The 71,259-nt window shown below is 40.1% G+C and overlaps 3 protein-coding genes across 3 annotated transcripts; 1 reads left to right on the forward strand and 2 right to left on the reverse strand.

Moving 5' to 3' along the window:
- Positions 1 to 10,067: 10,067 nt before the first annotated feature.
- On the reverse strand, positions 10,068 to 34,715 carry HTR7 (5-hydroxytryptamine receptor 7). Its single transcript, XM_065639333.1, has 2 exons — positions 34,189 to 34,715; positions 10,068 to 10,818 (listed from the first exon to the last, which is right to left on the reverse strand). Exons 1-2 carry the CDS (start codon positions 34,713 to 34,715, stop codon positions 10,068 to 10,070), a joined length of 1,278 nt encoding a protein of 425 aa, XP_065495405.1.
- A 6,846-nt stretch (positions 34,716 to 41,561) lies between these two features.
- RPP30 (ribonuclease P/MRP subunit p30) lies at positions 41,562 to 62,497 on the forward strand. Its single transcript, XM_065638464.1, has 11 exons — positions 41,562 to 41,647; positions 42,652 to 42,707; positions 43,028 to 43,084; positions 43,740 to 43,814; positions 44,370 to 44,441; positions 50,081 to 50,170; positions 52,306 to 52,422; positions 55,925 to 55,954; positions 56,343 to 56,380; positions 57,515 to 57,594; positions 59,614 to 62,497. Exons 1-11 carry the CDS (start codon positions 41,566 to 41,568, stop codon positions 59,721 to 59,723), a joined length of 807 nt encoding a protein of 268 aa, XP_065494536.1. The 5' UTR covers positions 41,562 to 41,565; the 3' UTR covers positions 59,724 to 62,497.
- ANKRD1 (ankyrin repeat domain 1) lies at positions 62,403 to 71,168 on the reverse strand. The gene is made up of 9 exons (XM_065638463.1): positions 71,063 to 71,168; positions 69,274 to 69,453; positions 67,301 to 67,438; positions 67,103 to 67,210; positions 66,319 to 66,417; positions 65,118 to 65,216; positions 64,875 to 64,973; positions 64,611 to 64,709; positions 62,403 to 63,332 (listed from the first exon to the last, which is right to left on the reverse strand). The coding sequence occupies exons 1-9, from the start codon at positions 71,087 to 71,089 to the stop codon at positions 63,222 to 63,224; spliced, it is 960 nt and encodes a 319-aa protein (XP_065494535.1). The 5' UTR covers positions 71,090 to 71,168; the 3' UTR covers positions 62,403 to 63,221.
- Between the last annotated feature and the right edge of the window lie 91 nt (positions 71,169 to 71,259).

Consider the following 71,259-nt stretch of genomic DNA (forward strand, 5'->3'; position numbering starts at 1 on the left):
TGTTCCCCACCCCATGTGCCAAACTCTTATTGCTGAAATGATTTGGCTTTCTCAGGCAGAAAGCTATTTTCATTTGTATATAGCAGCTCTTTTCTCCATAACAAACAAGATGTGACTACTTCCAGTATAAATGTATTTAATGTAATGTATTGAGCTCATTGAGTATTTTTAGAACATTCCCATCAAAAGAAGATGAAGTACATGTCGTAAATCTATTGAATTCTTCAGAAGCCAGCTCTTCATTTTTCTTCATCCAGTTCTGGCTTGGCTTTTTCTGGCTTGCCTTTTTCTGGCTGCTTTAAAGCACATTTGGTCATGAGTCTCTTTCTCTGGAGAAATCGGGATTTCTCCTGTTTTTAAAAAAAGCAGATGAATTAGACGAGAAATGTCCTGGACCAACTAAAAGTCCTGATCCAGATACCAAGGGAATACATGGAAATATTTCTGAAGAGGCAATTAGATCATGGTTAATGAGATACCTCTCAGAGGTGCTGTACAAAGGAGGAAGCTATGGGAAAGCAGAGGACTGTGATGGTTTTCAGGTCCTTTATATTCATCACATTTCAGGTTGCTGTGAGAACTGAGGAAGTTCCCAGTCCATTTTATGCAATTCAGTAACACAAGCCCAAAATTACTTCAGAAAAATGGAGCTGGTTTTATTGAGAGCCACAAATCTGGCCCAGCCTTCCAGCCTCTGGTGGCAGCACGAGCCTACACATATCACTGCTCATGGGGACCTCACGCGTGCAAGAGAGAAAGAAAGGAGCCAGGGCAGTAATGAAGACTTCTCCCTCAATTTCATAAAATCATCTATAGACAAATAATTTGGGGACAGACTTTTTAGCAGGGCCTGTTGTGATAGGACAAGGGGTAATGGTTTTAAACTAAAAGAGGGGAGATTCAGGTTAGACATGACGAAGAAATTTTTCACAATGAGGGTGGTGAAACACTGGAACAGGTTGCCCAGAGAGATAGTAGGTGCCCCATCCCTGGTAACATTCAAGGCCAGCCTGGCTGGGGCTCTGAGCAACCTGATCTAGTTGAAGATGTCCCTGCTCATTGCAGGAGGGTTGGACTAGATGAGCTTTGAAGGTCTGTTCCAACCCAAACTATTCTATGATTCTAATTACTGCAAAAGCTTGGCACAGAATATACATCTTAGCTGCAATGACATTGTATTTTATCCTACCTATAACACCATCACTCTCTAATTAGGGCACATTCCTGCCTCTTTTCTCAAGTTTGGTGAAGGGAAGAACCAATCCTGTACAGTAACCAGGCTGAAATGTTGTAACAGAAATGTCTGCGAGATCGCAAGACAAGTTTTCAGGGCATCACAACTCCAGTTCTGCCTGGCTGTAGCATGTAATAAGGTGATCCTTTGTCTTGTTATAGCCTCCCTGTTGAAGCCATTAGATTATTCACATCAGTAAATGCATCAGGAGGATGTATTTTTAGTGAAATATCTGCATTCTCACTCATTTCAAATGTGTTATTAAATGAAAACATAGCTTGGTAAAAACGGATCCAGATTAAAGGAAGGGAAGCAAGTAGGAACTTTTGAAAACTGACAAGGTAATTACATCCAGGTTCAAAACCAGTTCTAAAGGAAAGCAAGAATTGAATTTTTAAAATGTTGTGTTTTAGCTAATTGTAGAGGGTTTTTTAAAGACAGAATAAAATTCTTTACATAATTTGCCTTAGGAAATGTTATTTTCTGTTCGTGTATTGCATTCATTGAAGGAACAACTTTAAAATATATATGGACAGAAAACAATGAGTTATTTCATTATTATGGCTAAAAGTTTGTTTTTATAAGTCTTTGTAATTGCAAACGATTTTGGTGATAATGATTTTTGTTGTTTTCTGGGCTGACAGGATTATTTTCGAAAGAGAAGGCTAATTTTAAAAAATAAAAAGTTACTGCAATAATTTATGTATCTAATTGAACATGTGATTTGATTTTTTTTTTGTAATTGCAAGTTAAAAGCCCTTAGCATGGTTTTCACTTTCTGTATATCCTACTTCAAAGAAAGAAACATAATGTATGTGTTTGTCAAAAATACTGTGCACATACTAACAAAAAGTATAAGTATTCTGTGAGGGACAGATAGGTTCTCTGCATGTTTGCAATGAAATATCCAAAAGATTTCAAGTTCTCTGTGCCTGCTTGGTTCCCATGTTACTTTTTAATTACTTCTGTTATTTCTTCTCTATAACGATAAATATTTCGGCTTCTTTAATGCCCTTAGTTTGGAGAGGCAATATGTACTTTGAAGAAGTCCTCAATAGTACATCAATATACAGGAGGTGTACATTCTCTATACAACAAACACATGTTAAGTTAAAATTATTTTACTAGACCACAAAACCACAGCAACTTGCTCCAGCATTCCTTAATGAGAGTCTCCATTAATTAAATATGCGAGGAAAACAGTCTCTAAAAATGTTGTTAAGTAGCTGTTGCTTGGTTTGGAAACACGAAACATTAAGGCATTAATTTCATTATTTCTAAGAAGCAGCTGTAATATTTTGATATTGTGTGCTGTTCAAGTGTTGAGATTACAAAAGTATCATAATTGCTTTTACTTTTTGGGTGGGGTTATTTTGCTTTTGCAACTATTGTTGGGAAGTAAATGTTCATTTAAATGTGCCTAATTTTATCTTTTCCTTGCAGCCATCTGCAGGATGGTAGCTTTGAGTGAAAAATCTCTGCTGTTTTATCATAGACCTGCCAAAATCCTGGTTGGATTAGCCAAAGGTGCAAAGTTTTCTGAGACACTGGTGAGTTTGTCCAGATGCATTCTGCTATGTTTTTCCATGCTTTAAAATACAGCTTTTTTCAGAAGGGCTGGACTAAGTGTACTACAGTGGCTTTCTTTCTCTTCTCTCACAGAAAGTAAAAACAAGTATACTGTAAACACAATTTTCTGGAACTAGTAAGACCACACAACTACTGAATTAGTGAAATATTGTTGGTTTTGACTGAGTAGATAGAAAACTAAAAGGAAAATATTTATTCAGTCTGGTATGTTGGTTTATAAAAGTGCATCAATCTCTTCTGGAAACTTTGATACATCTGTTTCAATTTTTTTTCTGAAGTAGCTTGACTGGTTCTATGTGAAAGATCACAAACGACAGAAATAACAATTTCAATCGGTAAAGTCACAAAGTTACAAATGACCAAAATATTATGCCCTGTAGTAGCCATATATTAATGTATTTAAGGATACACAATATCACAGCAGGTGGTGGGTTTTTTTTCAGTGGTGGAGAAAAAATAATGTGGGAATCCTAAGCGTCTTTCAGTTTTAAGTAAGTAAAAGCCATTCTGCCCTGTTGGAAACTTCGCTACATGAGAAGGGGGTTGGCCATCCAGCAGGGCAGCTGAACAGTGTGCCAGAATAGTGAGTGTGGGGAATGACGGGCTGTTTGGCAAAACGTATACAAAGCAGCTATAGAAAACAGTATAAATTCACTTCAAACTCATGCTGAACTCGCTCTTTAGCGGCAATAACTACTTAAGAGATTAAAATCAGTAAAGAGATGTATAAGTTTATATTTCTCATATGTTGCAAAGATTGTTCTTCTAATGTAGTGTTTCTTAGGCTTTGTTGTTGTTGTTTTTTATTTACTTAAGCCCTCTTATGAAAAAACAGAAATCCAGTCCTCACCTTTCCTACCTCCTCAACCTTTGAAATAAGGGCTGTCTTCTGTTCCGGGATATTAATTGCACATTAAGACTATTCCCCATGTGTCTGAAATTTCTCCATTCTCTCCCCCTGTGTCTTCCTGAGAAACACTGTTTTAAAAGACGAGAACTGATTCTTAAGCAAACTGTGGACAGGATTTGGTGATACATGGATCTTGCACATTTTCTGAGAATATTATACTTTGAATACTTTCCTGAAATATAAAATAAAAATAATATGGAAAACAAAGTTGATAGCTAGGGGAAAGCTACAGAACAAATGGCTTTGCTTCAAAACACCTTCCAGTTCTGTACCTACAGCATCTTGGTTAGCAACTCCAAAACTTGTCTCAATAATGTTCTTGTAATGATGCTGTGCTGACCCCAGTGTCTGGAGCAGGGGCTGCCTGGAAATTAGTTTTCCTGCCATCAAACAGGGGGATGGAGTGAATGGATTGTATCTGCATTATTTATAGTATTAATTTGAAAAATAATTCCGTTCCCTATGTCTCATTGTAGTAGATTTATTTTCCTCTGTTTGACATATTTTTCTGCAGGTGGTGCTAGCTAGTAAATCATCTGAACAGAGCATGAAAAACATTGCTTTGATTTTCATGAAACTGAAATGTGAAGCAATAGACATATTATGAGATATTGCCATAAATCCACATTTTACTGCTCTCCTATTTCTATTATTACCCAGTAAGACTCTTGCTAAACAGAGGAGTTTGGTAAGTGACAACACTGTGCTACAGTATTAAACGCATAGGTTGGTAGACTGCGGGAGCTGGGAGAAAATGTCAGGAATGAGGCTTCTGCCGCAGATGGTCTCCCTCAAAAAAGCAGTACTCAGTGAGTGAGGGGAGAACGGTTTATATGATATATTGATACTGCAACAAAACCTTGAGTTTTATTTGGATGAGGAGGAAAAATACCATGGAGAACACTATATGTTGTTACTGGTTCTACTGCAGGTTAACTGCTACTGCAGAATGGGACAGTGGTTTACAGTAGGCTAGCTGTACATTTACAAAGGCAGCTGTCAGCAGGAATGGCAAGTAATATAGTCATATATGACACTTGAGAACCTCTGAGCAACAGTTACTGATTTGACTTTGAGTAATTAGCTCAATAGAAAGAAAAAGAGACGATAGTGTGTGGAGCGGGCAGGGAAGGCTGCAAAACTAGCCAAACCAAACTCTTCACAAAACCATTATCTCGAATTCTGCTCCAAGGGCATTGCTTACACTGAGGAGAATTGTTTGGTCTAAGTCTATCCATCTAGAGCCCTTACTGTGAGCTGCTTTGTGCCTTGTTTATTGAGGAAAAATGACATAAATATGGCACATCTGAGCAGGATGAGATTAGAAGGATGCAAGGGACTTCCCAATAAAGTACAACGTGTGCATCGGCTGCTATATTACTGGCATGAGGCACGCTATGGGAAGACTGTTGCAAATAAAGGAGGCTCATCCAGACCCCCTCACCTGGGATCCATTGAGAACTAGTGTTACCTTTATGGATAAATTATAGATAGGGTATCGCTAATACCATATAATGAGATGTGTAAAGATTAAAATTTTTTGTGCTTTTCAGAGCTTTGCACTTTGGCTTTTGTTTTGGCCACAGCTGGTGTTTATTTTGGGTAAAAAATGTTCATTATAATCAAAGGTGGGTTCGAGAAAGGATTCCCGGCACAGCTATGACTAAATGTCCTTTTAGGGAATTGACTCACTCAGGGGCTGCTCTCAAGGATCTTTACATACACTTTAGAGGTGAACAAAGAGACATAAAGGTCTAACTGACATCTCCCTGTGGTCATGTCTAGATAATCTTGGCAGCAATTGAAGATCTCAGTCTGCAGCTGAAGACTGTGACTGAGTGGCTGCTTGTGCTGGATGAAGAGGTGGTCTAGAAGCTGGCAGCAGCTGCACAGCTGCTTCCTGATTTCATCAACTCCTAGCACACACTATGGTAATCACTCTGAAAATGCTGCCCGAGCATTTCCCAGTATCGCCTTGTGTTTCCCAGTGTTTAGACATGGTATAGCTGAGTGACCATCACTTCATCCAGTATAGCTGGCTGCACTCCCCCAGAAACACCAGCCAGAAAAGGGAAAAAAGCCCTAATCTAAAAAGTCATTGTGGTGACTCCTTCCCTGCCTGAATAAGAAGAGGTGAATTCCTACTTGAGAGCTATGGAGGAAGCAAAAAGGCTAAACAGCCTCATGAGGTCCTGGAAAGCAAACACAAGTGCAACATGTGTATGAACTAAGCACAACTGCTTAAAAAACTTGTCAGTCTAGTAAATGGAAGCAAAATTTGGTCCCATTTTCCTGCCACCATCACTGTCCAGTAATCACATAGTGGTTAGAAACTAATTTCAGAACTGCCAGCTAGTAGTCTAGGGTGTGCAGCAATATGACCAAGCTTTCTAGTCAGAAATACTGCATGTCAGTACTGTAGTTAATAACAAATCCTGCATTGAATTTCCTCAGATAAAAAGTCTGGCTGGTAAGGGACAGTTCTGTACTGTAGTTAATGAATAATCTTATTCTCTAGGACAGCTTTTTCCAGTCTTTCTTGTTTTCCAGACTGTGTTGCCCTGTGCACCCAAGGACCAACTCCAACCTTTCCTGTCAAACACTCAAACATTACACAAAGTGACAGCTACCTTCACAGAAAACCTGAGATTGTCCAATATTTCAAGTCTTTCACACTCTATAGTTCAATGTGGGACTTCTCACATCTCAGACTGTGATTTAATGATGAGATAGCTGAAAGCTCCCAGGAGTGGGGTTACAGCATTAGCTGTCACTGTCATCCACATCCTTCTGTGACTAGAGTTTGTGGATTTAGATAACATGCATTGTTTCTTAAAAAGAAAGATTGGCTTTGATTTCATTGGTTTTACATCTCAACAGCTCTTACCTAAAGTCAAGATTCACTTTGTGTTGCTATTAAAAAAAATATTTAAAAAAAAAAAATTGTTAAATCCAGAGTAGTGCTGACCTGCAGATCCCAGCTGCCATTTAAGCAATGAGGTAGCAACAGTCTTTTCACTGAGGTTGTACAAGCATGTTTTAAAAAGGTCTGTATCTTTATCCTTAAAATCTTAGATATGTACCCTTGTTGCCTCTACATTTTTGCATGTTTTTCAAAAAGTAACTATCCAATCACAAGTCTGATACTTAGAACTACTTCTGTGTCTTGCTTCCAATATCTCTCCTTTCTCGGTCTTCATTCATTTAATCTTATGCTGGCCTCCCTATGTTCTGGCTTGTTCTGGGAGTTTTTTATTACCTTTTTTTTCACAACCCCATCTATTTGATCCACCTGTCCGTCTTTCTCTTGGTAACATGTGAAAGGACACACAGACCAAGAGTGTGATCTCTTCCAGAGTTTGGAACTAGCATGTACCAGGCTGCACGCATGATGATGTAGACTTCTGATTCACCCATTCCTATGTTACCCCTTTATCAGAGGAACAGCGAATTATTTAATTAAAAAAAAATACTACTTCTGTAGTTAAGTATTTTGATGCAGTTCTATTTATTTATCTCTTAAATAAGTAAAAAGTACTGTTCTTGAACCTAAGAAATTATTTCCTCGTGCTTCTTATCTAAGCCTTCTTCAGCTAGAACTGTCTGAAAGTGTTCTCCTCTTCTCAGGGCTGCGTTACCCATGCGCTGGTACATTGTTCTAATCTTCTCAACTTCTTTACTTTTCCCCTCAAACACAGCTCCATCTAACAACAGCTTCTATTTGCCATATAGCTGTGTTTTGTTTTGGTTGTATGAAGAAACTTTTTTTTTTACTTTTGTTTTTCTTCTTTCTTTCCAAACATATCAAGAGATCAAGGGTGGCTGTTTACCTCCGAAAACTTCAAGGACTGACACACAGTCCATAACAACTCTTGTTCTTTCCTGGGCTCTCATTACCTGAAACAGATGGTAGAGCAGAGGTGGAGTCCTGCAGGATACTTTCCCTGAGGAAAGTAATTGCCTTTTATGGCAGTTGGGCAAATGTCAAATTCTGATTCAAAAGACATATTTCATTAAAAAAAAAAAAATCTTATCTGGAAGGAATGCAGCTGCTCAGACTTCCCTATAGAATAAAAAAATGTCTGAAACTTCTGCCCAGAATTCTAACATCAGCTTCAGAGTTTTAAAATCCTATTTGGAATCTTCACAGCTTTATTTATTTGTATATTCTCTTATATATCCTCACATAGGGAAAAAAAATTACAGAAGGCCTGTGAAAACTCCTCAGTTATGCTAGGAGCTCAAAAAATGATACTCTAATAGGTAACAAAGTCAGAAACCTAATTTCATGTCAATATAGAAAACAGGCTTGAACTAACATGAGTTCTACTCTGTACTACAGAGCTTGTGGATATTCTGGGCTAAAATCTCCTCTTGTTCTTCTGCGCATAATACTTTTGGAATATTTAAGAGAAATTGGACTGTTCCAAATCCATTTGATACTTCTTTAGAAAACTTTTATGGAGCTGGGTTATAGCCCATCTCTATTATAAAACTATGATCCTTCTCTAAAAATGAAACAAAAACATACTTCCTACTGTATGTATCCTAGTATATAAATCCATCTAAAAGAGCTTAACCTTGTTTCAGTACATATAACTCAGCACATCAATCCAGGTCTTGTGTATCTGCCACTTAAAAACCCAGGTATTTGCAGTGATGCATGTATGCTTTGAACAAGGGATCACAAACTTCTCACTACTTAGTTCAAATTAATATCACTGAATTCATTTAAGTCATTGTGTTGTCACACTACAGAAAGCAGGGATAGAAGTTAGCCTAAAGTTATTATTTGCTGCTGAAGCAATTTGGTAACAGACATGTTGTCTCCTAATTGATGTCTCGATATCTGAAAAAGGAGATTGAGCTCTGGAACAGCCTTCATTCACTAATGTACTCTATGCTTCATCTGGAACATGGTATGCAGTGCAAACTCAGTCCAGAAAAAGCAGCTTGTTTTTATAAGTTGTTTTAAATTTATTGTTATTTTAGGTTATTATAGTAATATATTACATAATCAGTGCATTTAATATTAGTACATTACTGCTAATATATTAATATAATTAATGTTTTTATTGTTGTTAAACTTTAAATATAAATATTGTTATAATATTTGACCCTGATCTATTGAGGGAAGAGCTTTGTTACCCAAGTCAAAAGTGGAATCACATACTTGGATAGGGTGGGAGGGAAACAACTAGAAACAGTGGATTATCTTGATTCTAACACAAGGCAAGGCTTTATGTCATTTTAAGCAGAAGTGGTTACCAAAATCGGTTTGTAAGGATAAAGTGCAGATGTTTCTGAATGTCATAAAATCTTACATATATTTTTTCCTCACTGACTTCGGAAAGGAAAGAAATCCCAAGAAGCTAGAAGAGCTTTGAAATTGACAATAAATTAACTACTGAAGTGGAACAATGACTAGCCATACATCAACAGAAATGACTTGAGCACAGACAGTTTCCACCTAGATTAGAGAACAGCTCTGCTGATAAAACCAAGAAAATTAAAGAAAGAAAAGATGGACAAAGACCAGACAGCTCCTGAAATAGACTGTAATCAGACATATTTGTTATGTTAGAAATATAGGACAAGGTCTTTACCTGGTGTAATTGGCATAGCAGCACTGCAGCTAATTGTGCTGCATGACTATATGCAGCAGCAGATGTTGGTCCATGTGACTTTACTCAAACTTTTATATTCACATTGGAAATGCAATCTTTCAGTGCCATAGTTGCTGTGCGAAGGCAACATTAAATTTCACAAAGTAGTTTATTTTCAGGCAATCCAATAAATTAACCTTTAATGGACATATGTTTTTTTAATATATAATAGAGTATTTCTAAACAATATAAGTTCTTTGATCCAGACTCTTCTTAAATGGTTTGTTTTTATAATAACAAAGCAATGAATTATACCGAACTCTTCACCGTTCTCAGGTCTTTATTACAGCAAAAAATCTCTAGGATACAGGATGCATCCAACATTCAGACCTACTAAAAGTTGTTTGGGGCCAAGGGCCAAAAAAATGGGTCAGGCCAACTTTGCCCTTTCCTCACTAGCAACTCAAACATCCTGCACTGTTTTTTACCCTCCCCTTTTCTGGTTTTTCTCTTACACCCAAATTCTTGAAATGATGGTCTTGTTTCTCCAGGCTCACTATGACTGGTGGGCTGTACAAAAATTAAACTTGCTACCTTCCAGTTTCTTGATGACTGCGTTAACAGTGCTCAAGAAGCCTGATTCTTCCCATAACGCTACTTTCAAATCTGGGGGGGGAAAAGCTAATGTGATAAACCCATAAATTACCGTAGTAAAGGATGAGTGACCTTACAGAACAAATTCTGGCTTTTCTGCAAGCTTCAGAGCCTCATGCATCCCTGCAGCTGATAGTTTCCTGTTGATATTCCTGTATCTGCACTGCAGGAGGTTGCGATAAGTTGTCCTTAGGTCCCGATTGAAGAAGGCATATATAAAAGGGTTAATGAGAGAGTTTGCATAACCCAACCATAGAAATGTTCTCTCAACCCACAGCGGGATACAGCTACATGCAGTACCACAGATGAAGGGCCTGGCGGTTGAGAGGAGAAAGAAGGGCAGCCAGCAGACAGTGAAAGCCCCAACAATAATCCCAAGTGTAGTGGCAGCTTTCTGTTCTCTTTTAAAGATGGAAATGTTTTTCTTGTCGTGCTTTAGGAGTCGTGAAAAATTAGTACATTCTTCAGATTCCTTGTGCAGTTTTACAACTCCATTCATAGAAATCCCTTCGATTTCTTCTGGCCGGGGAAAACCAGCAAACTTGTGTTTAGCAGCACTTCTCTTGGCAGCTTTGTAAATCTGATAGTACATGAAAAGCATCACTGACATTGGAATATAAAATGCAACTGCTGTAGAGTAAATGGTGTAGCCGAAGTCTTGACTGATCAAACAGACCTTTTCATCATTTACATTTTGGGCCCAACCGAAGAGCGGGGGTATAGTGATGGAGGCAGACAGGAGCCACACACAGAGGATCATTTTGGCCATACACTTCCCATTCTGCCTTACAGGGTATGTGAGAGGTCTCGTTATTCCCAGGTACCTAGAACGATAACCTAGAGTTACTATATGGTGCAGTGGTTAACTGATAAAAGTTATTTCATGTAGTCTGCCCTTAAATAAAACATCTTCAGCTAGGGTTTCTATTTTACATTTTTCAGTCCTCTCTCTGCATGTATTTCAAACTTGTAAATTTATCTGTCTTTCGCGTTAAAATTTGTAGTCCTGGTACTCCATATGAAAGGTCTTTTGTCCTAGAAGGAAATCTCCCATTGGCTGTAACAGACTGCACTTTTAAGGAATTCGTACAATCTTCATGCAGATAACTCATTTTTTTGTTTTTAAGGAAATCCTGAAACCTAAATTTTATTTGGCTAACTTATGAAATTTTGGAGTATAGATGAAAGTTCACTCCACAAAGCCTATCACTTTTTGTGTTGAGCATATGGTTAAATTAAAGTAAGCATGCATTCATCTTAATTCTTCTTGCATATTCAACAGTTATGAAGATCCCTGCCACTAAACTGAGATGATGAGTTGCCTTTCTTACCTTCATGTTTCAGACAGGAACAACAAACTGCAAACTTATGCCAAGAGTAGATTGTTTCAATACTACAATAATTCTTCTTATCATAAGTTAATTAGAAATAAATTATATCTATTCAATATTTGAATTTTTACTGAACAAAATAACAACACATCACAGTTTCAGTTCCAGAAAACCTGGAGAAAAAAATTAGTTTTACCAGAAGCTAAGTTTAGGGTGTTAAACTGTAAACAGACAAGAAAAATGTTCATAATGTGTCAGACTTTCATTGGAGGGGGGAAAAAATGAAAAGAAAAAAATTGAAAAAACCCCCGAAACTTGTTGACAACTACATTTTCTAAACTCTGATAGCATAAACTATGGGGTTTTTTCTAGTAAAAAGAAAATAAATATGACTACTGCATTACATAGCTGGACAGCAATACCCTAAGTTTGTGTTTGCTTTCAACTACATAAAATTTCTTTATTTCCTCTCTAGGTATGGTAAGTTTCTCTTAGATGGAGTTAGATGGCTGGGGTTTTTTTTTTATACACCTAACATTTTCTTCTAAATTTGGTTTCTGCTCAGCTAGAACTTACGAATGAGTTAGTATTAACTTCTCAAATTGGCCTTTTTCCTCCTTCCAAAAGGAAGAATTTTGAGAAAAATTAGTGTGATTCACTTTGTTACTTGTAAAAGAAATGGTTTCAAATCAGGTTTCAGAACAACATTTTGGTTTCAAATGGTACCAATGTTTAGTTACAGAGTGAAGGTTTTGGAGGGTTATGAACAAGAAATATAGTAACATGATTAAAATACTTTTTAGGAGCATTTTTCTCTCTCTATTCACCTAGCAAATCAAATATGAGTATTTGCCTGGCTTTGCAGAATGCTGCATTGTTGATTTTACTGCAATGCAGTAAATTATGGCTAGTGCTGCTGCTTTACTGGAACACCTAGGTATGCTACAGTTCTGGAATTAAAAAGAAACATAATTTCATTATCTGTTCCGATAAGTAACAACAATCCCTCTCAGCAATGTAATTGATTTTTATATTACTGCTATGGCAAGTGTTACACAAAGGATAGAACTGGTTTGTGTCTGATTCTCAACAGTATGCAGAAGTAAATCACAGCAGGCCAGTATTTTGCCAGCAAAGCTGTGCCTGGTGGGGCCATAAGCTAAGAACAGTTATTAAAATTGTCTGTGCAACATATGGACTATTCTCCTACAAGAGTCTTTTTCTTGCACCACTCACCAGCAGCATTAGCAGATAGTCACAAGACCAGCTCTGGCCGTGGGCATACTGTAGAGTCCAAAGAGATTTCTGCTTTACAGCATCGTGGCTGAAACTGTTTGGGCTCCCAAGGAGCTGAGAGTTTTCCGAGGCACTCCAAGATGTAGAAGAGCAGGGTTAATGCAGTGAAGTTTCAGCATTTAACTGCTGAAGGTATACATCATACTGCTTTAAGTAACATAACTGCAGCAAGGATAAAGTTATTAGCTGCAGCCCTTCTAGGACAAGAGTGGCACACTCCTAAAATTTGTCTGAGAATACACGATTTAGCTACAAAACAGTTAAACACACCATTTGTGCAGAGAGATTACTTGTCACTTGCAAGGCATAGTTAAAAAAAATCTTTAAAAAGTTGGTCCACCTTCCTGAAGTATGTAGTCTTCTAACTACTACCCAATTGGCCATTAAAAATAACAACCTTATGAGGTGAGTTTTACTATGTAGCTTAAAAAGTTACCCTGGATTTCTGTAAAAATCAGATCTGTGGAATGCATGCTCTGAATGCCTTCTGATGCATTCTCATGCATCAGAATGTAACAAAAAGAATTCATGAAAGCAGAAGTATACTGAAGGGAATTAAAATTCATTAGTTTTGACCTGGCACCACTTTTTTGGAAGCTATTTGAGCTTCCAAAATGCTATTTGAAATTAAAATACTTTAATTAACATAAAAATACACCAGCATCCTTTCTGTCTTATCCATTTTGCTAAATGTAATGTGATAGGGAAAAGAAGTCACCAGGCATAAATGAAGGAACATTATCTTTTTATCTCTATATATGAAAACCATTACCCTTGAAAACTAACTTGCAGCTTCAAAATAATGTAAATCACTGCTGTTGTCTGATACACTAGAGAGAGTCCAAGCCTTGATAGATTCATGAGCTTCAAAAGTATTGTGTCAAATTCATTACAAAAATATGCTTTGTATTGCTTAATCTTTAATTACTACCTTTCAAAAAAATGATTAATGGTAAATCAGCTGAACTTAATATATCATTCAAAAATAGGTAATGACTTGGGGCCTTACTGTTGGGAAAAAATGAAGCCAGGTTCCCCAAAAAAACCCATTTCATGTGTCCCAGCTATCCCCAAGAAGAAATGTCTCAGACTTGTTATTCTGAGATTTGTTTCTTTTACATGCCACAGATGTTCATTTTGATCTTGGTGGGGAAAAAACTGTGCCTTGGTTCTCATTTGTGAAAAAAAGGGCAGTGCTATTTCCTATTCTTCCTTCTCTGAGTTTCTTGACCATATGGTTCTGCCAGACTGGGCATGTACCCATATTACACCCAGCACAACATGGACTATATCTAGGTTACTCCCCAAAAGCACAGTATTGCAGATATGTAGGCTTTATTTCTTATAAATTGGGCATGTCATTCCTCATTCAGCATTGCCTGATACTGTATGCAGAACACCAAAGTGCAGGATGCTACAGCAACACTATGAGAAGCACAGTGTGTACTCCAGTCATGGTCCCGTTGCCATTCCAAGAAGAAAGGCTGCTGGGTGAGCAGAGAAAAATGAGAAGGGAGAACCTGGCTCTAGCATCTAGTGGATGCAACAACAAAAGATTATGAGAACTCTTTCTGTACTACATCACTGAAATCTGGAAAACAGTCCATTACTTGAAGAGCTCAAAATAAGACCAGGCAACATAGACCAAAAAACAAGGCAAATGGTGAGGGACAGAGTAAATTTCTTTTTAAACAAATGTGTATAAACACAAAAGCACATCCCCATTCTGCATTGGTTTCTTATGATTACTTCAGTGCCTCCTCTTCCCTGTCGGAGGATCAGAACCCAAGTTCTCTGCTGCAGTCCCATCCAGGTGTGCGGCACACACGGGGTGCCCAGCTCTAGGGAAGAAAAATTACCCCTTGCCATCCTCTCCCTGGAGCTCTGTTCAAATGCAGGTGAGGGATGAAGAGCTCCTTCCTTTGTGCAGTGCCATCGTCAGCTATTGTGCACAATTGTCATTTACCACATTCACCCAATGAACACCAACAATGGAAAAGGTAAATGAGTAAGTCCCTTCTTTTGTTTAATAAAAATGTGGCTCCCTGTGATCCAGTGTTCTTTCCTAGTACCTCTAAATTGTTACCATTTAATGACAGGTAATTGTTATAGATAATTTAATGTAAAACCATTATAACTGCTCCTGAAATAAATCAGTTCGTGAGGTTTTTTTATTATATGTTTTTAGTTGTGTTTTGTTTTGGTTTTTTTGGATACTGATGCATTACAAAGACCACATGCAATAGTTTTTATCCTACAGTGCTAAACGTCTCCATTGTTCCTTGAACTGTAGATCACACAGATATTTCTTATTACAGCGTGCTCAATATATTAAATGTTACAGCATGTGTTAAATGTAACATATATGGGAAGTAAAATGGTATATGGCAGAGGGAACAGGCATCCACAAGCCCTGGTTTCTGTTTCTGGCATATCACTTTATCTCTCTGTGACTCTTTGTATTCTCTTTTCCCATTTACGTTTGTCTTAGCTATTTGCTTGTTGTGAAGGTTGATGTATGTTACTGCTTGCACAGTGATTCTCAAACTGGAAACTGGACTGCCACTGTGTCCCCCTAAATGTTACTGTATTTAAAAATATGAAAGGTTTGATGTGGTTTCATTTCTTGCAAATATATTTATTTCATTCTCTAAATCTAGGAAATTGTGAAGAGTAGTTTTCTTTATCTGCACTACCATGGAGTGGGTTCACACAATCACCTATTTGTTATCTACTAGAACAACTTCTCAGGAAGATCTTTCTCATCACCTTCAAGTGAACAACTCTGCATTTTTGCTTGAATTGATTAATAATTCTGTAGATGCAGAAGACACCAATTTTTTTTTTTTTTTTTTTTTCTCCAAGAAGAAAACATGTCTGCAGTGTCAAGTATGGTAGCATTTCAGGTTAACCAGGTTTGAATTGGTTTTTTTTCCTTTTTTCATGTGAAACCAATTTTATTTTTTTCAGAAGTAGAAAAATTCATTTCCTTTTCTTCATGCTTTTTCTGAGGAAGCTAAACATAGCTGTAATATTTAAGTTGTAAAAATGGTGAATTGTTCATAGCTACACTGGAAACTTTGAGATGTGTCTAATTCTCACACCTTTTGACATATCCAGAAAGCAAACTGAAACTTAACAGCTACCTCAACTTTAACAATAGAAAGAAAGTAGTAATAGGATGGTCTAATTTGGGATCTGGTGTCCAAAATCTTTGTTTTATATAACCTCTGTTATATGGCTAAAAGATAAAGGGGGGAAAAAAAAAAAAAAAGGAAAAGGACTGACTTCTCACTGCAAAGTCAGAGTAATAGAAAACCTAACAACTAAAAGCATTAAAACTGGGTTGATACCTCCTGCCCAACCCAATGATAAATTGAATGCATCATGACATCAGCATCACTTATGCCACTTTTGAAATGCACACATGTAACTCCTGTGTTTCTGATGCCTATGTACTTTATAGGCAGAGAGAATTCCATTCTAATTAGTCCATGCTCATTTCTCACAATTCGCTGATCTACTAAGCAATTATTCTAGAATCAGATTAGTATCTTTCATTGTCTTTTTTTACAAAGCAGACCAGATTACTGCGGGATAGAACTAGAAACATTGTACTGGAAGTTATGTAGATGTGTATTATAGCTGTTTCTAACAGGAATTTTGACATTTTTCTGTTATTACTTACCATTTGACTTGGAGTTGTGCTTAACCTGAGGTTCTTTCAGTTCTTCTTGGGTTTGTATTTTAAGAGTCATAAAACTTTTATTTCAAAAGCCAGAAGAATGTTTGCTTCTTTGCTTTTGTGCTTTTTCTCCTACTACAGCAGTTTTCCAGCTTCAACGTGTATCTCCTTTCAACGTGTATCTCCTTTGCCAGCCTACAGCTATAGAATCCTGTCTAATGATTCACCTGAAATAATAATGTATTCTGAAGAACAATGCTGATCTATTGATATTCCTTTGGTTGCTGTGATTCTCTCATGATGTTTCATAGTTTTTTTCTTTAATTCAGTGCAAGATTTAGAGATGCTTCAAAAGAATAGGAGCACGATGCCTTTCCTAAAAGCTATCTAGCATTCAGAAATATTCTCCTTAGTATAGTGATTGATATAGATTATTATTTTTTTAAATACTTTGATATATTAAGCAGTAAATTAAATGTAAATGTAACACATTGAAACAATGATCAAATCTATTATGTCTGTTATGGCTATGTCAAACCACATAACAGAAATTGTTCTCTTGCTTTCAAAGATATCATGTTTACACTAAGCAAGAGATACTGTGTCCCACGGACCTGCTTTGAAATAGGTATACAAACTGATCAGGACAATACTATTCCCATCACATATTTAAGTAGTTGAAATGGAAGTAAAGGGATAGAGACATAAAAAGATTTAAGTGCTGAGATATGAGCATTACAGTGCATGAGTATGGTGTTGCAATGTGAAAAATAACCTTGTTAATTGTTGTACGACAATATTGAAAACTGCCAGTTTATTGTCTGGGAAGAGGAGGATATTTCAGAGGCAGTAAAATACTTTTCTCCTTCCCAGAAGTGAACAAAGTTACTTATTTCATTGGATATATGACAGCTTTCAGAATATGAATTAGATTACTTTAAAACCTAAACATTAAATATTGTGCAATGTTACAGTGAGACAGCAGAACTAACAAAATCAAGCTATTACTCAGTGGGGAAAAAAAGCGCATTTTGTTCAACAAGTTCTGTACTCCATCTAGTTAAATCTTGCATCTTTTCTATGTAGTGAATTAGTACATAGTTTATAAAAAGTCTCAGCACAGTGACCAGCTTCCATGTCTTAATTGCACTTGCTAGAAATGGTTAAAGCTCTACTTTGTCTTTCTCAGTTGACGGTGAATGTAGTAATGTGAAAGACCTTCAACGTATGTTTTCATATCTATTATTTGAGATGCTTATGATTCACGTTTCATGCAATTTCAACATTATTCTTATTATTGAAACAGTGATACTTTAATTTTGATACTTGGAAGAATGAGAATGAAATATTTGGTTTGCTTTCTGCAAGGTTAATATTTTCTGTTATTCCCTTCTAGCTCTCAATTAAATGTATTTCCTTAAATTCTCTTTACAAGAGGAAGACACTTGTTCCCACTGTTAGAGCGGGGTACACATTGAATATGGTACTATACTTTTATTGTACATAGTAAATGTTCTGCCTTGATTTTTCTTTTTCTCAAAAATCATTGTAAGGGTTTATTTTTAATGGAACTTAAGAAGTGTAGGCTTTCCTGGCAGTGGGGGAGGATTACGTCAATCAAAATTAAATATCTGTTCATTCTAAAGGAATGTAATTTGCATAGTAGATTATGTTCTCCTCTCTTATATTTTTTCAGTTTCTCTGTACTTGCATGGATTTTCTTCCTCTCACATTGCATAACTTTACAGCTTCATATTTTCTTATTTATTTTCATTCATTTTTTATTATTTTAATTTACTTATTCTAATTTTACTTCACTTTCTGGCCCTGCCTTATTTCTATTTCTCTCTTAGCTCTATATTTGTCCCACTTCATTTTTGCCTACTGCCATAGATGAGAAGAATGCATTCTGCTGTCATTCTAAGAAATACATAACTGTATTGCCGGAAAGAGACATGCAATATAATTCTGCTTAACTTCTGTTATCTTAATTTCTGAAACCATCTGCCTCTTTCCTTTTGGACCTTGGTAAATTTCTTTTACCTATCCTCACCCGTTGCCTTTTATTTTTCCCCACATGACTGTCGAAGTATTTGTCACCAGTCACCACCTTGTTCTTAGCTTCCTGACAAACAGTTTGGCAGCCCTTGGTTTTCCACCATAAATAATATGCTGTTTGGAAGAAAAGGTCCCAACATGTAGTTGCTGATGTTTATCTTGCAACACTGCCTGAATGTTAGATAATAACATACTTCATAGCCAATATTTTGCAATTACGCAAATAAATATTTTATGCTGTAGACTAAACACACTTATAAACTATCTTTGAAGAAAATAGTATGTGTAGTTTTTCCTTTCTTCTACCTTAACCAGTGATGTAAAGGTAGGAGGCATAAGAAGGGGAATGGATTTCAGTCCATTCACCAGCCTCCTAGAATCTAGATGTATTTGAAAACTGAGAAGGTTTTGGTAATGAAATATTTAGAATTAAGTTGTACGTTATAGTGGAAGACTTCCTACTTTAAATTTTTTTCAAAATGTCTGAACTCCAACATTGTAGATTTCATAATCTCTGGGTTCCTGTGTATAAGTATGCTTTGCTTACTGAGTTCAATAGGATTAATTACAGACACAGATCAAAAGTGCTTTTCACCTCCCTTCTTGATAACATCTGTAACACTTCAAAAGCTCTCTAAATCTGGGCAAGTCATACATAGGACGAATCCATTTTTCTTTAAACTGTTCAACAATGTGCAAGATTGGGGGAAAATAAAAAAAAAAATTCATGCTTTTCTAAAAGAATGGCTGTGTCAGGGCATGCACTACCTAGTTCCGCCCTTTCACCCCCCATAGATTTGCAAGTTCCCTTTATTTAACGTTGATCTAATTACTTTCTGGAAGAAGAAGTGTGAAGAGAGTCGAAAGGCTCTTCCTATTTTTTTCTGTCTTTTCAAAAGTAAAAAAATCGTATTAATCAAAACGTAGGATAAAGTACAATCCACAGTATATATTACTAACAGTTCAGGAATATTCCCTAGGGGAACAACTTCTTGGGCTTTTTAAGGAATGTCTCACTTCACTGACAAATTCCTCATGGAATTCATCACAGCATACACACAAACCGCTTCACAAATGCAGAAGGCCAGGCCCTTGTACCCTAGTACCGCTTCACACCCTATGCTATAATTTACACCTGTTGTTAAGTCACTTTATCAATCAAGGAGAAAAACATCTTAAAAAATAGCTGTTCATTGCTGTATTCAATAACGTCATTTATATTAGAAAACGTTATTTTGTTTAAAATTCACATTTCAGTTTATTCCACATTGAGTGCCTTTTTATTATTCCAAGATATTTTAGACTCATAGAAACAAATGCAGTGCATTTGCATCATGTCAGCTGTTGTACCTTGGTGTCTAATTACATGTAGACTGATGACTGTTTTATGTGACTATTTTTTCATCTTTATATGCATAATGCAGTATCTCATTAAGTTATTACAAGATGCCTGGCCCCTTTTTGAAGGGGTAAAGAAGATATTTTAGCCTTCTGATACTATCTGAGAAGACTAAGATTGAAAAAGCTTTGTTCTAGAAAAGAATTAAAGAGAAATCACATTCTCGTTTATTTCTGTCTAGCTGTGAGAGTTTCTCAGGGCAAGTGGTGGAGACTCAGACTGGAGATGGAACACTAGGTATTTAGATGGCTCTCAGGAGGAGGATGTTGCCAAAATGATACAGGGATATCCAGTTCAATGACACAAAAACGCAGAACTCCCAAGTCCCTGTGCCCGAGCGAGTGCTCTGGCTGTCCCTTGCACCATATGAGCATAAGCCCCAGGCCTCCTGTGTCCCTGGCTTTTGGCAGGAGAAAGCCCAAACACACAGGGAGCTGCAGAGAGCTCTGCTCTGGGTGATCAGGGAACGTGAACATCCGGGTTTGCCCTAAGCCTACCAGGCTGTCACTTTGGAGGCAGCTTAAGTGGCTTGCCCAGAACCACAAAATGAGCCTATAGACCCTGATGGCTGGGTCATCACAAGCCAAGGTTGGTGCTTTATTTGCATAACCAGGTTTTTCTTCTGCTGCTCAAGGTAAGCTAACAGATACCTTCAACTAAAATGTGTGTGGGTTTGATTTCAGACCTATGAAAATATCTTTTTTTAAAAAGGAAACGTCATCAGACTCCCATAAAGTAGACATGGCTAAGGTGATTTTCTCCAGTTTCACCATATGAGTCATGCTTGGATTAACACTACAAATCAGCTTAAAAGGAATTATTTTGAAAGTTATAATAATGTTTCAAAATGAAAGCCTCCTACAACTTTAACTAGAAAATCATGACTGATGTTGTTAGTATAATTAAATGAAGCATTTCAGAAACTTCCACAGTGTAAGTGATAAATGAAATGAAAAAATCACAGCTCATTGTTTTAATATAGTGGTATTATCAATTCAAAGGGAATATCTCTTTAAATATGCTGATATTTATGTCCCCTCTCTTCCTTCCTTCAATACAAAAAATGTAAACATAATATCTCCAGACAAAGCACTTAAGGAAAACCCCCCTCTAGAATACTTCTCTCTTTCCCCTTCTTTCTCTTCCCCTCTCTGAAGAGACAGAAAAAATACTTGGAGGATCTGGTCCTCTTTGCTTCTCCATAATAGTAATTTTGTAAGAGCCCTAATGAACACCTATATTTATAGTGATTTTGGATGAATCTCAGTGCAGAACTGACCTACTAAGACATTCTGGGCTTTCTCCATAGCTATACTAGCCTGAAGGAAGATCTGAATTTATCAAAGATCACACCAAAGAATTGCTATGTTCCTTTGGGTTGGGTATGTCAAAATTATAAATGTTCACCTCAAGTTTAGTTTTTTGCCCAAACTCAGCAGGAAAAAAACCCACAGTATATCAATAAACTGTGTTAGATACACAGGAAAATCTAAGTCTAAAGCAGGTTTAATTAGAAGTCCTATTTTTAAAACTTTGGGATATGCAAAACATCTTACATAGAGTCTGTTTGGAATGTGAGTCTATAGTATTACCTGTGGAAATGTCAGCCAGAGGTACCTACTGTTCCTAGAAAGTGGCCACCGTGGGGTTTAATTTCACTCCTGAAAAATATTTTTTAAATATTGTCATTGTGGTTCAGTGTAAAATGCAATTTTCACTAACGTAATTCTCTCACAAAGGAGCTCTCAATGCAAATAGGTCTGAAAGCAAGAAGAAAACCCACTAAGAATAAGAGAGAAACGGCAACTTTGGGATTGTGAGGTAGTGAAGCAACCAAAGCACGTAAGTAGTTCTCTTTTATAAAAATGTCCGAGATGAAAAAGGACACTTTATCTCCTCAGATACCAACATATTCTGTCTGACTAGCTTAGATAAGTGATACTTTACTTGAGAATTGTGTCAAACAAAATGAAAAATTTTGGAAGGCTGAGTCAATTAGAAACCAAACCAAAACAAAAAACAACCACCACCACACTACCCCAAACATGAGGTATGGAGTTTGTGATAAACTTCTAGAGTACAAACGAGTACAACTCTAGTCAAAGCACTGGAAGAACAAGCTACTTATGCTCAAAGTCACTTGCTGATAGGTATCTAGCAGTGCTGTGAGAAGAATGAAAGGAGCCATGTTGTGTTTCAGGAAAGGTTTGAAATTGGCCTTCATTATGAATTTTATGAAGGAAAATTCCAAAGTTTTTTAAATTCTGGTGGTTAGAAACACAATGATGCATTGAATTCTGCTTTTCACATGCAAGCAAGTGAACTGAACCAGCTTTTTCTGAAATATCTGAAGAAGACATCACCAGAATATAACTCTAATTGTGTTACTATTTAAAAAAAAAAAAAAAAAAAGTCTGGCAAAATCATCTCAATTTCCAAAAATATTTTCAAACAGAACATCCTGTTTTGATCCCCCACAACACCAATAATTTTTTTAAAGATGTAGACTCTGGATTTTCTTCTCCTCTACAGCAGTAAAAGCTTGTCTCACTTCCTAATATGAATAGGTCCCATCATAGGAAGAATTCATAATCTGTTTTGGAAGGGGAGGCAGTGGGCTGGAGAGAGCATAGCGTGAGGGGAAGGTACCAAGGAAGGCAGGCAGGAGGTTAGGTCAAATTGTGTATCTGCATTTCAAGAATGTTTTAGAAAACTGCTATTAGCAGTCCTTTCCACCAGAAACTTCTGGAACGAGATTTATCAGAACATAATAAGTTGATTCCTTTCCTCTGACTTACACTAACAGCTATTTATTTCCCTTTTCTTGATATTTTAGCGGTGTATTGTCTGCTCAGTATGTGGTAAGCATCAGGTTATCAAGTTTCATCATCTTTCATGTCAGTGAATGCAAGGTTTACTGTAGCTACCACATCTTTCAACCATATGTCATTTATTTCTTTAGCATCCATTTTGACTAACATTTATTTGCGGCATGCTTATAGACCAGATCCCAAGTTCTCCATTCACATGTAATTCTCCTGCCTACTGATATTTTCCTCAGAAAAAATGTCTTATTCAGTGATATTTTGGAATTTAATTTTAAAAAATAAATTGCTCAGACCAAGGTCTCCTTTATAAACTGGAAATAGAATATTTGTAGATATTTAATATTACTTTACAAACATTTCTTCCCCTTGGAATCATTCAGAGTCCTTAAATACATAGCCCTAGGTGCCCTTTAACTGAAGGAGAAGGTTGAAGGGTAGAAACATCTAGTGGTGAAAAATAACTACAGTAAAACCCACATTGCGATGGCTAAAATTGTATGTTCAGCCCTTCACAACCACAGTATTTAATAGTTTATTTATCATAATATTTATTCATTTTTACCAGCAGATTTGGGAATGAAAAATGTAATGACCGCGTGGACACTACTTCTTTCTAGCTAACCAGTCCTCCACTCCAATGAGCTTTGAACCTTCTGGTTCTTGCTCAAATCTGCCAGGCTGTGGCTCCAAGTAGCTGGCTTTTTCCATCTTGCTGCTTCAATAAAAATTACTCCAACTCTAGAAGTTCACACACCCCATCTCAGGCATCACCAGTTTTACTTTTGCAAAGTTGGCTCCAAATGTGCTTAGAGATCTCTAGACAGGAAACTTGAACAAAGGAGATTAGCCAGGAAAATGTGTCCTCTTTGTCTTGTTGAACAAGGGCCTGCCCACAACCGGCTTTGACTACAGTGTACCCTTTTCCTTCAGCAACATTTTTCATATTTTTTCTCCTTTTTAAAATAATGCAAAATCTGCAATCTATATGTTTAACATATAGAACAAATTACAACACTACGCAAACTGCTACCATCAGCTTCACAGGTATTAAATCATAGTACTTTTGATGTACAGAATAAACCTTTGGGGTTTTTTTCTTGTCAAGAAAGGAGTTTCTGACCTTCTTCCCCTGAACTTTCTATACAGAATGACAAAATTTGAAGCCAGATTCAACCACTGGTTATCCAAAAAATGACCATTTGTCCAGCTCATTGTGTAAGGTTGTGTGTCACAGTTATTTTATAATGCTTTTTCGTGTTTCCCAGAATTCAGTGTTATACCTTTATGCTAAAACAGAAACAGAGCTGATAATAGACCATCTCTTCCCCCAAAATCCTTGAAGATAGTGGGCTTTGGAGATTATCAAGGATCCCAGACCTCTCTTCTCTATTCATTTTACAGATGCTACATCACACACGGAAGCAGTGAAATAAATGGGATCAGCAGAAGGAAGCCCTTCTTTTCATCTCTCAGTGAGTACGTCTTTCCTTTGCTTCTCTCAGCAGCAAGTTGGCAAGGTTCTTCTGAGACATGGTGGCATCAACTTTGTGTGGATAAAGACTAAAATACCTAAGGTTTATTGCTGTGCCTACAGCTTCCAGTAATATCAGTTCTCATTGCCAGGCTAACAACTTCAAAGACGCATTTGAATTTAGGAGCAGAACTTGGGTATCAGTGTGGAATGAACCACCCCTGCTAGCCTATGGACCTCTCAGGAAGCTCACTGCAAACTGCAAGTGTTTAGAACACCCAGTCAAACGCTCCCTTCATTTCAACACTTAGGCAGCAGCACAGAAGCTTTGTGTTAAGTAACAGGCTTTGGAAATGTTAAACTCCTTCTTCTATTGTTTAATTCACAGTCAAACAGTCTGCCATGCTATTTTAATTTCAGTTATTTTTGAAAAAGTTAAGCTTCTGTTCTGCTAATGACCAAACTCATTTAGCAAAAATAGCTTTTTAATATGGGACAATGGGCTCTTGAGACACTACAATCGGTATTGTTGCTAAAACTGCTTGTGCTAAGAAGTGGATCTCCAAATGCAGATTCTCAAGGTAAAAGAGAAATTGCAGTACCTAACAATACAAAAATTAAGTCTTTAGAGCCAAAGATGTATTATTTTTAGCATCAAAACATCTTATTAGGCTATTAAAGAAGAGCTTTGCATTTTGTCAACAGCTGTTTTGGGTCATGCGTATAAGTATCACCAAGCAATTTGTGGCCAGACAACGCACTCTGACTTTGTTTAGAGATTTAGTATTTCAACTATTTGTTAAATGTCGACTTCTACAGCAAATAAACAAAATTTAACAGTCCACATGGAGAACTGTTTACAGAAGATTGTTCTGGCAAATGGTACTGTGTATCTGAAATGCTTCATGATAATCACAACATGTTTTCAAGGTCTGTATTCACTATGACAGTTATGTTGCAAATTCTATAATAAGTTTAGATAGCAGCATATACTTCTGTTATCTGTGCTCATGCCTTCTGTTTCCACCTTCTAATTTTTATGCCTGTTGCCAATTTCTATATACCTGTCATTAGGGTAAATCTTCTAGGCTAGTATTCTTTACTTTGATTCTCAAATCTCTACATTTTCTTGTATGGGAACAGTCCTCTAACTAGTAATCACACACTACAGACAACAGATTGTGTTTTTCTGAAGTTATCTTTTGTGTCCCTCTCTGGAGATCTGCAAACTACGTGTTGAAAAACATTCTCCCAAGTCTCTGATGTGTGTCTCATGGAAAGCAAACAGTTTATAAATAACGTACTTAAAGAAAGTTCTGTATCTGTCACTCAATTTAACTTGCAGCAGCAAAAGGCCATATCTCTGAGCACAAGTACTTGTATAACTGATGAGAAATGATGATTCCAATGCTAGCAAGGTTACTGATCAGTATTCTTCAGTGTGAGTGAAGGTGGTGCAGCCGTAGGCCAGGTCGTAGAGAGGAGACCTCATGATGTGTCTGCCTAGATCTCCAATGAAAAGCTGTCCCCAAAGGACTGGAGCTGTCAACCCAAAAGAGTCAAAGTTTATTTAAATGAAAAATAGAAATATGAACTTATTTAAATACAGAAAACTCATTACATGATCAATTAGAAGTAAAAAGATTTGTACACAATTGTCCCACAAAAAGAGTGCCTTTGCAGGCAAGCCTTTGTTCCAGTTTTGATTTTACCCAACTCGGTGCATGCCTGCAATACAACGAACTCTGCCCAGTCTCCCTTGGTCCCTGAGCAGTTTTTCTGCCATTGTTAATACATGGCAAGCTGCTGCTTGCTCCTCAGCTTTCTACATCCTGCAGGACAAACAGCTCCCAATGGGAGAAAAGTTGCCTTTCATACGGCTCTACCTCCACTTCCCACAGCCTCCTTAAAGAAACATAAAAAACTGTAAACAAAAAAGGATGATGGACTTTTCTTGTTGTTATATTTTTAACTTACACTTCCACAAGCTAAGAAACTTGGTTTCAAGTTTTTGACAGTAACAAAAACCCACCCATTTCCTTGATACATATCAGGAAAAAACTTTACTGCAAACTTTTTCATCAAGACACAATGTACCTCTAAGAATAGACTTCACCCTGGTTTCTCCTTACTTTAAAAAAAAGAGTTGTTTTGGTAATGTCCCTCCTTGGTTTTTTGCTTTAGGTTTGTGGGGTTTTTAAAAAAATCATGATCATTTTGTAGGGAAACAGCTGCCCACGATAATATTAACCTCCCTCAGAGGTCTCTTGTGAGAGCTCACAATTTGATAGCAGAGACCAGGATAAAGACAGAAAGAATATACTCAGTACTGAATTGATTTCCCTCCACATCGCAGTTCTGTGCATTATTACTATAGCAGGCACTATTAGAAATTTCATTCTTGTCTGTACGTTACACAAAAATCTTGTTTACTGTTAGAGGTGAATCACTACCTTATTTGCACACGTGCTAATATGTACAGAACCACCTGTATGTATCAAATAATCTAGATGTTCTATATAAAGCCTCCTGAGTAAACAGCAAAGTACAAGAAGAAAATCAAAGCCGTTCCACTCCTGAATTTTGTTATATTAGTTCAAACAGAAGAGAAACAAGTTTTCCCCGTGACATATTTAATTACTGGAGTCTTTCAGAAAGGAAAACTTAACCTTTGTAGTAAGAGTTTACTCAAAAAAATTCATCTGTTTTTTCTATCTTCATTATGCGTAGGAATAAATATGAATCAATCCTTTAGAAATAGTTGGCTATTCAGTGCAACATGAAAAACAAAAACTTGTAAGCCTTCCAGCTGAAAGATGTTATCCTCACCTTACAGTGACCATTAGGACAAAACTGCAGTGAGCATTGCTTTATGATGCTTATGCTTTGTAAACATAGATAGCAGAACTTGTAATTTTGATCCCTGGTCTTTGCTGTATGATACCTTCACCTTGGCAGACTCAACTGTTTCTCAAGGTCTTTTGTGTTCACGCGAGACCTACAACAGCGAGCTCTTTCTTCAGATTTCCTAGTCCACAGAGGATCTTTGTCCAGATCTTTGTGTGATATACTGAGAGAAAGAGAGAGAGGTGTTTGTAGCTGAAAGACAGCACCATATGTATAATATCAACTGCAGATGAAATGGGATATATTGTTTCGAAAGTTGCCACAAATGTTTCTAATAAAATGTTTCAAACACAACTGCAATATTAAAAAAAAAAAAAATTTAAAAAATCCTGTAAAAAAGATTATCCTTATAAAATTTACAGGGATTTTTATATATAATTTTCAGAGAAAATTATTCCAGAAAAAGTCAAGGAATATTCCTTGATTAATTTCTATTCCTCTAGAAGGTTGTGAGAGCATGTTACCGTCGATATAATAGTCTCACTGCAAACACAGTATGATGACTACAAATGCTCTCATGTTCCGATCTATGACATTCATTCAGTTCAAGAACACTCTAAGAAAATAAAGTTTCATACCAGTGTACACATATTACTCTACACCATCATGCCAGTATGATATTTATTTGCATTTTTGTGATCTATGTTATAGATATTTCTGAAAGCTCTCTTCAAAAGTTAAGAGGAGTGTTTCTAGAGTTGTATTATTCCTGTGAATCTTGAAGAAAATCCAACCTCACGGAAACTATTTTTGTGACAGGAAAAAAGATCACTTTTTAAATGTCTCCTGAATTCCCTGCTTGGCAAAAACGTGAATTAATGTTCCCTTATCTTTGACTATCAGGCTCCTTTGAAATGCCTGGATGAGCCTCCAAGAATGAGAGACCCCAAAATCACTTCTGAAAACTCATCCAGTGTTAAACCCTGGTAGGAGCAAACAGAAGATAATTTCAAATCTGGGGGAAAATGCAACAAGCCAATTTCAAGAAAAGGCACTCACGTAAGTGTGGTGTAATTGTAAATCTCCTGGTACTGAGGCTGAACTATAATCCCCTATCCATGTACACCCTGGAACGTTACCAGTTGCAGTCACCTTTTCACTGCCACCTCTAGATTATCTTGCATCTCCACACTCCATTACTCCCTTTTGGTAACAGTACTTAAACACATCCAGTATATAACAGCAATAGAATAATCAATCTACAGATTTTTTCCTATAAGACCCCCTAGCTTCCTTAACTTTGTCAGCTGCTTCTGTGCAGCCACAAGATACAACCACCAAACTTCAGATCTTACGTCTCTCCCCACTACAAAAGATTAAACATCCATTCATTTTGGTGGTAAAAGAACCCTCTTTACTCCTGAGTTAAGTCTTCACAAAATAATCTACCTGTTTGATAAAATATCTTTTATTTGCTACCTCCCATCTTGTTTATTGTGCAGCTGGCACTCTAGTCATGAAGCACAATGTCTCTGTAAAAACATAGCAAAACAATTCCTGTAGTCAAGGACAGCTTACAGCGTAAATAACTCCATCTCTTGCAGGCTGCCTACAAGACGTGGAGAAAGATACCTGAGAATGCCACAGAAAAGTACCAGAAGAAGTGCAATCACATTAGTATGGCAAAACACCCCAGCTTCATTTACTCTTTTGGAGCTGGCTCTCAGTGAAAGATACATATTGCATTGCCTTATACCACTAAATGCATCCAGCTTCCAATTCAACATCTTTATCTCAGGATTTGGGAAAAAAAGTTTATGTTGTACCTCTTCTCAGCGTAAATAATAAAACAGAGATTGCAGAAGTGTTTGGCAAGAAATTCTCTGTAAAAATAAATCACGACAACTTGAGGAATGCTCTTTAAGTGGACTAAATTTGAAAAGCTACATGGAAAGGAATAAAAACAAATATGTTTCTTTCCACTGTAGTTTATCAATGCTGTTTGTATCTTTCATGAGCTTAGACAAGTTATTTACAGACTCAGAAAGAGTACAGTTGTTTATCAGGCTGAACAATGGAAAGAATGGCTCTCGTGATGGTGGTGGTGATTAGGAATTAGCTGCCATATTGACCCCAAACTTTCTTCTGTAATATAGACCTTAATTGCAGTAACTCCAACACACACTTTTCCTTTTAGATTTTTCCTGATTCCTCAGTTATTGCTGTGTAAATATACATACTGAACAAATTCACATGGTGGTGGGGCACTGCTGGTGGGCGCCTATATGTGTTCTGGAGCCAAAAGATATTACATACAGGATTTTTTTCATATCTATCTCTGCATATATATCCTACAAGTATTTTCTGAAGGAACCGAGCAGGGCTGGCAGAATCAACCACAGCCTTTTCCACCCATGGCCTGAAGAAAGAAGAAGAGTTTCATTCCAAACGGGAAGCCATGCAGGGCTGTCAGGTGCCACTAGGCTTAGGAAATTGCTGACCGTATATTCAGGTAACATTGTCAATTTTGGATGTAGGCAGAATTTAGGCATCTGCATTCTATTGAAGGTGCTTAAATCTTTATTTAAATTTAGTTCCAAGTTCTTCCTGTGAGGCACTTTGAGGTCTCTTCAGTTCCCAGATGTGCACCAAGGACACTGGAAATGGGTGAGCTTTGAGGGACTGACATATTCTAAGGTGACACATAAGTACTCATACTTGCTTGCAGTATGGCAAAAGATACCAAACAGAGAGGGAGAAAGAAATGATCCTTGTATATAGAAATCTCAGGATCAACAAAAAGACCCGGTTTGGTATCATTTACATACAAATTCTAAATCCTCATCAATTTAATGGAAGTCTGGAATACTCATGAATTGTTGGCTAAGATTCAGACTGGAAAAGCTCCCCAAAACATGTTTGATTGCTTGCGTTGTGGATGTGGGGAAAGCGTTGTAATATGTCAACTGTATCTGAGTAGTTATGTTACTTTATCACTTTCTAAGTCAAAGAGCTATTTTTAAATTGAATTAAAAATTGCTACTTGTGCAGTTACCCAGTGGATACTCTCCAAAACAGGATTTCTGTAGCTATCTTCGATCAGAAGAACATGATGAATCAGCATGCAGACATCACCAGTTTAAATTTAATTATTTCCCTTAATATATTTATTCATCCACTAAGATGTGATTTGCAACCATTCCTCATAATTCACTCAAAATTCACACCACTAATAAGAAATGCTTAAAGAAGGCTACTATTCACTGAGGCACAATTACCTGCTAAAGCCTCTGTAACTCCTACTTTTCTCCAGAGCTACTCCCTCATATCATGGATGGAGAGTATAGCAAAGGTAATATTGATTATCTGGAAATCAAGCTGTCTTGACTGTTCAATACTTATGAAATTTGTAAAGGGAGAAATGCTGTTGTCACTCTGTCACATATGTCTGTGTTCTGACAGACTTGCCTGTAGGCAGACAGCTTTCTCCCAGAGAATAAATAAGAGAGAGATACCTCAAAAATAACATGCTCATCTCAGGTCATCCTGATAGAGATCTGTGGAAGTTTTCATGTTGTGAAATAAAGGAAAGATATGATCTGAAGAAAAGCATAATTGTCCAAATCTTCCCATTGTTGCTGACTTTATCTCATCATCTCCACGAATATAGTTCTTTGTGGATAAGAAAATGACCTTTTCAGACTTGCTTCTTTCTTGTGCACTTTGTACAAAGTTAGAGATCCCCATAACAGCATACTACCGTGTACTTTGCAGTCTTAACATTTATAACACTTAAGAGTAGAAGCAACTTTAAAAGTACAAGCAGTGCTTGATGTGTTTGACTAGGAAAAAAAGATGGGGTTTTTTTCAGCAGAATGAAACCAGCCCATTTGTAGACTCCATGCTAATCTGTATCTTTCAGAGCTTTCCAACTGATAAATTCAGCTGAAAAATGCACTTACCACTAAGGGCTGTGCAGCAAAATCTCTCTGTGTGCGACAGGCCTGCCAGCTGCTGGTATTTCAGGGCTCTCAGTGGCACGAGCTAAGTAGCACATATTTGTGCCAGGGAAACAAATCAAAAAGCCGCCTCAATTTACTCATTTTATCCTGTTTGGAAGCGTCTCAAAGCCTCTTGTTTACCGCCTATATTTGTTTGTCTAATAAAAGACATTACCTGTCCTTACAAACCTTGTCTAACAGTTTGTCACAAACTTTTTTTCTTTTCTTTTTTTTTAAAGATTATTTCAGTAGTAACATTCTTTCAGCTATTTACCTTCAACTGATTCTCACAGCTGCTTCAGGAAGAACCTAGAGGTTTAACAATGAAAATTTAAAGATACCCAATTTATTTGCTGTCTCTGCACTGCCTGTGACAGCCTCTGCTTTGCCTTCAGGAGAGACCTTGCTGCATCACAACAAAGGCTTCCTAAACTGTCCTAAAGAAACAAGTGGCAATGCAACTCAAAATTATTCTTCAAAAATGTTCCTTTTTGCCTTATCTTAACCCTCCTCCCTAAACAAATGTCTCCTGTGTGACCCCAGGACCATTTAATTGTGCTACAAGGTTAAACTGTATCTAAGTGGTATCAAGGATAGTGGCCAAGTTGGAAGACAGTGGATTTTGTTCATTCCTCCCCTGCTTCTGGATTTCCTGGTTCATCTCCAATTTGTACTCTTTGCACCGAGATAATCAGGGCTGTATGACTGGAAATCTTCTCCTAGATAACATAAAACATGCAAGTAAACTCATGGAAAAATGGTCCTTATGAAAATGGTCTGACCCTCTAATGCACTATATACATCACGATTTGCAAGCTCCTCTACCACACATGATACTTTATCTGGAGGTAGTCATTTTTTTCAGAAATACATCTCCCTCACTGATCATTCAAGGCTTTCCTAACTACATAAGAAAGACTGCAGGTAAGATAGCACCATTAAATCAATGCTACACTGGCAGCATTTCATCATTCACATTTAATTTTCATTATTTCTCCCTGGTTTGCACATTTTGTATATATTCACTATTCAAAGATTACTTAACACACCAAGCTAATCTTTGGCCTGACTGAGAAGTGTTACAACAATATAAGATTGTTTATTTTGTACATAGGATTACAAATCATGGAGATCTTAAAATTCTTGATTACCAAGTGGTAGAGATATTTTGCTAGTAAATTGCTGGCTTGTCTTTTATTTATGGTATCACCTATCTTAACCATATAATGGATTTGGGTGACAAAGGTTAAAACATCGTGAGTCACATAATTTTTTACACAACAGTGTAATGAATTATGAAGAGATCATGTTCAATAAATATTCAGTGATAGAAGTAGGAATGCAAAGATGAGAGGAGAATAATTCTGGCTTAAACTAGCACTTGTTAACAAAAATCGGTCATTCATGATAAGTTATATTCTCATCTAAATACATAGCTATATCTCTTGTTGGTATTTTGGAGAGAGGGGGATGTGGAGAGGGGATGGAAAGAAGACAGCAAGAGATCAAGTCATCACTGTGACCAGTTCAGTCAAAGCACCTGTCCAGCATACAGCAGTTACCTCAAATGTTAAGCTAAGAAATGAAAAAGAGTAAAACTAAATTACTCCAGTGCTATGATGTGAATCAGTCACACATCCATACTTGGGTAAGAAAGCTTAATTATTTTAACCTGTCTTTAAAAGGTTCTTAGAAATAGAGGTGAAGAGCTCTGACATGGATATCAAGAATGATCAAAGAATGGAAGTACTTTACATGAAGAGAGTGGAACAAAGAAATCACCTATCTTAAAAATAGGTAGGATAGAAAAACAGAGAATAATGGTGACAAGGTAGATAGGCCTATTTATATTTTCTTATAATACTGGAATTAAGTTAAACGACAGCAAATGTCAAGACAACAACAGAAAAAAACCACACACAAAAAAAATCACCCTTTGATACTTGGTCAAAATCTGTATGTGGATTTCATTGCTACAAGATGCTTTGCAGCATTCAGATAACTGCTAGAGATTACACAAGTCACAAAGAGCATTGGAGCAGGGGATGCTTATACAGAAATTAAAGTTTTGAAATTAAAGTTTTGAAATTAATATAAACTGTGATGCTTCTTGGCATGAAAAAATCTCCAGTTATTGTAGGAAAATCTTTTGAAAGACTTCTTTGCAGAAACCTAATGCAGAGTTCTTTCCCAAAACTTTCTGAAGCAGACAGTCAAAGGCTGCTGTTGCACATCTGAGTTTTTAAACTAATTCTACATTCTAGTTAAGTAGTTCTTCAATTTCTGCTAATTGTGTTAAGCTGTAATAAAAACAGTCTAAAATTCTCAGCATAGGATTTAGGCTGTGGAAGATGGAAGTTACAGGCTGCAACTTATTTTCAAAGGGCACCTGCACGCACTAAAGGACTCTGTTAGCTTCCCTCTGCAGAGGAAAGCTTAGATGTGGGCAAGTGTCAGATCTCATGTATAGCCTTAACATCAGAAATGAACGTCTAAGGTTCTCTTCTGCAGTCTGTATACAGCTCCTTATTGTCCCAGTGCCTGTATCTTTTGGAAGAAGCTTTGTGTCAATGAGCATAGCTTGGTTTTTAAGAAGGCAGAAGAAATTGAAATTAAAAAAAAAAGGCAAATATTTGAAAGCAATTTTTCCTTCAAACAAAAGGTTATTTCTCTAAAATGGTTCTATCAAATGGAGCTATTCTGGGATTTTATTAGAATAATGATCCAACCCTCATCAGCTACAATTCTGAACCACCTCTGCTCTGGCAAAGCTCGACTGAACTCAGTGGGATTACACTATCACGAGCTTCAGAAGAATCAGCTCAAATCTAGCCGTGGTATAAAGCAGTTTAAAGACATACGTTGGAAATTTTAAAGCAGCTGTAAATGCCCCATTATTCGTAAAGTGCCACAGTAACCGTATGCAGTTTAGCGCCAGCTTTGTTCTGATACTTTGACTCTGCAATAAGAGCAGGGAAGTTACCCAGAGGGATAACGATGCACCTGGGCTGGGACAGCGGGCGGCAGCACGCACCGCTCCGGCGGGCTCCTCGACGAGCAGAGGCTGCGAGGCTTGTGCTCGCCTCCCTCCCTGCTTTTAGCTTGTCTGCAGCTCCTTTCCGAGGGAGCCAGAGGAGGCAAAAGAGAGCCCTGGCGGAACCGCTCACGGCAGGTCCCCAGCGCCGGCGGCCGGTCGCCATCCTCGGTGCCCGGGGCAGCGGCGCGGTGCCGGTGGCTCCGGGAGGGCAGGGCGGGCCGCGGGTCGCCGGGTGTCTCACCTGTCGATACTTATCACGCAGAGAGTCATGATGGAGGCCGTGCAGCACATGACATCCATGGCGATGAAGACGTTGCAGAAGAGGCGCCCGAAGATCCATTCGCCGCCGATGAGGTCGGTCACGCTGACGAAGGGCATGACGGCCAGTGCCACCGAGAGGTCGGCCAGGGCCAGCGAGACGATGAGATAGTTGGAGGGCTGCCGCAGCTTCTTCACGAAGCAGACGGAGATGACCACCAGGCAGTTGCCGGCGATGGTCAGCAGGGTGATAAGGGAGAGGACGGCCCCGATAACAACTTTTTCCGCGTTGCCGTAGCTGAGGATTTGCTCCCCGCACTGGGAATCGTTGGCGGGGAGGGGGCTCGCCGTGGGCAGCACCGACGGGGGGGGCGACGGGCCGAGCTTCGCCAAGCTGCGCGGTGGCCAGGAGCCGGCGATCATGCTACCGCCGCTCAGCGCCCGCGGGTCCTCCAGGACCAAGGGCCGGAGGTTACCGTAGAGGTGACTGCCGTTGAGGGCGAGGACCATATTGGCGTGAGCTGCCCATGAAGCCACCCCGCCCTCTCGCCAGCTCTCCCTGCTGCCCGGCGTGCTCGGCTGGCGCTCGGGCTCCTCCTCGGGCACCCGGCGCCGCCCGCCCCCTTCGCAGCCGGTAGAGCGGCCTGCCGGGGACCCCAGCCTTCAACTCCCCCCGGAGCAGCCGGGCTCGCCCACGGCGCTCCCCGGGCGGTCGCGGGACGGGCATGGTGCCATCGCCCCCAGCCCACGGGGAGAAGGGCAGAGGCGGGCGGGGATGGAGGCCGTTCCCCGCCCACCCGCGGCTGCTCTCCTCCGGGGCGGCGGGAGACCGGTGGGAGCCGCTCCGCCCCCCCGCTCCCTCCTTCCCTTCTGAGAGGCAGGTGGGAGGAGAGCCCCTTCCCCGCAGCCCCTCTGCGCCGCGGCTTCGGGAGCCGATTTCTCCTCTGCGGCTGCCCCAAGCGAGGGACGCTTCGGGAATCCCCCTGTATCTATGTATCTGTCGCACCCGAGAAGCTGCGGGCGGGTGGGCGCGCCTGGAGCAGGAGCGGCCGCAGGCTGAGCTGCTCCGCTCGGAGCCGGCGTGGCAGCCTCTCGGCGTGCTGGCTCCGGCACCGCCCCGCATCCATAGTATTAGAGATCGACCTGTGTCTCCGCTGCCCAAATGCGAGTGCTGAAAGATTTTGGTCCGGCAGGATCCCGGTTGCTGCCTGGAGAGTTAATAGCGGCAGCTTTCGTAAGATCTACCCCCGACAACGTGGTAATCTCCAAAGCATTTATTTGTATCTCCAAGCTCATAGATTGCCAATATTAAGATTTCCTCCTTCCTACTAAATTAATGTGAATCCCACTACAATATTTTTTAATTAATATTTATATAGCATTATTTTCAATTTCTTCACCATTCCATGTGTAACCCTTTCGGTAAAGTTAAAAACACAACTATTAATAACAAAAAAACCCCATTGCTTTGAAGTACCTGCTTTTCCTGCAGAGATTCCTTGAACTCTTGGATACTAGCCCATTTCTGGGACTCACTAGCTTTCTCTATTCTTTAAGTCATATTCATGCCTCCAAGTGGGATAAAACTGTTTGTCTTGTCAGTTACCCATGGGATGCCGGCAGATTACACCTCTTGGTGTGGTAACATGCTAGACAGCGAGGTTTAAAACCAGGAAACACCTGCTCCTGAGTGTCCCCTTATATCTCCAACAAAAGACAGGAGCCCAGAAGAACTACAGAAAGAGGGGAAATGAAAGCAGGACTGTTGACCCCAGATGGATCAGTGACCAATGTCAGTGATACCTGAATGAGAGGAGGTCTTGCAGGCAGCAACACTATAGCAAGTTTTATTTCAGCGTGCACCAGGTAGAGGGAACAACTGTGTGTGTGGCCCAGCAACTTAGAGAGACTGCGGTATGAGGTCACATAATACAGACATAAAAATCTGCTTTGAAGAAAGACCTAACAAGTACGCAGCTATCAGAAAAAGCCTTATCTGACAGTCATAGGCACTACTGAAACATAAAGTCATAGCAATTGAGGCTTCCATACTTGGCTCACAGAATTTCTTTTTTTTAATGAAATCTTCCATGCTGTTAGCACCACCTGCTCATGACCCACATTGGCTCAGCTCCACTGCGAACAGGCACGGGACTGAGGGGTTGAGGTCAGATGTGCGCGACATAATCTTGGCACTGGCTCCTGTGGTCAGAACATGCAGCAGGCAGTGAGCAGGGTTTGGGAGCTGAGTTGCTTGCTTTCCCTTCCACCGCTACATCTTTATTTGACTAAGATAATAAAGTAAGTGAGTTTCACATGGTAAGGATGAGATCTAGTTGGGCAGCTCTTTGTCCATTATGAAACTGAAAGTGGTTTCCTATTCAGTCACATATTTTCCTACACTTTGTTAGTGACCTCATTGTGTCCACTCACAATAAAAGCTTTCCCTGTTTATACCACCCAGAATGTGTTCACGAGGCTTGAGCCTGAGGTGACTTACCTTTCCAGGGTGATAAAGCAAGTCTGTTGTCCCTCCTCCCCAGCTAAGCAAATATTAGGCTGAAAAAGATCTATAGAAATAGCAAGGGTACATCAAAGTAAGTTAAAGAATTAAGGCAAAACTCGAAGAAAGGAGAATATTTCCTTGTTATGTAAATACGTTTTTTTTTCAAAATAGTGTCTGAAGTACAGCTAAGCAGATAGGAACTGGGTAAATTTTGTTCAAAATAGATGGATATCTTAAAAGCTGGTAACACTGTACAGTTTAATATTTACTGTAAAAGCAATTTTTCCGTTGCTTAAAATGTTGCTAAGGCAGAGCAAGTTATAATCTAGTGCTTCCTGCAAATGTGTTGACACAGTTCATTAAATCAGTCATTCTTCTTGACAGCTTTTCAATACATTTCTGGAACGTGACTCTCTAAGTGTAAGCAGTGGATTACACACAGGATTTGTGTGTTACTTTTACCCACACGAACCTGAAAGGAAGATTTTAGCCTCATCTTTTGTTCTGTACCTTAAATTCCCATACAGTTCATTAGCAGTTATTCAACTGATTTCTTTCCTTCTCAAAGGTCAGATGTTACTGTTCTTTATATTTACTCTCGTAATCTTATCATTGAAGAGATGAACCAATTTAAGTCAATTTACATATCATTACAGAAAGGGATTTATGTACTATTGTAGAGAAATGGTGAAACCCTGGCAAGATGAAGCATCTGACACCTCCTCTAAAATCTTTCCCTTGGAAGGTTTCCACTGGGACTCACCTAGAATAACACTGCAGTTTCCAGGGCTGGGCTGATTCTGGTGAGGTGCTTTCCTGCAGGGCTTTTGAGGTTTTCACATCCCCAGTGTTTGCGAAAGCAGGGAGCATCCATCACGTCATGGAACTACATGTTTTCTATGTGTTTAAAATAATGATATATGAAGCTAGGAGTTGATCCTTCCAAGTGTACATCCCGCTTTTGTCTTCAATGACCCTATTCACAAATTCTAACAGGCTGTTACAGACAATACACAGAAATTAAACAAACGGCTGATTGAGTGTCAAGAATAACAAGTTGCCATTTGTTCTGCCCCCCCAAGATATTCCTTTTTCACCTGCCATAGGCTTCAATAAATATAATCAAATCACTTTTCTTGCTGAGCTTAGTAACATCCTGTCCTTTGAGTAATTTAGGCTCTCTATGTATAAAAGCCTCTTCATGTTTCTATATACCTCTGACTAGGTGCTAAGGCCCTTGTCCTTCATTCGTCATGCACTTATTGAAGTTAAATTATTTTGTTCACGTCTGATAATGTACTTTATTTGCAAATATCATATTTGATATTTCATTTTAATTTTTTCCTCTTCAAAAATAATTAACAACTTTGATTTTTTCCCCTCCTCCAGAAATAGTGTTAATCACATGACATTTTCTTCATTTGTGATTCATATTAACTGTATAATATAACAGTGGATATTGGTATAAATTCTTTGTCCCCATGTTAGTGAAGTAAGGTAAGGTAGACATCATCAGAGCTAGCTAAGGCAGTACAATTTCTCCAGTACATGTTGATTTAGTGAAGCCAGACTGTATCTATCAAAGTGTTTGTGTAGAAAGAATTTGCACTAAATCCTGGATCCTTTGTCCCTCTCCTGAGGTTTTAGTGCTTGCAGAATCTGTTGACACAGCAAGTCTTTGCTAACTTGGAGCACTCTGACTGAAATGGGTCAAGAAGTGCAGCACAAGAACTTCACCAGCGGAGGAGAAAGTGCTGACAGCCCGGCATGGTGACTCTTTCCCACACAGCCATCTCTAGAAAAGAAGCAGCCTTGCTCGTCTTAGCCTAAAAGCTTAAAGGCGCTGCTACAGGTCCCTTCTTGAACAATTCAATTTTGGATACATGACACGATGGTTACACAACATCAGTATGCAACGTAATAAATAAACAGAGAATAAATGTTTGTTCCTGTTTTTCTGTTATTGTCATCCCCTTTTTTGTCCTTCTCCGCCTGAGCCAGTCTATCTTCATAAACTATTGTTTTCATTTGTCTGTTGTAATTTTTTTTCCTTTGCTTTTGCTTTCATCTTCTGTTCTTGGAAACCAATATAAGCCTAGTGAGGACCTGCTGTTGGGAACAATAAATAAAGTACAGGTATATGTTTCTTCTGCCTTGGAGAAATATGTTGCTAAAAAGTTTAGAATATTTTATCAGAGACTGGTTAGAACTCCATGGACAAATATCATTGAAACATCAATTTTTTATTCCCAGCATGTGCTGTTTAGCAAATAACACTCTTGTCCAACTTCTAGCAAAGATGTTGCACCTGCAGTATTCTTTTTTGCCTTTTCATGTCTTTGTGAAAATAAATCATCACCACTCCATGGTAGGAAAAGAGAGGTAGCCATTCTCATCTTTGGCATTTCTTGTCATTGTAAAAATAAATACTCATATCTGTGCAACTTAAACATGAAATGACGTCTTCCTTTTTTGGAACCAGTGAATACTAACAACAGCAAGCTGACATCTGAAGAGAAAACAATTAAGGTGAAATTCATGCTAAAAACTCTGTATTGCTCAGAAAAACAGAGCTCTCATCCCTGAAAATTCCGCCTGCACTTTTACGAAGGAGGTTATGTTCTGGTAAAAGTGACCATGAGGTTCATGTTACCAAGCTGCTGAGATAGTACCAAATAATATCTTAGCTCCCTAAAAGTGCTAAATGCAGAACTGAAGTAAAAAAACAGTTACTACCATGGGCTGCCCGTTGAAAACATATTAGAAGACTTGTCAGGGTTTCTCCATGAAAATTTACTGAAAGGACTGCCCTGAGATCTAAGTGTATCAAGAAAGAAAACACCTGGAGGGAGGAAATCTGGTTCCAGTAGAAGGACTTTAGGACATTGATCTAACGAAGCACATTAGAAGCTTGTGGCTTAACAGTGAGGACCACAAAGATGTTTTAAGTAGATCACTAGGGCTGACCTAAACAAAAGTAGTAAGATGTGAGTAACAGATGTTGGTAACAAAGTTGTACATGGGTCTGAATACATGATTCTGAATATCTGATGCTGAAAATGCTTCAGGCTCAGATTCTTATACCATTACAGCAAATAAGGTTCTGCAGATCTTCTGCGCGAAGATCTGTTTAAGTGTTCTCCATTGTAAATGCCTCAAGGAAAGGTTTGTTCTGCTTGTATATTGCCAGACACAAAAGCTGCTTAATCCTGCTTGATATCTCTGAACACTGCTGCAGTAGGGTCATTCAAAAATAATTTATAAATGTTTATGGATTGCTTCTTTACATTCATTAAGACAAATTAAATCAAGTTCCATCATACATTCAGTCAAAGAAAACTGGGAATAATGCCTTGAGCTCTTCCATTTTCACATACATCAAAGAAAAGCCTTGACAATACCATTCAGGCTATACTGCTTGATCAAATGACTGGCAGAGAGGCAATACTGGCTGATCTCATATAAAAGGGAAGCACCTTATAGACACAGATAGGCCAAAACAGACCTCCTTTACTGAAATATCTTGACCTCATATTGTCAAGAACAAAATGCTGCCATAGAAGTGGCAAGAGTAAAGATGGTTTACCAGTTGTTTGGTGTTTTTGTTTGTTTGTTTCCTTTTCAGAGTGACGTGTCTTTTCCCTCTCACAGAGACGTGGAAGGCTGCTGTCTACCAACCCTCAAAGCTGCTCTGAGCTGCTAGTCCAGACTCTGCAGCCCACAGGTAGCTTCTTTGCTACCACCATCCCATGTCTTTGTAATTCATCAGACAGCAAGGCCAGAAACATGAGAAACAGGCACTATTTTTTCTCAGTCATCCATTGCAAACTATGTGATCTGTTTGGTAGAAACAAGCCCCAAGTCCCCAGGCACACCTGGCACAAGCTGCACCAAGGACAGTCTCCACAGGCAGAGATGTACAAAGAGTTGGCAGCATCACTGCCTTGGCCTTGTTTAGAAGCATCTTTGCCTTGTTAACAATCCAGAGCCTCAGATACCCCACAGACTTCCCTTCATGAACATTTAGTCTAGTTTGAAGAAAGAGAAAGCTGAGGATTCCCAGCACCACTGAAGCCCTGGAGTGCCACCTGAACTTGGACAAGAATTGCAGACCTGTTGCTTTCAGCAGCTGTCGCAAGTCCCCAAACAACAACAAAAACTAATGGTAATTGCCACCTGTATTTTGCATGTCATGGGCTATTTATCAATGGTAGAACAATATTTGTGGTGTTTGCAACAGTGCCACATAGTGGATGTGTATTTGACTACTTGTCAGTTACAATTCCTCAGTCCTTTTGCATGTTAGGGGATATCTCTTGACATGGCAGCTTGGGGCTCTCTTTAACCTTTTTTTTTTTTTTTTTTTTTAATTGACAGTGTTCAGGTGGAGCACAACTAATTTAACTGGTGCTGCTTCAGTGGAGCAAGGTTACTGCTCCACCTGCTGGGTACAATACAAGACAGGGCTCTCTGGAGAGCGGCGTGCTTTGGCTGCTTTGCTGCAGCTGTGCAGAGTGGCAAAGAACCAGGTTTAATCTCCTTCAGACACAGGTTTAATGTCCTTCAGAGACAGGTATGATCTCTTTCAGAGCCCCGCCCAAGAAATTGACCACGTAGGCTTTCCCCGGGTCACGCAGCCCTTCGGTGGAGCGCCTGCGACCGAAGAGCGCCCGGGACGGTGTGAAACACCCTCTTCGCTTGCTGCTACGGTTTTGTAGCTGGCGAATACGGCCAGGCTGACTCCCGCACCGGACGGGACTACAAGGGACTACAAGCCCCAGGCTGCCGCGGCGGGGCGGTGCCGGGTGTCGCGTTGTGCCGTGCCCGCCCGCGGCCCGCCCCGCCGAGCACAGCATGGCCGGCTTCGCCGACCTGAACCTTCCGCAGGGACCGGACAAGAAGAACCTGCAGAGCCTACTAGAGGCCGCAGCGCACCGTGAGTCGCTGCCCCGGGCACGGCGGGAGCGGGCAGGGCGGCGGGGCTGGCCCGGGGCTTGGGCGGCGGCGGGGCCGGGGCTGGGGAGCGCAGGGCCCGGGCAGGAGCGCGGCAGAGCCCCGACGGCAGCTCCGCCAGGCTGGTGCGAGCACAGCGTGCGTCCCTGGGCTGAGCTTCCCCCGCTTCTAGGCTGAACCTCGCCATGTGCCTGCCGGGGGGTCGGCTTTCCCCTCGCTCCTCTGCGCTCTGCCCCTTCAGCTTGCTGAGCAGCGCGGAGAGCTGGGTTGTGCCTTGCAGGATCTGGCTCCGCTCGTTTATCCCGGTGTAGCAGTTCCGGTGGTTTTGGTTTTTTATTTCCGTTTGTGTGTGGGGGGGTTTTGTTTGTTCGTTTGTTTTTGTGCCTTTTTTTTTTTTTTTTTTTTCTCCCAGTGTGGACACATTTTCACCCCTGCCGTTTCTTATTACCTAATTGTTTTTTTTTCTGCAGAACTGCCGTGCAGCCAGGTGCTGCCTGCCCAGTGCTTGGCAGGGATTTGTCTTGTGTATTTCTTCCTCTGATCCCTGCTGAATGAGACCTTTCCCTCAATTTTGTCAGTATCATTTGGAATGCTCGCCTTGCCTTCTCCGGTAGCTGTTGTCTCTCCCAGCTCTGCGTTTTCTGTGGTTTTGACAACTATCCTGAATGTCCTTAACCATTTTCCCCAAAGAAAGTCATCAACAGGACTGAACTAAGGCAAAATCTTTGGGAAGCCCAACCCCATTATTCATGTTCATAAAGCACTGTTATTGACTAAGTGTTGTCGGGGTGGCGTGTTTTAAAAGCCCAACAGTGGGGTTTTTTTATGTTAAAGCACTTTTTGTGTGAATTAATCTTCAGAAAAAATAATGCGAAGGGTAAGTATGCATATGACTATTACTTTTGATGAGTGTTTAACAGGTTTGTTTGGATTTATTTCCATTAGTTTACTGGGCAAAATATTCTTACAGTGTGATTTCTTTTTCAGTGGGATATTCTACAGTTGCTCTTAATCATGTCATTGATTTTAAGGAAAAGAAACAGGTAATTTTTGTTTGGGTCATTTATTTTTAGTGTGTTTTCTTCTGTAAACTTACGTGCTTTATTACATGTTCCCAAACAGCTTTATCTGCAGAATGCACTTTTAGATGCAAGTACAAATGTCTGAATTTGTAACAGAACTTCCCTTTTATAATTTAGTGTAACTGCGCTGGAGTGAACTTTTAATATGGTCCATGTGTTGTCCCTAGGAAGTAGTTTTGTTAGCAGGGCAAATTTCTTTTTAGGATTGGAATACAGCTTTTGTTTACATTGTAAACTTAACCCATGACATTTTGAATAACTTTGTTTTGTTCTCTTTTAAGGAAATTGTCAAGCCAGTATGTCCTTCAGAGTTGTTTCCATCTTTGCCTATTGTACAAGTATGTCTAGTTACGTTCCATCTATGTATTATTATTCTGAGTTATGGTTTTACTGTTGTGTGTTTGTGTATGTGATTTTGTATATTACATTTTAACGAAAAAAGATAAGTTTTTCCATTGCTTGATTGTTAAAATTTCCAGCATTGGAAGAATGATACACTCATATGAGAGTAGGCTCTCTTCATTATTTTAGGAATGATTAAAGAAATGGCTTAGTGTGAATTTTGAATCTTCTTGTATTTGAATAATTACAGTATGATTCTTGAAATATGAGTTTTGGAAATAACTTCCTGGTTTTGATGAAGCAAGTTTTGCATATAATGAACCAAGTCTATGTTTCAAATCACTGACATGCATTAATTCAGGAATTGCTTTTGCTTGTAGTTGGGGCCTACCTGGGAAACCATAGCAGTATTAAAACATACTCAGTTTTTCTGCATAATTTTCCTTCCTTGCTTCCTTCCTTCCTTCCTTTGGGAAACAAAAATATAAATCAATATAAAATAGGGAAGTGCAGCTACAGACTTTAGAAAATCAGTATAGGCAAGAATATGAGCAAGACACCATTTTCTTTTTATAGCAGACAGGATGAAAGTTGCCACATGTTATTGCTTTGGAGCATTTCAAGTCTTTTGTATTATTTCTTTTTTTGCAGGGGACATCTAAAAGAATTAAAGTCTTAAACCGGTTAACACTTGTCGTTTCTGATCCTTCTCACTGTAATCTCTTGGTAAGTATATTCAGTATTTTAATTTGCCAATTTTTATTTCCTTTTCTCAATGAATGAATCAAACTTTGGAAACTGTAGGAGGAGAACTTCGTGGATTTTATAGAACATTCAGCAGTGATTTCTCAAACCGCATCTCTAGCAAATAAAATGATCACGGAGAGTTGCAGACTTACAAGACTCATTATGGTTTCTGTTTATCATTTGTCAATATGGGACAACAGTTCTGCCCACCAGTTCTTTTGTTTGATTTCTGGACTTCTGCATGTAAACTAGAAGACTATGAGCAAACCCTGTGCCTGTTTTGGTGCTACATAATCCAAAGCAAAAGGTGTAAGAGCTTTACTAGGTGAGTGAGAGAAACCTCAAAATGAGAATGAATGACTTCACAGTGTGGCTCACTGCAGAGACATACCATGTAATTGGATGATTATTGGCTTTGTTTTAATACTTGAAAGTGAAAAAGGGATGTTCTTCTCATTATTTTGATTGTAACTGTTGTGCATATGTTTGGCATTTGTCCGAATTTAAGGTAGTAACTGTTTCTTCCTTTTGTAGAGATCAACATCTGCAAATATAAGGTTATATGACATCATAGCAGTATTTCCGAAGACTGAGAAACTGTTCCATGTAAGTACGATCATCTGATCGGTAATGACTCTTCAATAACTCATAGTGCCTTGGGCTAGTTTGGCTACATGCTTTGTTTAGATTTTATTTCCCATTTTATACAGGCCTGCACATCATGGGGCTAATTAAGCAACGTGGGCTGCCTGGGCAATTGATGGACTGGGAAGGTTGGGAGAGTTTGCAGGAGGCCGTAAGGCCTTGAGGTGACTGATTAAAGTCTAAAGCATCTACCTCTATGAACGGACTCGTGTGCCGCTGTGCAGTGGCTTCCTGTGCGTTTCTTGTACTCCACTGAGTACTCCTCTCTAGTGAGGACAGAAAACATCCTTATTTTTTTCTGAGATATATATATATATATACTATCAACATGTGGAAAACTTCCTGTCTTGAACTTTAACTTCTCGAACTCTGACAGCTTCCCCAAAACACGTGTGCAGTCTTTTGCTAGCACCAGTTGTTCCTGGTCTCTGAAATGACAGGGGAAGTGGGAGGATTTTAAAGCAGAACTAATGTGGTTCTGAAAGTTACCTTCTTCCTTTTAGTCTTGGGTCTTCTCTTGGAGGTTCACCCAAATGAGTAGCTCATCTCTTTATTTTTCTATTTATTTCTTTGTTTTAAATCAAAAGAGGAACAACAGCTAGTTCCAGTTGTCATTGCATCTTATGAGAAGATAAAATAAATTTACTGAAAGTAAACATGCCTGATTAAATGCAACAACCCTTGCTCCATTGCCAGGCTGAGATTTCTGGGTTTGTTTTGTATTGAGTGTTTTAGATGCTCAAGCTGAGTGAGAGTAGCTTCACTTCTGTGACTTCATGATATGTTTGTTACTCTGCCTGCCGAGAAGACCATTGAGACTGTACAAAAGTAGAGCAACCCCGGGGGAAATACTTGAAGGGCAGACAGTCATTTCCTCTCTCAGATTTAATCCTGGCTGTTAAGAGCAAACTTGCAACTGAAAACTGCCTCCACAAAATTTGTGAGTCTTTGAAGGTGTTGCTGTATCAGTGTTACTGAACAAATGCTGGTGTCTGTAGCAGTGGTAGCGCTCTAAGCGTGCTAGTGAGAGAAAATAGGGGGTGTGAATAATTTTCAAAACCTTAGTTAGGATTAATTTGCCACCTTAGCCCAACACTTGTTTCTTGCATTGGCTTTTGTTAATACAAATGCAAGTATTTTGAACAAAGAACTCTATACTCTGTCACTTCTATGATTTTAGAAAAACAAGGTGTTGCAAGCGTGTTTGACTGAAGAAGATATTTACTGTAATTTTTAGAGGTGATACCTAAATACAGTGATGTGCATTAGTTTTTCAGCTGTTACTAACAGCACCAAGCATCGCTTCGTCTTCCAACTTTTATCTATAGGTGCTATATCTTGAATAGACTCTTCCTACAAGAAAAACTTGTAGTTTTAAAACACCATCCAAGGCAGAATGATCTCACTTTGCTGGGTGATAGGTGTTAGTTGTCTTCGTCTCTCATATTTTTAATTGAATTGTTCTCAAATAGCTGATGTGGGTGGCCTGAAAAAGTGCAGTATCTGGAAGCAAGTGATTTTTTTGTCAGAGTGTTTTATCTTACAAAACCTAAAATTGTGACATTGACCTGTTGCAAGCTCATAAATAATAACATTAGCTCTGACTCAGAAGAGTATGTAGAAGCATCCTGTCTCTGTTAGCCTTGGCAGGCAGCAGGCAGGCGTGCAGTTTAAAGCAGCATGAAGGCGGCGCAGGAACACCAAAAGCAAACTCGAATCTCTTTGGAGGAGTGCCGGAATTTGCTTTCAAAGAGCGCCTGTCAGTATAGAAGTGAGTCTGGTTTTGTTTGCTTTTTTTTTGTTTGTTTTTGAAGCTAAAGCTACTTTCTAGTACTGCTGAGTACCTGTTTTGACAGATAAAAATTCTATTCTCCTGTTTTATTTTTCTAAATTACCCCTCCTTTTTGAAATCTTGTCCAAGTAAAGTACAAAGCAAGAGGCTGTAGAAGAAGGTGAACCTTAAAGAATCTTTCAGCAGAACAATTCAAGCATTAATTGTAACAGTTACAGCTTAATGAAACATTTCTGACTTTTTTACCTTTAGGAGATTTTAGGACTCTTAGGAGCATGAGAGAGGCGAATAGTTGCACAATACTTTTGATGGTCACTCTCCGCCTCTTTCTTTTGGTCTCTGACATCTTGCTTCTCAGGTGAGATCAGTCAATTTATCATGTGTTAAAACAAGCACCTGAAGCCAGGTAATCAGCAAGAGCATGTAGTGCTGTTTTTGGGGGAAAGGGCTCTGTCTCGTTTAAGGGTAGCTGTATTTTATTTTTAGCTGTATCTTAAGTTCTGTGGCTGGATGTTTGGTTGCGGCAGAGTTTAAGCTGGCGTAAACAGCCGCTGATTTTTGCAGGTCCCTGTCTGCTCTGCTGGTGCAGCTGCTTGCTTAGCTGCATGGCACTTCGGTTTGAGGAACATGGTTTTGGCTGAAAAGTAACCAGTTTTTGCCAAGTTGTTTTGTGGGCAGGTCTACTTTCCCGCTCTGATTCAGCGTTCAGCCACGCGGTTAGTTGTGCCGGCACAACGAGGATGGCTGTGCTCTGGGCGGGCCAGCGCAGGCGGCGACTGCTGAAGCTGATGCTCGCAGGTGATGGACAGTGTGTTAGGAAGGAAGCAGAACTGTCTACGAGACCATCTGCGGTGCTTCCGTGCTGGCAGCAATTTGAGCTGGTGAGGGAACCCAAGTGTGTCTCTTGCAAACTGTATGAGGTGAAAGACTTCATCCTTACGTGTTCACATTCAGGGCAGATTTGGATGTTTGTCTTTTTGTTTAAAGCTTCTAGGTTTTCTAACTCTCTGTGGAGAGCCGTGTCAGTTTTGTAGAGGTATCAGCAGGGAGAGTCTAGCACAGGTGATGTTACACGTGGAGTCTCAGCATATACCTCTGACTCTTATGACTCACAGATGTGTTAAACATAAAGCCTAGGGTGGGTCTTGCACCACAAATTAACAGCCAGTTTTAAAATACAAAGTTAATAACGTTACTTCCACAGCATCATCTTTCTCACCAACAATTTGGCACTCGTATTATTCTAAATAGAACAGGATTTTTCTTGTGTTTGTGAAAGAAATATGTGACCGTTGGAAATACGCTCTAATTTTAGCACAGCCCAAAACTAGTCTGTGCCCTCTTGTCATGAGCCACGGAAGTTTTTCTGTGACTGAGTGTGGCAGTGATGTGTACTGAAAGATGTACTCAAATTCTTCAAATAATTTATATCCTGAGGCACATGAGGAAGCTATGTTTGCCAAGATAATTGTAGAACATGCTCCTTTTTTAAATCTCCCAAGAGGATCATTTAGGGCTGCAACAGGAGTGCCTGCTCTATGCCATCAGTAAGGTCTGTCCTTGTTGCTTCTAAAAATCTTTACTTTTTAAGATTTCTGACTGTTTTAATCATATTAGTTAGTTCTGCCTGCTATTTGTAAGCAATTAGAAGATCATGAGGATCTAAAAATACTTACTTACTGAAGTCTGGGAATGTAGTGCAAAGCCCAATTTCATTGTTTATTCGTAAAACATTTGTCAAAGGTTTCCTCAGGCCATCCAAGCAGTGGTGAACGTATTTATTCCTATTTGTCTGGAGTTCCCCAGCAGATGGGGCTCCTGCCTGCAGTGTGGCCGGGCAGGCACTGGGCTCGGTAACTGCTGCATATCATCGTCTGTATGAAGTCTTTGCACTTCAGATCCTTTCAGCAGGCAGGGTGTAGCTTTAACTTGCCTGCATGTGTGACTTGTCCAGAAGCCAAAGCCAGGGTGAACATTGGAGTGTTTGGAGAACTCTGCTCTCCAACTTTCCATGCAGTGCAGGAGTTCCTCCTTATGGGGAAGTATGACTCTTAATTTTGTTTTTCCGTGGTGGTGTTTTTCTGAAATGTTCTTGTCACTGGAATCCTGTAGATATCCTGGCATTTGCGTCACTCCCTTTCCCACTGTGCTCTAATTTGCAAAGTGGAAAAGAGTTTTACAGTGTTTATGGAGCTGATTAGGAAGGCTTGTTTTCTCATCATACCAGGCAACTTGCATGTCTCTGATGTGTATTCTTGCTTTTCTTAATTTTCAGCTTTTTCTCTTCCTGAATTTCTTATGGCCTCAGTGGCAGCTTTTCTAGGACGTGATTCAGAGCTACTCGCACTGTGCATGTTCCCATAAATCACCTCTGTCTAGATGGTTGTATACCTCATAAGAAAAGGATTAAAACTGGCTGTAGTAGGGCTAAACTTACACATGCGAGTCTAATCTGATGCAATAGATTCCAACTGTGTCTGACCTAATAGAGTTGGTAAAAGTGGGGCACGAAGATAAAGTTTAGTCTGGATGGCCTGGCAGAAACACTTTAACATCAAAAACCTTGTGGTTTGCTGGATCTCTGAATTGCCCGCATGTGTCTGTGGCTCTCTTGTCTAGGAGAGAGTGCTATCCACAGCTAAGAAACATTCCTAAACCTGGGGCTCTGCTCTCCATCCAAATTTCTTGTGAACAAACTAGAAGACTAGTATGCAAAGCGACAGCCTGCACCGCACTACAGCAGAGCACAGCTGCCCTGCCCTGTGGGACTCCCCGCAACCCCCACCGCTTTCGTGCCGGTGCGAGGAGGGATGAATGGCTGGCGCCTGGCCCAGGTGTATTTGGAGTAGTTGCTGGCAGGTTTCTGAAAGCACAGAGTTCCCCTGCATGTAGAAAATTCCTTTTCAACATCTTCAGCCCGTTTTATCTTCTTTGTTACGACGCTGCTTACAGACATTAATCTGTCTCTGTGTAATCATCTTTAGGGGCTAGGCATATATAATTTCTACATGTCTTGTGTGCATGAGATGATATGTAAAGCAAGGGCTCCTTTTTGTGTGTACTTAATTTTATCTGTATGTCAGCATGGAGACTCTCCACCCTTTGTTCGTTCCTTCCATCTGTTAATACAGGCTGTAAATTGTGATGTGAGTCCGAAGCTAAGCTTTTAAACTGTGACCTCCAGTGCCATCCTGAGACTTCTCCAGAGGTGTGGCTTTCAGGAAGGGCTGCACGTTCCCCACCCAGCCAGGAAGATGATGCCCTGCGGATCAGCCTCCAGTACTGGGCATGCGGCACCACCAGTCACTGTCTAACATTCTGCTTCGGTTTCAGTCTTTTCTTGGTTGCTTTTGGTAAAAATCTGTAAAACAAATGGTTGCTACACTGGAATTAGTGTGATGGGTAAGGGGCAGTTTCTTGGATGTTCCTCTTGTAACAGGGGTTGTCCTTCGTTATCCGCTGAGTTCTTTTGCCAAAAGCCAGCATTGCTTGTGCACGTCTTATGTCAGATAAGAACAAAGCAATAAATATTTTCTTTGGGTTGGTCAGTATTTTACTGAAAAAGTAGTTCTGTAAGTGAGAGAAGGCTTGGGTTTTAAGCCTGAAATGTTCTAGCTGCGTACCTGTAGCCCTGCTGTTTTATTGGCATACTGCAGGGCATAGTACCTCTTCATTTTAAACCTGAACTCACCCTGGTGGAACATTTGTTGTATTAAGAAATGAAGGAGAATATCGCTGCACCTGAAGTTGAATATGCATTTTTTGGGTATATCTGTTATTGTAATCTGTTCCTATTTCTTTGCTGTAGATTGCTTGCACAACTGTAGATGTTGATCTGGTATGCATAAATGTAACAGAAAAGCTGCCATTCTACTTCCGAAGGCCTCCTGTGAATATGGTAAATTTACATCTAAATTGTTTTCTTGCTGTTAAATTCTGTATTTAATGTCAGTCTGAGTTGAATTCCCTACCATTTTACTCCCACCATTCCCATCCAAGTGGTTCTTTTATTTTCTTGCATAATGTGTAGTGTTATTTCAGATGTCCTTCACTTTAAGGCCTCCACTGCAGCATTTAATACACGGTGATGTTCTTTCTTTTTCTTCTTCATATCCCCCACTTAAGAAGGCAGAAGTGGTGTTCCCAAGGAATGGAAACAGAGCCTTAAGGCCACTACTATGCTAAGCAGTGAGATGTGGTGTTATTGCTGACTAAGCTGCTTCGCAAACCAGAAGTGGTACAGCTGTGTCAGAATAGATAAACAGCCCTGTGATTTAAAAGACAGGAGAATGTGAATGACAGTGTTAATCTGGGAGAAGGATGTTGTGCCAGTTATTTGGAGGACAACTGTATTGAATCCATACTTAGACAAAGGAATATCTTGGCAAATGAACCAAATGTGCAATTGCTAAATATCTGCTGTGGGGTACAAGATGACTATCAGCATGGATCAAATATTTTGTTAACACAGTTCTGCCTACTGTTGGTTGTTTGCCAGAAAGCTTAATCTGAACGTGCTCGTAGATGAACTAATTTTTTTCCTCTATGTATATGTCAAGGTTCATTCCACATGGGCATTCTTGGCTAATGTAGTTCTTAGTGCTTAAAAATTTAAATTTGGAATTGGGTAGAAATCCTACTTCCTCTTCTACAGAAAGTTTGACCTAGAATAAAAACTTAAAGTTGAGTAGAATTAATGCTGAAACACACGGAAGGTAATACTTTGAAATTTACTACAGATTGGGAATTCCAGCATTCCAGTTGGAATAACAATTTTGTATGAAATGTTGTTTGAAAGTACCCCAGCTGCCTAAAATTCCAGCAGCTGACCCAGGTGAGGAGCTGGGTGGCTCTTGAAGCCCTGTTTTTGGAGGTGTTTTCTTTACAAGCCACTTCTCAGCTTCCACACTCCCAGCTTCAAGGCAGGCTGTCTGTCAGACTGGTTTTATGCATCCTAGGCAGTCAGTTTTGGTGGTTGTGATGCCAGACAGATTGGCAGGCAGCTGAAGTGGTGGGGATAAAATTAAAAATCTACTTGACTGGAAATTGGTGTATTGCCATCACCTGTTTTGGTTTTGATAAATTCAGGCTTCTCTTCTTGTTTGCAGATGTCGGACCAGCTCTATGTAAAACATTTGATGTGTACATAGCTTCTGTTGTGCTTGCATGCAGAGGTCATGCATGGATGGGAGCTGGATTAATTTCATCTGTATTCAGTTACTGGACTCTCTTACAGTATTGACATTGCAGCATTTTTTAGATTTTTTTTTTTTTTTTTAATAATATGAGCATTAAGTATAGAGTAACATTTCAGGAAAACATAGTCTAGGCCATGGAACAAAACTCCTAGCTTTGAATTGTGTCTTTATTGCTAACTCACTGTGTTCTATAGCAAGTTGCTTAACATTTCTTTGTGTGTTTCCAAAACCAAGAATACTAAGCTTTTTGTGAGGTACTTCGCCTGACAGCAAAGGATTTTAAAGCAGCTGAAAATATAATCAGTATTACTATTTGGAATCCCTCCTGTGATTTACTGTTATTTAACATTCTCACAAATACCGGAGTATACTGTGAGACAGGAGAGAAGGGTCTTCATTGCTGCTTTTTTGCAAGGACAAATTCCTCATCTGCCAGATGTGGGTACTGTGGGAAGTGGTGGTCCTGCTTAGAGCAGGCTGTGGGGCTAGAGGAGGAGGGTCCTTAAAATTTCAAGGCTTCTTTCTGACCAGCACTACCTGTCTTCTCAACTGTGACAGTGGAAAGCGAATTACGATTAGTAAGTGGTTGGTATTTCTTTGTTAAACCTCATTTATCTGTCATACCAAGATTCAAGTACACGTATCTGGGGTACAGCGAAGCCCTCTCTCCCACCCCTTTCATGCTGTGCTGTGCTCTTGCTGGAACAATTCCACCTCAATTTTTTCATATATAGCACAATTAAACTGAGAATAAGCTACATCAATAATAGACAGCAGTTGTTAGATTGTTGTGCTTCTGTCCTTTTGATTTTTGATCACTTTCTTTCATGTGAAGGCAATAGATCGAGGCATTTACTTTGAACTTCTTTACACGCCTGCCATCAAAGACTCCACAATGAGAAGATACACAATTTCAAATGCGATCAGCCTGATGCAGATCTGCAAAGGGAAGGTAAGTTCTCAAAGTGAAAGCAAGCTAATTAGTTCAGTTCAGATTCTTCTGGAGTTGTACAGACTGAGCCATTTTAAATGAGATTGGTGCTGGGGTTTCTGAAGCTGTGACTGAATCTTTGCCTGCTAATACAAGGACACAATTATTCTAGCTCCAGATACTTCCAGCCATGCACCACTGCATGCTTTCTTCTTAAGCTGTCAAACTGTTAGATTCTTTTTTTGGAACAACCTATCTGTTGTTATGGTATGTAACACCCAAAAACAAAAGGTGAAAAAAAAAAAAAGTGCCAGAGATCTAAGGTTTGTACTAGAACCGAAATCCACGCATCTCTTAATCTCCTATTTCATATTTCTGATTGACCAAAAGCTCTATTTTGGTAGCGTACCTTGAGTATGGAGGGTAGAAAATAAAAAGAAAAAAGTAGAAATCTTGTTTTATTAAACAGTAAATTCCCAATGTACAAAACAGACCCAAGAGCTAGCTGGCTATCAGCCAGGGCTTTGCTGCAGTCAACTGCATTCTTCCCTGCTACTGAAACCTGAGGAAGAAGTAATGCTTGCAGCTGAGACGCCTGTAATCCATTGCTTTCATAACTTACCTCCTCCTAGGCTGCCAGGCTAAGCTGCCTGTCATGCTGGGTCCTCTCAGGCCTTTTTTTTTTTTTTTTTTTTTTACAGGAAAGCCTATCATAATACAAATCCAAGTCAGAAGAGATTGTAGCTCCTGCCACCTTTATTGGAAACAGCCTTTTGTGCACTTAGCTAGTCCAGAGAAGCTGAAATTGGCATTACCCTTCATATCTAGTCTGAAGTGGGATATACAGCTTGGAAGGCCAATTAAAAGCAGATCCATCATTACCTCAGTTCCCCTCAGGCATGGCAGCCTATTTTATAAGATAGCGGAGTGGGTCAAACAGGTTCATTCCCTTGGTGCTACAGAAGAAAGTATTTGCATGGCCTTTCCTGAGAAGCCCAGCTCTAGGAGTTAATTGCACAAAATACTGACTTTGGGTTGAGGTACACACACACAAAAACCCTTTCCTTTGGGTTTCCTTTTTGCCAGTGCTCCTCTTTCCTCCACAGTTGTTGATTTGGAGAGCACCAGTTGAGTTGGTGTCACAAATAGAATAAGTGAGATGTTTGAGCACTTGGTCTGTGCACAGCGCCCTTTCTTTCTGCATCTGTCAGTCCAGTGTATCATCTGTGCCTGGAAGGTTAATCAGTCGGAGCTGAGGATGACAAGTCATTGTTAGGCGCTGGACGAGCTGGGAGAGGACTGCTAGCTTGTCTTTATTTCTTGTCTCCAGGCTCAGTACCTGGTGGGCCAGCAGATATTGGTTGTTTCTCACTGGAAGTTTGAATCCATCAATTATGTAAAGGCCTTTTTTTAAGGGATGTGGGATGGCTGGTCCATAGGCTGCTTACATTGGTGCCTGGCACACAGCTCTTGCCTTCTGTAACCTATAGTTGCTGAACTTATAGCAGCTTTTGCATCCTTTTGTTCCTTTCTTGTTATAGTAGAGCAGAGAAACTTGTAGAAATTTACTGGTGTGCTCAGAGCTGGTGTTCAGCAGAGTCCTTGAAACATGTTAAAATGTGTAGGAAGTGAGGGAGGGACTTGCTTGCCTTGCCAAACAGAAGGTGTGTGTAGCCACAGTCCCTTACCTCCCGTGTTTTGGTAACTGAGTGTGGGTACTGTGCCTGGAGCAGTGCACTGAACAGCCGCTGTCTCCTTTACCTGGGGAGGTAATGCTTTGCCTTTGAGTTCTTCCCTTTAGCCCTTCCCTTGGGTTTGCCTTGGACTGCCTCTCCTTCACTCACTAGCAGTGCTTTTCTTGTCTGCTCTTGTTTCCTTCTTGTGTCCTGCCCATCCCCTAGTTGGAAGCCAGCTGCCTTTGAACCAGGCAGAGGGCATCTCCAATTGCAGCATGAGCCACAATCCCATGCTGGTTCAAGATGGTTCATGCAGCTGCTCTGGGAGCTTCTCTGAGCCTGGGAGACAGGCGCTGGTTGTTACAGGACAGAGCAGGAAACCTGAATTTTCCCAGCAAACTCTTGCGGTCAGCGCCAGTGAAGCTTAATAGCACCCTTGGTATCCATAGTGCAGTCATTGTAAAGGTGAACTACACAGAAAGAAATGTCCTGGGCTCCATCATGATGTGTGCTATTAAGTCACTTCAGTTTCAGTTGTTGCTTCAGTTTCTGACTTTCCTTACACTAAGGCAGAGTTGTATGTTCCATCCTTTCCTCCTCAGCACGTAAGGAAACCTTGGGCACAGTGTGAACATGCAGTCATTTCCATGCAAATAGCTCTTTTATGGGTTGAGTTCCAGCTGCACACAGAGCGTTCTCTTCCAGTGTCTGCCCTGCTCTTAGTGCTGGGGAGGTGGCAGGACAAGCAAAGCAGTGCGGGAAAGGGATCAAAAGCCCCACCTCATAACTGGAGGTGGTGTGATGTGTTGGTGGTATTGATGTCAGAGAGGGAGAGTCTTTCGCTGCCTTAGTACAATTCTTATTCCCACCCACTCAAGCAGGAATTCCTGAAGCCTTTTATTCAGTATCATAAAAGGTGCAATGATTTTTTTTTTTTTTTTTTCTCCTTTTTCCCCGCTGGTGCAAAACGGTCTTCTACTTGGTGAGCATCCTTGGAGGTTTATCCTCAGAAAAGCACTGGCAGCTGAGCTGTGGTATCCGCCAGCCCCCAAGCAGTCACATACCTGTTCTGTAGAAACCCTTTGGGAGAGAAGGGAGAAGGGTTTCTGTCTCCCTGGTGATTTTTATGAGGATGCCAGCGCTGAGGGAAGGGAGTATATGGCATGACTTGGCAGCCACTGCCTGACTGCAGGCAGGTTTCCTCAACCACTGTGAGTTTAGGGCCAATGTGAATGCTGCAGTTAGGATCGAGTTGTGCTGCAACACAGAGAGTAGGCTCAAACTTTGGGAGCACCAAACTGCCTAAAGGGCTCCTAAGTACATTTCTGTTACAGCTCAGGTAGAGTTGTCATTTTTGTGGAGTCTCTTTCAACTAGTATAAATAAAGGTGGCACTTCTTGACACAGTGTGTGCAAGTCTGCATTTCTTCTTTACCCTTAAGGTCCCTTTAAGGTCCACTATGAGAGATACAGCCTGATAGGTGCTCGCTTAATGCCATCACGACGTTTATTCTGCTTAGCCTATCCCTCTAAGACATGCAGCACTTATTGAATTCACCTCTGCCTGTGAAAGGTTTGTAATTGCAAGGGAGGGCTTGGCCCTGTGCCCCTCTCTCTGTAGGGGACAGGGAGATAACCTGGGTTTATTCCTGTCCCCAAATTAAGATCCATACTCTGCTAGAGTTCGCTTCATCTGAGGGCATCAGATACTCTGATGGTTAATTGGGCTCTGAGCCCAAACTTAGCTAATGCTCAAAGTCTTTGCTGCTTGCTGATTTTTTTTTTTTTCTCCTCTCTCATTTCTTGATGCTGTGTGACAGGTGAACGTTTGTTCTTTTTGTTTTCCAGAACATTGTTATATCTAGTGCAGCTGAAAGGGTAAGTCCCAGATTTTTGTTGAAGTCAGAACAATTTGAAGATTTAATTAAACATATAAAAAATGTAGTTTTAAATATGGTTGCTGTCTTGTGGGTTTTTTAAAATCGAGCTGTTTTACTAAAGAATTTTATTGTGGGATTTGGCATATTTTTTTTCTTTGGGTGGGGCTTTTTTCTGCTGTGTTATTTTCCATGACAGTTTTCTGCCAGATGGGGACTCTGTTTTTCAAAATAATACTGTTTGCTTGATTTCCTAGTGCATCTTCAGCAGCTTGCTATTATGTAGTATTTAACCTTGCCTTCCTGATAGGCCTATCCTACCTGCTCACATTCTGTCAAGCCTGAGAGAGATGACATGCACATATCCAACCTTCTTTGTTTTGTTTTAGCCTCTAGAACTACGGGGTCCTTATGACATTGCTAATCTGTATCCTTTCTATAAGTCAAAGACAGCAGCTAATATCAACATGTGAAAGTTCAAAGTGGTTTTGAAATATTTCTATCATTTATGCTCCTTGAACTTTACATGGTGAAGCTTATTGGTGACCAGTTCCATGAATCAGGCCTCTGAGTGGGTGTGGAAAGAGCAGCAGATCTTGGTCATGGGGTGGCTCATGCAGTCACTGTAAATAGTAATGTCTGTGTTCAGCTACAGGTATGTTTTGTTGTGATATTCATTGATATTGCATGGGTGTAAATGGAGAAATGAATGAAACCCAAAAATCTACGGACACAGTGAACCAGACCAGAAATTATTACTTACGATCTCCAAGGTGCCACTTCTTCGGTAGAAGAAGCTATACAATCATGTTTATATAAAGAAAGAAAAAGTTTCTGTTAGAGTACTGGTTACTTCTGTACTGAATTTTCCAGTCCTTAGTTATATATATGCTATTAAATAAGTTGTTGCATTCTAGAAACCAAGGAGAGTGTATTATTTTTTCCCCTTTTTTTAGGAATTCAGATACATTTTTACTACTCCCCCTTCCCTGCCCCACAAGCTGGATTCTGGACTGTCCCTCGAAGGGGAGGAGCATACTCTGAGTCGTGAGAACCGTGTGGGAGGGTGTGCAGCCTGGAAGGATTTTATGTGCAATGTTTCCTTCCCTCTTAAAAAGAGCAGTCAGGCTCAATCCAAATTAACATACCTAATCTGACCTCAACCCTGCTCAAGGCGGCTGGGAACTTTTCAGTTTAATGCTTTTGTATCAGACAGTGCCCTTTCCTCAAACCTGAAATTTCCCATGGGGTCATTTTTTACTTATTATGCATATACAAATGTTTCTGTGTTGATAGACTTTTATTTTTGGAAGTAGAGCTTCTTGTCTGGAAATAAGCAACATTGCCAGGAGCTTTCCAGGAGGGCTGCTGGGGAACTGCAGCCAGGAGAAGTGGGTGCCTCAGTTCCCTGCCTCTGGGTAACCTTATGCAAAATGTCACTTTGAGTTACAGCCTTGCTAATTCCCAGTTATGTGTAGAGTAAGCAAACCTACCATGCAGACAGACTTCCCTGTTCTCTTTGTTCCTTTCTGTACATTTTGATCCTGAGCAAAGGTGACAGAGGTTTGCTGTTTGGCCTGTCAGAAAGTGAGGCAAAGGCAGCCGTGTCTACCAACTGCAGAGCCACCATCCTTCATGGAGGTAAGAGAAAAGCATGTGCAAACTCTTCTAAGGAATGCTTGCATTTGTTAAATTAAGTTCATGTCAATGCATATTTTCCAAAAGATCCAAGACTTTATAGACTAACTCAGCTTGAGGTTTTACCTCTTGTCCAGTGCATTAAGAGGAGCTTGTGCAGCAAGGGTGTTTTATTTTCCCATGTTGCCATGTTAACAATTCAGTGGCTGAATTGATGGTCCTGTCTGTACTGGGGTACTTGCTTAACCACATTAACAAGTCATAAATTGTTTAGCCAAAACACAGATCTGCCTCTTGTGCTTCATAGTGAAACTATCGCTTGTTTCAGACAGGGTTGAATGCTGATCTCAGTGACACCAGTAGAAACTATATCATTGACTTCAAGAAAATCAAGATGTGTGTGTTTTGCATTTCCCCTCTTGCAGCATGAGCGCAGAAGGAACCTTTGCCATGTCCCTTTCTGATTCTCCATTATGTGGTCTGTTTCTGACTGGCTCTTGGACCATTTCAAACTCAATGCCAAGTCAAATACCATGAGTGCTTGCTGCTTAGAAAAAAAAATGGCTTGAATTGTTTTGTTGAAACAAAACTTGTTTCCTTATGCTCTCAGCAGAGACAGCTCACAGTAGGTCTCTCCTAATTGCCCACTTTAATATTAAAGCAAGTAGAAATTTAGTTCGTGGCCCCCTGCACTGGAAATCAAAAGGTTTCCAGTTGTATTTTGTGTCCTGGTGTCAGTGCAGCAAAGACCTGCCATAGTTTGTGTTCCAGGAATCAGTTTAGACCCTTGCTTTCTGCTGTAGCACCCATTTCTCCATCTTTACCACCCCTTTCATGTGCCTTTTTATTGGTTGTTAGCGTTTCTTTATTTTTGTTGTTTATTCTGATAGCAGTTTAACTTTATACTGAGTAGTCGCATCTAATTTTTAATTTCTGTCTCCATCAAGGTTTACTGGGTAGGTATGATTTCTAGTTACCTTCCCAACAGCTTGAGTTGCTCTAAGGTTCAAACTCATGGTAGGATTTGAGTTGCTTCTCTTGTTTCAGCGGAAGTGGGACTTGAACCTGCTGTAATTCACAGCAGGTAGCTTTGATCTCTTGGAGAGGACGTTTTTATGAACAGGGCCCTCCATCAGCCTGCTACTTATCTACATGAGGACAGAGTGGCAGAAGAATTTTTGTCCAGTTTATGTGGAATTTCTCAAGACTATCATCTGCCTTATCTGCAAAATTAGATAGCAGATGTCATTTCTCTGTCGCCAAAGAATACTGGCCCAGAATAAGTAGTTATATTATTTTGGCAAGGTTCTTGCAGAGCCTCTTTGCTAACAAGGTATTTGAAGGGAATCTCTTCTACCTCAAATTTTGCAGAGAAGCCTCCCACCAGTATTTTTGAAATGAGATTGGGCTCAGTAGATTGTTTAGCAAACATGAAGAGTTGGATAACATCACACAGTAGTATTTTATAGTAATGCTGAGAGTTCTGTAAATAAAATATTTTTGAATACCATAAAGCCACTTAATTGGTATGTATAGGTGAGCCTCTGCCAATATAGCTGTGCCAGCATAGCCTGTTTAAGAATCTTGGGATATGTGAATATGATTGGGTTTTGGTTTTTGGTTTTTGTTGGGTTTTTTTTAAGAACAGTATGTTTTGCTCAGAAATGCTGAAATGCTTTTCACAGTGCTTCCAGAATGTGCCCTTCTGTGACTATTGAACTGATTAAGCCTGCTTTCCTGTGATTTTGTGTGTCTGCAGCTCCTCAACCCCTGCAGAACTCTGTTTTCCCTTATGTTTGCTGTAACTCTACACCCACCATCGGATTTCTCCCTTTAGTTTCCCCACTCCACAAGGCAGCATATCCCCGGCTCCTGCCCATGCAGGTTGCTTACGTGCTCTGTGTGCAGCCTGGTAAACATGTTGAACTGTGCTTTGGGGCATGGATACCTGCCATTAGTATGCATTAAATGCACTAATGTCATTTTATTTGAGGTACTACAGTTTCTGCTTGTATATTCCAGAAACTCGGAAGAGTGCCTGTGGAGTAGTGTACACGGTGAAGAAGCCTCGCAAGGTTGAGGAGGAAGAAACAACACTGCCAGCCTGCAAAAAAGCTAAGACTCAAGCTTGAGGACTGAACCAATTGTCAAGAGGAGCCTCCATCCCATCTTTATCCAGTGTTGAGTCTTATCCCAGACTCCAGCCAGCTCAGTTCCTCCCTTACTGCTTAATTTAGACTGGAGAAGAATTATTCTTGTGGTGTTCAGGAGAGGAAAGCTGTGGCATGAGACTGCTGTAGTTCACCACATCTGAAAGGTCATGCTGGGCTTCTGGCCACGGCCAGGAGATTGTCTCTCCACCCTGTCTTAGGTCTTCTGGAGTCAGTGCAAACTCAACACAATGTTTCTAATACATGAAATTTTTCAGTTTTACAAGTGCATTCCCTTTTTTATTAAAAGTGTTTCTAGGAACACATGCTTTCAAAGTGTAGGTCTTAAGATTTCTCAGTTTTGAACACATCTCTGTACTAAACCTCACAACCAGAAGCCAGTAGATGTTTACCTTCAGTGACCTGTGAAGAATAATGGCGCAGTCAAAAAAAAAATCTGCTTCCCATTCTGGTCAATGGCTATAAAGAAGGTCTCAGCATCTGCCACTTGCTAGGAGGTATCTTGGGTTTGTGTTACAGTAGGATTGACCTGACCTGCTAGACGCATATCCCAGAGGCCGTCCCTGTCCTGTAGCTCTTAAAACCAAACTGTAACATGAGATGGTTACCACAGATGAGAAGGAAGAGCCCAAGGTTATGCTGAACTTGTGCTCAGCATGGTATGTTGCAGTCACAGCGTAACAGCTGGCTCACCTTGGCCTGAGCGGTCTCCACATCACATCGTTCTTACTGCATCATTTCCTTCTTTATGTCCTGGTCTGGCAGTGTTGTCTATGAGAGCGTTCATTTTGCTGCCTCTTGCTTTTCTGTTTTCCTTCCTGTTAATGTCTCAGTAAATCTAATCTGGCTGCCAAAAAAGCAATCATAACAGATTTATAATCTGCAGAGCATTTTCAAAGCTCTTCCAAATGTTGACTGAAGTTTTGCTTTTGATTAGACCAATATAAAAATTATGTAAGCTACTGTACTTGAGATACTCTTGAGCCAGCTTTACTGTGAATATTCCAGTTCTCTATTTGCATCTGACAAGTTGAGAAGTGGAAGTTATAGCATGTAAAGTATTGCAGAAGTCTTGCAGTGGGTCATCTCTGAGCTCTTAGTAATTGGACTGAGCAGAATGGATGAAGTTCTCAGTAGACTAATGGTTCTGTATAGTGCTGTTATAATTCACAACAGATTTCGCTTCATTCAACAAATAATGAAATATTTTTCCGTTATTATTTTATTTGTTCACTTTGTGATTTGAGTCTCTTTTATTATAGGTATTGGGATATTATACAGTAGTTTGTCATTTATGCACTTAGCTCTAAAGTAATGCTGTAAATAGAGAAGAAGCAGAAATGCATTTGTCTGGTGCAATTTTCTGAATGACACATTATGTTGCCTTGGCCAGAGAATAACCTACCTTGAGCAAGAGAGAAGTTGTTTGGTAGCTCGCATATGGAAAGCATATGGAGGCTTTTGAATGCTAGAGATCCTTCTTGCTATTTGTTTACTTGATTTTAAAAATTTAATGTCTGCATCTTTGCCCTTTAAGTTGATGCAGTGCTTCAGGAACTGATTGAAAAGTTTCTTCTGCCCTGGTTTCCTGAAGTGCATTGTTCTGGCCACTTTGGTGCCTGAACAATTGGGCTTCTTCTTGGTTAGGATGATAAACAAACTGAGTTATCCAGCACTGATGTCATTTCTATTTCCTGCAAGGCATGCTCCCAGTGTCTGGGTAATTGTGCAGAAACAAGTAGCGAAGCAGTGGCTTGCAGAGAAGGGCAGCAAGCAGAGCTGTCCCATAATTTTTATGGAGAAGAGTGTCCACAAATAAAGCCTACGGCTGGCATGGTAACACTCATGAGTTATGGTGCTTGTGTGAGAAAAGACTAATCTGTCTAAAGCTGTTGGCCTCAATCTGGGATAGCTGGCTGCAGCCAGCATAGATGTTTCTTCTGCTTGCTCCTCTGTGGTGTTTCTGTAAATTCACTTAATCTCCAAATTTGGCACTTCAGTAACAACTATTCATTGCTGCCCACTCCTGACCCTACCTTGTTGCCCAGGACATTGTTTTGGCCAGACTGCAAAGCCTGCTGGCTAGAAGCCAGCTGACACAGGTTGGTGAAGGTGAGAGCCTGTGGTGCATTTTGCAGGGAGGCCACACTCTTGGGCATTGGGATTTTAACTGAAAGCAGCGTGTAACATCCCAGTGAAACTGGATACTGGTGTCCCTGCTGGCAGGACTGTTAAGAGTGTTCTGCTTCTGCTAAAGCAAAGAGAGAGGTGTCTGCCTTTCCTAGCAGGACTCAATGACTTCCTTGGCTTGGACAACTGAAACTGTCTGATGTGCTCCGTATAGTAAGTACTGCCTTGCTGAGAAACAGATTTTTAAATCAAACTCAGTAATGAAACTGTAACTTTGTTTTACTAGCTACCCAAGTACTGTCTTTCTGCTTTTGTATATGTGTTTCCATTTAACACTATAAGTAAGAGATGGCAGGGGCAGGGAGGTCACTCGAGGGCTGGCTGCTCTTGGCAGTTGAGACTTTTTTTTGAGTTTAAGAATTTTACAGAGGCCAAGATGTGAGCTTTCTTTAGAGAGAGAGACAGAATCACCCTGTGCATGCTTACCACTCCATAATCCACTCCAGCAAGTAAAAAGAACCACTCCGTTTATTTAATCTGAAATAGATCAGTACAAAATGTACAGAAAAAGCAATACCAATTTACAAATATACATAATTTGCTTTTGCATTCTTCAATTATCAGACTTCACGGTAGTCCATCTTAAAAAAATTCTCATTCCTGATACTGGCTTCTCTCACCTTCATAACATTGCACCTGAATCCCACAGTGCAAACAGTTACGTGATGGTTGGAGTTCTGTCCTTGAGCTCTTTGTCAATCACAATTTCCAAACCCCATGTAAACCCCATTACTCAACTACTTCTTCAAATCCACTTGGCACCTCAGTACACTTTCATTGCTGTTCCACGTACCACCACTCGTTTAACATATTCTTTTAATAGTGAGAATTTGGCTGAGATGAGGCAACAGTTGCAAGTATTTGCTATTTAGAGTTATTAGAAGGCTTGAGGGAAGTTGCCAATGTAGTTTGGAAACACTGCCATTTAAGACAAAAATATTTGTGTTGCTGGCAAAGATTGCATTAGGATGTAAAGCTCTATCAAAAAAGCTATGATAATATTGAGAATCATTAAAAATTACTTTTAAAATAAATAAATAATAAATAGTAATAAATAAAGTCATTTTAGAACCAGTGGAATTTTAACACTCAACCTGCCTTTTAAAGTGATTTCTTTGCATGTTTGTTTTGCAGTTTTCAGTGAAGGTACTTCAAATAATCCAGTACCATAAATATTTTCAATAAAAATACTATGTTCAGGACTATATTCCTCCAGATTCACTTGAAGCATTTAAAAGCAGCAAAAAGATAGCAGTGTGGTTTCTCTCTTCAGAGCTTGCCTAGATGGACGCTCTTATAGGATTTGTCTTTCAGGCTGTTGAATATCTCTTTGGTGCCATTCTGCCACTGAAGAACAAGATCCATAGGGGTTTTCCCTTGCTGGTTAAAAAAGCAGAGTAAGCAAGAATTAATTTCAGCCAGTGATTTCTGAGTCCTTTGTTCTTCCTTAGATATTTATACAGTGTATCTGTCTGTCTGATGTGAGACCCTTCTGCAGGTACAAGGTCAGACTAACTCTCTTCTCCCTGAGATCTGAGTCCTTTTGCTCTACAGGTCTAGTCCCAGTGCTGTTCAGACTCACGGTGAAATCTCCCTGTGTTTCAGTGGTTCTAAGCCATATTAGCAAATACTGTGACTAGCAGAGCATGCAGGTGTTTCTTTTGATCTAGTTTAAACTGGTGAGGAATACATTTAGATGAAACCTCAATAAGGCACTCTTCTGTTTGATGGTGAATTCAGATAAGAGTTTGTACCAGTTTAATTAGGTTATGAACCACATGTAAATTAAACAGAAGCAACTCTTGTGTGCAGACAAAGCCTGAGAGAGTAAGTCTTTGGCCCTTGGGGCTGTGCCTTTCATAGTTTCCTTACCCTGGTGAGGGGTGGTGCTGGGAGTGCCCTGCTTTGGAGAGTGTGGGCAGGGACTAGGGAGTGCAGAGTCCTGCAGTGACTGGTTTCTTCCTTGCCTCCTTAAGTTTTGATTGATTGCCAATCAAAAACATTGACTGGCATTGGTAAAGCCCACTGGCCATTCCACTGCTGCTTGGTTTAGGAGAAAGGGTCTGCAATGTGCTGTGTTTTAACAAGTGGTCGCAGACCTCCAGCAATGCATCTGCTGCTGCAGTGGTTATGAGCAAAGAGGTGTGGGGCTTCTTAAATTGGAACTCCACTGAGCCATGGGGATTTATTGCCCAACAGTCCGGTTAACAGCCAGCCATCCAGATGTAGTGCTTGGGCTCGCCCTCGGCTGCACACTTAACAGAAAGGAGATTTCTTTGACAAGCGAAGGTCTTTGTTGTCTCGGTGATGGTTGAATCCCAGGCATTGTGCAGACAGCAAGTGTCTGTATGTTCTATCTTTTCAATAAATGATATGTGTAATTAAAATAAATCGCAAAAAGATGTGTTTTTAAGTTGCAGCTGATAGGTTCTGATTTTAGAAGAGGCATGTGTTTGTCCTCCCTGACCTCCCCCAAGTTATACTTTTGCTGTGTCAGGTCTGCTTTAATTAACTCTGAAGTCATCTAATTAAGTCTGTCTGTTCACAATAGTCTCTCCTGGCCTTGAAACCCATGAAGCTGCTCTGAAGGGAAACTTATTCTAAAATGTTTTGAATTACTGCTTTTTTTTTTTTTTTTTTTTTTTTGCTATTACTTACGCAGTTCTTTATAGTTAGATCGGCTCCATACAGAATCAGCAGCCTGATCATTTTGTAGCGGTTCAGCCTGACAGCATCGTGCAGCGGTGTGTCGCCTTCCTGGGGGCAGGAGACATGGACCACAGTGTCAGTCCCAGCGGCCCAGCGCCGCGGTCCAGACACAACCGCATAGGCAGGGATCATTATGGGCAAGTGGAACTGTCAAGGCAGAGAGCAGCTTGATGCTCCCTGATAGCTGACAGGTGAAAGGTTGTTGGTACTTACTCTGTCTCTGGCATTGAGATCTGCCTCACAGGCGATGAGGTGCTCCCCACAGTCGTACTGACCCGTCCTCACAGCCACGTGCAAAGGGGTGCTGAGCAGCTGAGGGGCAGGAGACACAGGCAGTCAGTGGAATGGAACAGGTAGAGACCGCTTCAAGAATGGCCAACAAAAATGATCTGCTTGGAGTAAGGGTCAGCTTTGCATCTTCAATTTTAAAAGCCGCAAAGTCCCAGAAGAACATACCTTGTCTCTTGCATTTCTGTTTATTCCTTTGTCCAGTAGGAATTTCAGAACATCCAGGTTCCCCCCTCGACACGCCCAGTGCAGGGCTGTAGATTCAAGCTGCAGCAGGAAAAACAAAAGGAAAGTAATTTAATTCATCATTATATTTTTTTAAAAGTTAAACCATTCTGATCAAATTTCTAAATTAATCCAAAATAATTGTAATGCAATTTAACCTAAAGCACTTCGCTGTGATCAATGAGTTGCTTCTAGTAACAGCTTTTCTTATTTTGCCCTAATTTCTTTAGTACTGTGAGTTTCTCACTCTTCACACTCACTGCATATTTCTCTTAAAGACTGAGATCTTGGCAACACCGCTGTGAGAGAGGATGTGTTTTGTCTATTCTGTGAACTTAGAAGTTATCATTAGCCAGGTATGTGGGGTTTTTTTCTGGCTTCTGTGCTAGTTCATATTTTTTATTTGATGCCTTTTGGCTTGTAAAATGCATAGAACATGGAGGTCAAGGGAAACAACAGTTCTCTTTTTAAAAAATAAAATCTTATGTAGGTCCACAAAGTGAATTAGAACCCTTCCTCCCTCCAAGATTCACTTTCTCTCCACTCAGCTCTGCCAGGAGGGATGGAATGCTCTGCCTGTTGTTCCTCCTGTTTCTTACACTACCCACAAGCACTGCTGGGTTAAGCAAGGGGGAGCAAGGCTGGCTGGTTCCAACCATTTAGCAAAGGGATGAAGAGCTGGGAGTGGAGAAGCAAAAAAACAGCTGCAGAAGCAGTTGAATCCCAGCTACCTGTGTAGCCGGCATTCCAGAGGAGCAGGGGTCTCTTCTGAGAGCAGCCTTAATCCTGGTGGAGAATGTATGCGTTGTCCTGTGCCCTGGATACAGGCGTGGGACAGTGGTATCTCCAACACCTGCCAGCAGGCTGGAGCAGCGGCCTGACCTCAGCTCTCTCTCCCTACGCTAGGAGACGTTTGTGGCAGTCTGCTGGACAATGTGTTCCTCCCTTTCCTGCATTTTCCATTTTGGCAAAGGGAGGCAGACACCCCCTCCTGAAAACTCTTCTCAAAAATGTCATTTTAAGGGTAAACTTACAAGATGCTGCAACGGTCCTCTTCTATAAGAAGCACTTCTATAAGTGCTTCTCTTGGCATTTATGAAACAATGAGCAATTTTTTGAAAGAAGTGTAAGTTGTCGTACATACCATGTCTTTCTGTTCAAGCTGGGCTCCAGCTTCCACCAACTTTTTCACCACCTCTAGATGTCCTTCAGAGCATGCCCTGTGCAATGCAGTGCGTTTGTACTGGCAATTGCAACAGTATGAAGTCAGATATTAAATGTGGCACAAAAAAAATTCTTTAAATCTTTTCCCCCCTCCTCCCTAGGATGATGGCAAATACATACTCTATGCTGATTCATTTTCAAGAGCTAATACATTTGAGACCTGAAATCTGCTAAGTTTTAATAGCATCCTGTGAGATGAGAGCTGCCTACCCAGCATTTTAAAGGATGTGAGAAATATCTGCAGTATGGCATTCAAATTTAAAATTATGCCTGTTGATTTTTTCTTTTTTTTTTTTTTTCCCCCCCCATCCAACATGCTAGCTGCGTTTTGCAAATGCTGCTTATGCATTATGGATGAGAGGGCAGGCAGCATCACTTCCTTTGTCGTTCTGCAGACAAATTTCTTGCCTGTTCATCTGTAGTGTTGGAAGACCACCTGCTACAGAAAATCAGGGTCTCCTGGTCACCAGCAGTTTGCTTTTAAATATAAAGATTCTTCTGAGGTAATATTACTTTGAAAAGTCCCAATGGCCCCACTCTGAATAGAAAACTTAGTATACAAAACTTAAGGTGTTTATTTACTCCCCCCATCCTTTTTTCTCCTCGAAAGTGTGGAAGCTACAAAACCTAGTAGTAAATGTTATTTTTGCTCTGTAATAATCTTTCATCTGTAGCAGGCCTTGTAGTAAGAAGGAAGATTGTACCTGATCACAGACATTTGGATCCCCTTTGTCTGACAGGTATTTTTCAATTACTGGCAGCTTATTCTCTAGTGCAGCTCTAAAGAATGTGGGTATATCCACTGGTCCTGTCTGATGGAAAGAAATATACAGAGCATAAATGCGTGTGGCACAGAACTCCATCGATATTTTCCAAGAAGAAGGTACTTTGAAGTAACTTACAATAACTTCTGGTTCAGGTTCCTTCACAATGGGAGCTTTCACTTTCTTGCATTTTTTCTTCTTCTTCAACTGAATAATTTTTTCAAGATCCTCCAAGTTTTCAAGTTTTGACCTCTGCTCTAATTTCTTTTTCTTCAGCTGAAACAAATCAGGGAAGCCAGCAAGTTGAGCTGAGTGTGACCACCTCTCCCCTTTGGAGTGACAGGAGAGCGTGTGCTACTATTCAGCTGAACTCAGTTAAGACCAGATGAAATTTGAAATAAGTTGTTGTCTTTTGAAAGAACAAACCAACCTAGGACTAATTGGCCATTAGAATAAGTTACTAAGTGTGTGAGAAATTCTACATCACCCATAGTTTTTCATATGCCATTGAACCTCTTCCTAGATGCTGCTTCAGCCATATGTTTTGGGATACATAGCATGAATTTTTGGTCTGTGTTAGGCCAGGAGCCAGAACAGCACTGCAATCCCTTCTGGCTCAACAATTTAAGAAATCTCATGTGCGTTTTATAAGAGCTGGGAAGCCCCTGCACTTTTAGTTGACTTCCACCAAGTGTTTTTTCTTCAACCAGTTTTATGATGTAGCCCCTGATTTATTGCAACTTAATCCTCTTTGATGAAAAATATACCCTAAAGTGAAAAGCAAGTTTTATACCAACCTTAGCATTTCAGTCAGCAAGGGTTACATTTTGGTAAGCTACAAAGAATGTCCCCAGTATCCTTGGAGTGGCAGTTCAATAAATGTTTGACACTTCTTGAAGCCTGCTTGTAAAAAGCATCCCTGTGTGAAGTCAGCATGGGGCACTGGTAACATGAAGAGCAAATGTGTTGCCTGAACTGAGATCCCAGGTACCATGAGGTGTCCTTGACTTCAGAAGCGGGATTCACAAACAAGAGGTAACTCAGGGTGAATACAGATGACAGATTCTGTCCCATGGTATCATTAAGGGTAATGTGAGACCCTGCCATATGGTATACATTTTTTTCAACTGAATTCTTATTCAGGTTATTTCCACCTCTTCTTTTTATCATTCTCTGCATTTAGGGTTTAATCTGTAGATTGTTGACCTAATGGAAAATAATTATGTTGGCCAAGTGGACCGTGGATCAACTGAAAACCCAAAAAGTTCTTAGGACCCTGTTTTGGAGGAACTCAGAAAACTTGCATAGCGAGTAATTATGTGTCTGTTGAAGGTGAAGGTCAGTAGTGTTTATTTTAATACTTCTGAGGCTCACTTTCCCACCCTTCTTTTTTTCAGAACAAAGTCTTATGCCTCCTGCTAGTTAAACTTTTTAATTCCCAAATCACTTTAAACTTTTAGGCCAGATGGTTGCTTATTCACCAAAGAATTTAAGATGTTATAGCTACTGTATTTTTTGGGGAAAAAAAAAAAAAAAAGTCAGTTCTTAGGGACACTGGGAGAATTGTCATGCTCCAGGAATATAAAATGATTCTTTCCTGTATACCAGTACCACTTTCATTTGTAACTGTTTTTCTCAAATGTGCTAGTAAGTATAATGTATTGTTTTCATAAAAAGAGCACTTTCATGGCAGAAAAGGCTTCTGGTTTCAGAAATGCACTCTTACATCTTCCTTGGGGTAGTTGCATTTGGTGGCAGTCGTTAGGTGTGCAAGCCAAAGGAGACTTACTGGCTCTGATTGCTCCCGCCTTACCGTCAGCTAACAGCAGGTGACTTTGGGCAGGAACGAGCCCCTGGGGATTTGGTGAAACGTTATAGGGGCAGTTTTGGGTTCTGCTTCACAGCATTACTGCCTGCATCCATAGGCTACAGGAGCCAGCAGATCTCCATGGCCTTCAATGGACTTTAGACCAAGTTCCTCTGGTGGTAATCTCCCAAGAGTTTATCTAGCTCACCATGCATGTATTTCTAACTTACGCAAAACTTCAGGGGCTGCAGCAGAAAGTGCACACAGGATGATAAAAAACCAAGCACAAAACCCAAGAGCCTACCTCTGCTTCTATTTTTTTCTGCTTCTCGTAAGCCAGATCACCTCGGTTCAGTGAGTGTTCAGGGACGGTCTTTAGGTCCTCCTGCTTCTCTAATCTTACGGCAGCTTCATACTCTCCATTTTTGAAGTCCTCAGGGAGGAAGCTGCTAGTCTCTTTATCATCCACCTTCTTCCCAGTCACCTGTAAGAGCAAACATGATACAATATAGGCAGCAGCAGCCAACCCTGGGAATATGGATTATCCAGGGGCTAATTACATGTCATTCCTGTCCTGCCTCAGGAGTGTGTGACAGACAGAGTGCAGACCTCATTCAGCCTGTGCCTGGATTAGCTGTGTATGCGAATGTCTAGAGCCATCTCACAGGCGGATCCCCTGCATCCACACAGCAACGCCCTTGGCTTCTCAAGGGCTTGGGTCAAGATCCATGAAGCCAACTCAGAGTCTGACTCCCTCCTTGAGGCCAAGGTTCCACTGTACTGACAAAAGTCAGTGAGTTGGGAAGAGCATCTCTTTTTTTTTTTTTTTTTTTTTGCTTGGGGTTTTGCTGTTTGTTCACTTGCCTGCATGTGTCAGACCCATCAGAAGGCTATAAAAAGTGGTGGTGGAAAGAGCCACCCTGACCAGCCAGCAGCACCCTGCAAGTGTTGAGTAGGGGAATGGAGCAGGTAGTGTGGGAGGAGAGGCTTTCTCCCTTTGGACCTTATAGTTTTATTGAAACACATCCAAGGCAGTTACATCAGTTTGCTGAGTAATTTCAAGGCTGGTTTTACCCATCATTGTCAGTACCAAAGTCCCTGTTTATAGCACTCAGCAAAATAGCGTAAAGTAGTTCCTGTGCAGAAGCTGCATGATGCTGTGCAGTAGCAGAACTTTCAATAGCTTTTGGAAACATTTCTGATGTTCGATTAAGTATGTACAAAAAAGATAGGTCAAACTTAGTAGAGGCTGTTGTGTATTTTGAGAGTGGTTCAGTAAATTCATGTGTCCTAGACTGCCTTTCCATTCAATCACCTTGTAAAATTGTGTTTGTCATAGAGTTTAACACTAGAGAAACTGTCAGGGCCTTGCCAAATAATTTAAGGCAGCATTAACTAGTTAGGCTGTATGGCATTTGCGTCTTAGCAAAGCCACCAGGGAAAAAAAGTGGTTTCTGTATGACGTTCCAGTGTTTTACTGGATCATTCCCATTTTCCCAGTTTATTGATGAAATCAGGCATTCGTAGTCTGAACCCTAGAGTGGAATGTTCCATTACTTGTGGTCTGGTTTAGACATTAATTTTCAATGACTTGTTATGCTATGTACAGCAGTGGGTGTAGGAACTGTTAGTTTATTATTAGAGAATAATACTTATTACTAAACTGTTAGTTTAGATTTGGAAAATACTTAGGTTTCTCTGTATTGATACCTCCTCCCTGTTCCTTTCTGGATTGGAATTACTCAGTGTGATCATGAAGTTAATAGCTTCCAAAAAAATAGAACTAAAATCAAGGTCAAAGGAAAATACATAGCTAAATTTTGGTCAGTATCTTCTTCCGCGTGAACTATGTTCTGATGCAAACTCCAAACAGTTATGTAGTTATACCAGTGGTGAACCCCCTTTCCAAGGAAAAGTTAAAGTGAGAATATAATAGGATAACATACAGTACAGGTTTTGCACCTAGAGCACAGCAGGGCTGGTAACCTGCTAAATCATCTTGATGATCCACAAAGGTTTTCTCCCTCTGTGTGGTATAATGACAGTCTAGAAAGCAAAGTAATTTTGAATAAATTTTAAAAGTTTGTACCTACCAGCTCTTCTACTTTCATCGTCATCATATTTGCTGGTGTTTGAAGGTTGTACTCCTGTATGGCTGAAACTCCCAAGTGCTGAAGCCAGCTCTGCAGGGACCACCACACTGGCTTTGCTTATATATCTGTGGGAGAACCATGCTTGAATGAGATAATCTTCCAACCTGGGAATCAAAGTATGCCCTCGGCCTTGCCAG

Source organism: Caloenas nicobarica, chromosome 7 (genome assembly GCF_036013445.1).
Source record: "Caloenas nicobarica isolate bCalNic1 chromosome 7, bCalNic1.hap1, whole genome shotgun sequence".
Taxonomy (NCBI): Eukaryota; Metazoa; Chordata; class Aves; order Columbiformes; family Columbidae; genus Caloenas; species Caloenas nicobarica.

What these genes read in the sequence shown, in the direction of transcription:
- HTR7 (XM_065639333.1), bottom strand. Translation starts at nt 34,715, where the DNA reads ATGGTCCTCGCCCTCAACGGCAGTCACCTCTACGGTAACCTCCGGCCC. An exon ending in TGCGTGATAAGTATCGACAG is followed by an intron (nt 10,819 to 34,188) that starts GTGAGACACCCG and finishes TTATCGTTCTAG; the next exon opens with GTACCTGGGAATAACGAGAC.
- ANKRD1 (XM_065638463.1), bottom strand. Translation starts at nt 71,089, where the DNA reads ATGATGACGATGAAAGTAGAAGAGCTG. An exon ending in ACAGAAATGCAAGAGACAAG is followed by an intron (nt 64,974 to 65,117) that starts GTATGTTCTTCT and finishes CCTGCCCCTCAG; the next exon opens with CTGCTCAGCACCCCTTTGCA. An exon ending in ATCTAACTATAAAGAACTGC is followed by an intron (nt 63,333 to 64,610) that starts GTAAGTAATAGC and finishes TTTTTTAACCAG; the next exon opens with CAAGGGAAAACCCCTATGGA.
- RPP30 (XM_065638464.1), top strand. Translation starts at nt 41,566, where the DNA reads ATGGCCGGCTTCGCCGACCTGAACCTTCCGCAGGGACCGGACAAGAAG. An exon ending in ACTAGAGGCCGCAGCGCACC is followed by an intron (nt 41,648 to 42,651) that starts GTGAGTCGCTGC and finishes TTTCTTTTTCAG; the next exon opens with TGGGATATTCTACAGTTGCT. An exon ending in AGCCACCATCCTTCATGGAG is followed by an intron (nt 57,595 to 59,613) that starts GTAAGAGAAAAG and finishes TGTATATTCCAG; the next exon opens with AAACTCGGAAGAGTGCCTGT.